General features: G+C 40.3%; 1 protein-coding gene across 3 annotated transcripts; it reads left to right on the top strand.

Moving 5' to 3' along the window:
- The first annotated feature begins 27,679 nt into the window (after positions 1-27,679).
- Positions 27,680-67,206, top strand: LOC103114943 (guanylate-binding protein 6-like). Of its 3 annotated transcripts, none has more exons than XM_016188848.2 (12): positions 27,680-27,819; positions 29,829-29,913; positions 30,152-30,368; positions 31,371-31,498; positions 43,337-43,446; positions 43,633-43,829; positions 46,307-46,552; positions 47,084-47,364; positions 48,042-48,254; positions 53,741-53,843; positions 54,284-54,477; positions 66,149-67,205. In XM_016188848.2, the coding sequence occupies exons 3-12, from the start codon at positions 30,179-30,181 to the stop codon at positions 66,356-66,358; spliced, it is 1,872 nt and encodes a 623-aa protein (XP_016044334.1). In that variant the 5' UTR covers positions 27,680-27,819; positions 29,829-29,913; positions 30,152-30,178; the 3' UTR covers positions 66,359-67,205. The 3 variants fall into 3 exon arrangements, with proteins under 3 accessions (XP_016044334.1, XP_060058004.1, XP_060058005.1); XM_060202021.1 differs by lacking the exon at positions 66,149-67,205 and adding an exon at positions 57,242-57,579; XM_060202022.1 differs by lacking the exons at positions 27,680-27,819; positions 29,829-29,913 and having other exon boundaries at positions 30,156-30,368; positions 66,149-67,206.
- The last annotated feature ends 4,883 nt before the right edge of the window (positions 67,207-72,089 follow it).

The raw sequence follows: 72,089 nt of genomic DNA, 5'->3' as shown, positions 1-72,089 counted from the left end.
TTATGTAAATAGAATAGTGTTAAGCAGGGGAGATTTAAACCAAATGAAACAGAAGGGGTCTCATGCATACCAACACTGGGTGTTGTGTATATATGGTGTGAGGTAGTATCTGGTTGGTCGGTTCTTGGGTCTCTGTAGCTGGTTACTTTAGGTCTGTTTCAGGCATAGGTGGAGATATGAATCTAATACTGACACAGCTGCTTTTGGAAGATGGGATGTAGGATCTCTTGTTTTCAAACTGAAGAGAGAAATAGGTGATTGAAATAGCATGATGGTGCCTTCTTATTCAGACTACAGTTTCTACAGTCTTGAAGGGGCCCTCCTTTACTACTTCTTAATCACTGCTGATCACACTTGCCTAGATCGACTTGTTTCTAGAAGTTAAGTTACTTAAGAGTTCACAGTTCAATAAGGGCAACAAAAGGGAATAAATAAGTAAATATTAATAATTTTTTAAAAAAGAGTTTGCAGTTGTAATTTTAACAGTTGCTTTTGTGTTAACTCTGTCCCTGAGGTGAAGCACTGTGGCTGTTCATCCCTTATTATGCTGCCAGGGATTTGGCTGCGATTTATCTCCCCTGCAACCTATGGGAGCCCGAACCAATCAAGGTGCTTTTTAACTATTAGTAAAATTTTTAACTTAATCATTCACTCATGATTAAGAGATGAAATATAGATATGGGAAGAAAGAGAAGATGAGAGCAATAAGATAAGAGATATAACAGAAATAAGATAAGAAAATAGAGACTGGGGAAATACTTTGGTTACACAAATTGGTGTTGGACCCAAAATCCTGTCTGGTATTATACAGGCACTAAATCTAGATTCTTCCAAGCATTAGACTGATAGCCAGTGGTGTGAAAGAGATGAGCTCAAATGAGGAACTGGAATGCTATCCTTGGTCTTCTCCTGCCCCCAGTATTTAGCTATTTCACATCTAGTTCAGAGCTATCCTTCATCAAGTATAGCTTCTTGAGTTCCAAGAATCTTTCCCTCATCTCTTTTCTACCCACTGGCCACAGTCTGTACTCACCTGTAGCTTTTTGAGTTTCTGAAGAAATCCTGTTTTTATTTTGTTGAGTTTTCAGGAGATTTTTTTTCATTGTTTTCCTAGTTTATCAAGAGAGCAATGTGAAAAGACCCCTACTTCATATCCATGCCTTTGGGCACAGTTCCTCTTCTACAAGACTGTTCATGACATGGGGCTTTCCAGGGTCAGTGATGCAGGATAGAAAAAACACATTCCCAAGAAGGAAGCTGCAGACTGCACTTCAGTTTCAAAAGTAGATGCCATCATATCTGCTGTATTAAAATCATTAGAAAATGGCTCATGAAAACTGTTCTAAAATCATGGGGAAGGGAACTGAGCTTTTCTTTTTAGAAGAAGAGGACTAAAATAATTTGTGGGAACAATAAAAAAAAAATAAATAAATAATAATAATAATTTGTGGGCATACTTACAATACTACCACAGAAAAAATCACTTTGACTGAGGAAGATAGTTTTAAGTTTTTTGTTTGTTTATAGTTTTAAGTTTTTTGTTTGCTTATTTGTTTAAGATTAATTGATTTGAAAGAAAGAGAAAACCAGAATTATTACCTTGACATTCACAGTGTTGGGATCTATACTCAGTACTTCATGGTTTCAAGTTCTTTGTTCTCCCTTAGTGCTACATTCTGGGCTGCAATTTCACCTTCTTTTCTCTCAACCAGCTAATTTTAAGATATCACAAATTTGCATATATCTTATGCTCTAAAAAGAAGACTAAAGTAATACTAGCTATATGAAGGCCTTATATGTCACAATTTTTGGAATCGAAAAAAGGGAAAAAACTTTCATGTCTTGCTAATTCAGAAAGCACTGACATCAGTGAATCAAAAATATATTTGCATTAGCAGTAATGAATGATTCCTACTGATGAGTTTATCTTGTGGTTTCTTTCAGATTTGTGGCTAAATAATATGTGGTCAAAAAGTTTTCACTACTTACCTCTTATTATAAATACTTCCTCTTTACTGGCTTCTAGTTAACCTGAAATAGTCAAAAGTTGCAATTAAATGCTATTACAGATAGTATAGACATAACATAACTGTATTTATTTTAAAAGCACAGAATTGATGCATAGTATTTTAAATTGCAATTTTCACTCACATTAAAATTTTATTACGTAGATAAACACAGAGAATATTTTAATGCTAATTCATTTAGTACAGGTAACAATCAATGACTATTAAGGGCTGGAATGATTCTAGAACAGCTTTGTCATAGGATCTTCTGGTAGGAATTGAAGTTCACAAGGAGAATTGAAGGAAAAGGCTTAATTCAGCCTTTCCCTAACATGTGTACATGGGAACTTTGACTTGAGTATTCAGAGCCATGTCCTAAAAATAAAAATAAAATAAAAGTTATATTTATTCAGTAGAGTTGACAAACCGGAAGAGTACTGCTTTTGATTATTTTTGTGACCCAGGGCAGACTGCCACTCAGGATCTGAAATGAATGTAGTTAGTGATGAAGTTGGAATTTCTTATAGTACAAAATAACTAAAGAGCTCTGAGCCTTGGAACCAGTGTATTTTATTCCTTAGTGTGTCCTCTTGTGGGCCAGAGTTCAATCATACAGAATCTCTCCCTTGGTGCTCACAAATCCCTCTTCCAGAATTAAATAAAAAAATAAAATCTTTTCTCACTAATACCAACAGCCAATTTATTAGAAGTGGGGATGTAATTATTATTATTAATTCATATGAGTGATGTGTTCAACTGTTGTAGGGATTGAGACATGCTGTTAGCACTCATAGGTTGACCAGTGGTAACATTCACTGGTTTCTTCTACCTAAAATCCATAAAAGAATTAAAAATTTGTTCATTGTTTTGTTTTTTACCTCAATGCATGATTATTATAAATGGATTTTTAAATACCTATATATGTACATTGATAAAATGATAACCTTATAGGAAATAAAACTCACAAAATATTAATACTCCCCATTAGTCTTAGTAATCCCCATTACTCATCCAATTATGATGTTGGAGCACATGAAACAACCTACAGCATCTGAAGTAAATAAAGTCATTATATAAGTAAGACTATCTGATGGTAACGTTTTTGTTTTTTATTAGTGATTTAATAATGATTAACAAGATTGTGGGATAAGAGGGGTACAATTCCACACAATTCCTACCACCAGACTCCTGATCCCATCTCCTCCATTGGAAGCTTCCTTATTCCTTAACCCTCTGGGAGTATGGACCAAAGATCTTTATGGGGTAAAGAAGGTGGGAGGTTTGGCTTCTGTAATTGCTTCTCTGCTGAACATGGGCATTGGCAGGTTGATCCATACTCCCAGTCTGTTTCTGTCTTTCCCTAGTGAAGTAAGGCTCTGGAGAGGGGTTCCAGGACACACTGGTGAGGTTGTTTGCCTGGGGAAGTCAGTTTGGCATCATGGCAGTATCTGCAACTTGGTGGCTGAAAAGTGTTAAGATATAGAGCAGAACAAATTGTTTAATAATAAGGAACCTAAAGGTAAAAATATAGCAGATGAAATTTGGGATCCTCATGTTGGAAGAAGCCAGGAAGTCTATTTTAGGTATATTCCAAGGGGCCCATGACTTTACTAATTTTTGCCTTAGCCCTATAGTTAACATGTAGGTTGGCTAAAAGTATTGTCTGGGAAGATGATGTCAGAGTTGGGAATAGGACTAGAAAGTTGGATCTGGGCAGAGAGTAGCTCCCAATTATGGGAAAGATATATAAATACCATTAATTGTAAACCCCGTCAATCTGATCTGGGGCCCATATTCAGCACAGGAGCCTATATAACCTTTGCATCCCTGTAGGTCTGAGCTCACATTCTGTGGTCATAGCTAGAAACATTCTATGCTGCACTTGCGTAAAGACTGCTGTCTTCTAGAGCTGGCATTAAAGCATTAATAGGGGTTCATGTCACAGAATGAGAAGGGGCGGGACCTTCAATTCCCTAAGTCAGTGACAGCTTTGATGATAAATTGAGTGACATTTATGGCAGACGATGACCCTGACCTTCAAAATTGCCATAAAGATTTTCTGAGGCAACCTTTTAATCTGTTAAATCACTTCTTAATATCCAAGAACCTTTCCTAATTTTTTGTATTCTGTATATTCTAATTCCAATTTTGGCAAATGACTGGAGAAAGCAGGTTAGGATCTGAAATTCAATCCAAGGAAATGGAAACATATCTCTTAATAGATTGTCCTTGTAATACATTAGTGGATGAGGGAAATGGAAACTAATGTCTAGTCAGAGGGTACACGTGGGTTCTAAGATTCACTTATCTTTCCCAGGTTGGCAAGAATGAATTTATTTAACTTCAACTCTGTCTTTTATTACAGCAAAATATGTTCTGATTATTTTTTTTCCCTATAACTTCAAGATGCTTTAAATGTGGAAAAATACTTAAGAGGTATATTTTTATTTATAATTTATTTAGGTATCACAATGTCTTAATCATATCTTTCAAAAGTACTAGGGGACTTCCAGAGACATGGCTATGGAGTAGAAGAAGCCTCATTTTACTCTCTCCATCAACTAGGAAAAGCAACAGAAATCAGCTGTGAACTCAGAAAAAAATATATGACTAGAATCTCTTCAAAACCTCACTAAGCCACAGGTGAGTACAGACACATGTGGCTTATAGACCGGAAGAAAGTGAGTTAACGACTGCTGGGACTAAATGGCTGCACTCAGGGACAAATGGTGAGTTTGGGTGAGACTGGGAGTTTGGCAGTAAGGCTCACCACTTCTGGGTCCTAGTTAAAGAAAAAACAACAGTTTAAAAGAAAAAAAAGAAAAAGAAAAATTACCTAAGACACAGGTGAGTACAGACACATGTGGCTTGGGAATGGAAAGGTGGTGCATGAGTGATTCCCAGGACTAAAAACTGGTGCTCAGCAGTGGCATGCTCCACATTAGACTGATGGCTGAGACACCACTTCTGACTTTAAGTCTTATCAACTGTTGGTCTGCTTCTAAATTCTGCTTCTAAGACCCCTTCTGTTTCATTGGTTTAATCCCCCCTGCTTAACACTATATTTTATTTACATAACCACTGTTAACTAAGCACCGCCATGCCTCCAGGGCATTGGTTTAATCCTCATTGTTTTGCATGCTTTTTCCTTCTCCCCACCCCCTATCCTACATACATCCTCTTCAGACCTGACACTTTCACCTCAGGATATATAAGGACAGGATTGTGATTAGAGATAGCTTAGATTGTGCTGCGCTTCACATGAATAAAGACTGAACTGCTTCCCAGCTCAGCCATGAGTCCCTGGTCGTCTGTCTCCCTCCTGTGAAGCTAGACCGGCAATCAACATAAAGACTGTTAAAAAAAAAATCACCTAAAAACTCAAATTTACAACTGACTTCCTGAGTAATCATTATAGTTGTCCCACAGAGGTTGGAATAGCAGCAGGGAAACCCTATATTGACATCAAGGCCACCAAGCCAACCTGGCAACTCAGAATAAAAATCTTTCCTCCCCCACCATTATATATATAAATGAGGAAATTGATACCCTTAGCCACAGTATATCATGCTAAAACAACAACAAATTTTACACTAAATGAGGAGATGGAGAAATATAGAGACGACAATGACAGAAGCCCCAAATGAACAGACAGGCACAGATCTAGAAAAATGACAGAGACGGAGTTCAGAAAACTCATTATGAAATCAATTCAAGAACTAAGCAACCAATTACAAAGTACTGAAAAAAAAAAAAAAAAAGAAAAGAAAAAAGCTCCAAACAGAACTTCAGGGCCTAAAGGACATTTTGAATGCAGTTCATGTTGAGGTAAGAGGCCTCAGAAGTAGACTTAACTTGGTAGAAAACATCGACACTAGAAGACACATCCACCACAGTCTGTGAATTTAAACCTATTGGAGAGGAAAGGTTTCGGAAAAATGAAGCACCTCTCAACAAAATAGCAGACTCCATCAGAAAGATGAATATCTCCCCCTCTCTGTCTTCCCCTCCTTTCTCCATTTCTCTCTATCCTATCCAACAATAATGACATCAGTAACAAAATAATAATAACTACAACAATAAAAAAACCAAGAGCAACAAAAAGGAATAAAGAAATAAGTAAATACTTAAAAAAGTATTAAGTTTATTATCTTAACCTTTCAAAATTTGTTATATTTCCTTTAGAAAGTAAAATGGAGCATTTGCCCAGAGCCCTAAAATTTCCATATTTGAACACTTAAAACAAGTCATTACTGGCACAAAGGATTTATAGTGACCACTAAGATGCAAGTAAGAAGAACTTGTTATTTTGCTTTGGTTTGATTAAAAAATCGAGAGTCATTATACCTTCATGACCTTTTGATTCTGCTATTAATATCAAATGTTGTAGGAGACATTTTTCTAGATGTTTTAGTTGTGTGTGCTTATGATTTAGAGTAGCATGTTAACAAAGGTGAAATAGGCATTAACAACATTTCATTTTCTGATGATTTTGTACTGTTGGTAGGACTCAGAGAAGATGATTTCGTTCTAGTCTATATACTTCTAGCTGAGTAGGTTGAACTGGAGCTGGGATTGGATAGAACTTTTCCTTCTCCAAAATCTCTTATTATCCAGAACTTTTTTTTTTTCCAATACACAGTCTCTCTCTCTCTCTTTCCCTGTTGTACCTATACATTCATTCATCCATTCTATCCATCCACTCTTTTATCCAAGTTGTTGCTTACTCTAACAAGATAGTTGAATTTCCTTATATGACTACACACTTTCAAGAGACTGAAAAAATTATATCAAATAATTTTAAATTCAGAGAGAGAGAGAGAGACAGAACTGCCACATCAACAGCGTAGCATATGAGGCACTGGGGACTGCATTGGGGGCCTTCTATGCTTGTACAGAACTTTCCATTGCACAACCCCTTGGGCTGCCACATACTTTTTGACAAGGCTAGTCACAAGGACAGCCTCAAATCAAATGGAAGAGAAATAGATTCTATTTCTTTAGGAATAATTCTCATGGGAATCTGCTGGGCTAGCTTCGCAGGCGGGAGAGAGACCACCAGGAATTCATGGCTGAGTGGGAATGTAATGGAATGTTCTTATTGATCAGAAAAGAATCTGCCTTTATACATTCTGAGACGGAAGTGGCAGGTCGGAAAAAAGGAAATGACTAGGAGAGGGGGCAGAGCGGAAAAAGGCATGAAGGTAGCTTTCATCTAACCAGTGGGTATTAAACAAACACCCTGCAGGCAGGGCGGGTCTCTGACAAAACAATGATTATGTAAATGGACCACAGCGTTAAGCAATGCAGGGGACCCAGTGTAATAACCAACAGGAATCCATATATGAGGAAATGGTGATCAGCTTTTGAAACAATTACCATACAAGACCAAGATTTTATTTTTGGTAACTTCATTTATATTTTCAAATTATGAGTAGGAATGGATGGGAATACAGTTAGGGAAGTTTAGAGTCATATAGACCTAAGTTCAAATGCCAATTATATCATTTACTGACTGTGTGACTTTAGGCAAATAACAATCTCTGAGTTTCTACATTCTCTTTTTTATTAATTTAATTTTTTATTTGTGATTAATATAGTTTACAAGACTGTAAGATTATAGGGTATAGTTCCATACCCACCACCAGAGTTCTGATTCCCTACCCTCCTACTTCCCATCTAAACCACTATAATCCTAACAAGTCTTAGAAACAGCTTACTTACTTCTGCTGCTTTTTTTTTTAGTACATGTAAATCAGATTGCTAGATTCCACATATGAGTGAATCCATCTGGTAGTTGTCTTTTATCTCTTTACTTATTTTGCTGAGGATAATCACCCCCAGTTCTAGCCATTTTGTCTCAAAGGACACAATATCTTCTTTTTTTTATTATTGCAGAATAGTATTCCATGGACTATATAACCCATAACTTCTTTAGCCAGTCGTCTGTTAATGGGCATTTAGGTTGCTTCCATCCTTTGGCTATTGTGAATGATGATGCTATGAGTATTGGGATGCATATGTCCCTTCAAATTAGTCTTTGAGTATCCACTGGATAAAGGCCTAAGAGTGGTATTGCTGGGTCATAAGGTAATTCCATTTTTATTTAAGTATTCTCCAAACAGTCTTCCAAAAGGGCTGTACCAGTTTGTATTCCCACCAGCAGTGTAACAGAGTTCCTTTTTTGCAACATAACCAAGTCTCTGTTTTGTCAACTATATAACTGGAATACTGATAACATGAACTTTTTGGTATAATGATTAAGGATAATGTGTGTCACAATAACACAATAACCAGTCAAGTTTTCAGGAAATGAGGCTAAAACACTACTAACCCCAACCCTTGGTTTCAATTTTGTGTGTGAGCTCAAGCAAGTCACCTCACTTTTTTTTTTTCTTTTAAAAATTGAACCCTAGGTACAGAACTATTCTGTATAAAGTATCACTTTGGTTTGATTTTAACTTAGTTAAATTTTAGTACTCTTTACTTCTCCTCTGATTTGTATTTTCATTTCCCCCACTGCCTTCTCAACAAAACTCTGTTTAGTGTGCTTGCTATGTGTCTTTGGACACATTGAAAAAATATGCACTGTTGCCATAGTAATCAAAAGTATGTGGTGCTGGAACAAAAACAAACACCAAGATCAATAGAATAGAATTAAGAGCCCAGAAAAAATACTTTCACATTTATGACCAGTTAGTCTATGAAAAAGGGCCCAGAATATTAAATTAAGAAAAAGAAAAAATTTCTTTAAAATGGATCAGAGATTTAGATATGGCCATTTTTCCTTTTATTCTATTTTAATTATTATTTTCTCTCTATTGGCTAGGACAGAGAGAAATTGAGAGGGAAGAGAGAGACAGAGGGAAAGACAAAAATATATAGGCACTTGTAGATTTGCTTCACTACTTGTGAAGCATACCCCCTGCAGGTAGGGAGTGGGGGCTCAAACTAGGTCTTTGCACATGGTAATGAGTGTGCTCAACTGGTTGTGCTATGGCCTGGTCCCCTAATAAATATATTTATTTTGCTGGATTAGGGCAAGAGACCTGCACACTTTAATGATGGCCCTTTTGGTTACTACCAGGCCATCCCATCATCTACAGGGAATCCTGGGATTCCCACATAGATATGATGGGTATAGACCTCTAACAGGTCCTTCTCTCCACCAGCAATGGTCATCGCCTTCAGAAACAACATCATAAACTTTCTTGTGGGCCTCTACAGGACCTTGCCCTCAATGTAGAACAACAATGGTAGAAACTGCCCTGCTGGGAATACTGTGAGAACCAGGTTGAGCATGGTGAGGTTTCTCCCATTCTTCTTCTTCCAGCGTTTGCCCTTCTTCTGTTAGCCAGTCAACGGGTCAGGTTGAAAGCTGTCAGGAGCTGCTTGTTGCTGGCTTTGAAAGTGACTGGGATCCATGTGAATTCAGTCGGCTAGGAAGGATCGTCAGTTTCCCCAATGAATGGGTACTCACGGGATGCACCACGAGAAGGTCGATCCAATGCATCCCACTTCTCCCATTGAAAAATGGGGAACTGAGGAAATGAATCTCCCTGTCAGACTCCTCTCTGAGGTTGAGCTTGGGAGAGGTATGAACCTCAGTTCTCTGACTCCTTGTTAGCTTAGCTAACAAGCTTCCTGTCTCCAGAGATCTTGCATTTTTCTGCCCCCAGGGACTTGGAATTCCTTAAAACATTAAGCCCCTGCTTCACCCTGCATTCCTTCATACAATGGCCTACTCTCTTATTATCTACATATCAATGTTCTGCTTTGTCTAAAAAATGACTTAAGGTCTCCTCCCTATTCTGCTCATTTGATGTATTCTTTTCCTGCCCTCAAAACCCTCCCTGCCTGCAGGGTATTATTAATCTTACCAGTTAAACCCCTTGCAACAGTTGCTAAGGAAGTTTCTACCTTTCCCAGCTCCCTTTAACCTTTCTCTACCCCTTTCCTAAGCATGTATGGTATTGTCAGGCCACTTCCATTTTCCAGCCTCAAAGGGGGGGGGGGGCTCTCAGATCAGGATCCTTATGCCAGCCCTTGCACTTTACACTGTGTGCACTTAACCTGCTGTGCTACCGTGACTCTGGGGCACTCAGATGAATAAAGATTTGAACTGCCTCACCACCACCAGCTCGGTTCCTGGGTCATCTCTCTTGTGTTGCTAGCCTGGCACTGCCCCACTCTCCAAAGGGATGCTGGTCAACATACTGTGCCACTCGAGAAAGACTGGTCCTGAAATGAGTGCAGCCTAGAATGGTCCCAGATAAGACCATGGGATGCAAGCTCAGACTGACAGGGATGCAGAGGTTACACAGGCTTCTGTACTAAATAAGAATAGACATGGGCCCTAGGTCAGATCGTTGGGTTTTACAGTTAACAGTATTTATATACTTTTTCCATATTTGGGAGCTATTCTCTGCCCTGATCCAGCTTTCTTTTCTTTTATTATTATTTTTTAATTTTTATTTATAAAAAGGAAACACTGACAAAAACCATAGGCTTTCTAGTCCTATTCCTAACTCTGACACCATCTTCCCAGCCAGTACTTTTAACCCACCTGCATGTTAGCTGTCAGACTCAACCAAAAATTAGTAAAGTCATGGGCCCCTTAGAATATATTTAAAATAGAGTTCCTAAAGTCTTCCAACATGAAGACCTCAAATTTCATCTGCTATATTCTTACCTTTAGGGTCATGATTATTAAACAATTTGTTCTGCTAAATATCTTAATTCTTTTCAGCCACCAAGTTGTAGATGCTACCATGATGCCAACTTCCCTAGGCTGATGACCTTGCCAATGTGTCCTGGAACCCTACCTATCCAGTGCCCTTCTCCACTAGGGAAAGATAGAAACAGTCTGGGTGTATTAAGGCTCAGAGCCTTAGGCATTGGAGGCTTTTTGCTGGCCCTCTAGATCTCCTCCTCAGTAAAATTTCTGTTCATGTCCTCACTCCATTTCCTGATGGTAGGAGGGGAGGGACGGGTGGAAGAGAACTCTGGGCTCCTGGTGCATAATGAAATTATACTCATGTCAATGATTGCATTGTAAAGCACTAACCACCTTAACAAAAAGATTTTTAAAATGGCTATTTGCATAAGCACTATGCTATCTTTCCAACTCTGTTTAATTTGTAATTGCAACAACAGTTGGAGTGTTGTGAAGTTTTTTCTGTAATAAAAAATGATGACCTTTGACTGGCATTTTATGAAGCCCTTTCATGTGCAGACAGAATTTAGTGATTCTGTGATACTGATTCTTTCTGCTTAAAGCAAACCCTGTAGGTTACTGAGCTCTTTCTGATGTGTTTCTAATCAAAAAAATTTGATTCTATAGCAATGATTAAATGCTAGCTTTTCTGGTTTTGTATCTACTGTTCTAAAGTTAATTCACTCTTGAGGCAAGGTTATTTAAATACCATGATAGTATAATACCAGTCTCTATCTTGAGAAACAAAATTCTCTGAAAAACGCACTCACAAAATAGTGCCAGCTAGAATTTATTTTACTCTATTCTAAAGGGAGATGGTCTGGCATACAATTTTGCAGTGTCCCAGTCTTCCTCCCCTTTTTTGTGTAGACTTATGTCCTTTTCTCATTGCCCCCTCCTTGCACTCTGAGTATTTCCAGACTTCATGAGTTGACTCTCAAGAAATGACTGGAAACTCATTCAAATGAAGCAAAGCCCACAAGGCTTAAGAGCTTGCTCTTCCAATGATATTTGCATTTGAACAGAAATCTCAATCTCATACTGAAGATATGGAAGAGTAAGGTGGGCAATGATTACTTTGGATACTCCTGAAATTATCATTCACATTCCACTTACATACATCCTTAGCTTTAGAGCTGAAATACTCGCTACACACTTCTCACTAAAGATTAATGATACTAGTGTATCTGGGGGGGAGGGAGGGAGGCAGTATTGCAGAATGTTCACCTGCAGTCCCCTCTCAAATAGTAAAGTACAGTTCTTTCTCAGAGTGTTTTTTTTTTTTTAAAGATTTTATTTATTTATGAGAAAGATAGGAGAGAGAGAGAGAGAAAGAACCAGACATCACTCTGGTACATATGCTGCCAGGGATTGAACTCAGGACCTCATGCTTGAGAGTCTAGTGCCTTAGCCACTGTACCACCTCCTGGACCTCTCTCAGAGTGTTTTCACTGCTATTGTTCCTAATGTTGTTTTTGCAGATGGTCAGATGCCCCCACCCCCTTTTTTTCCTGTCTATCCAGTAATATTCATTCTGAAATCACAATCCAAATAACTAGTGCCATACTTCTTGTGGGGAGGCCTCTTCTCGGGCACAGACTCCTGGCTTACCTGCTCTGTTGTACACCAGTTGCAGGGGCCTAAGAGAATGTTCTGAGGCAGCAAGAGTGAGCCTACAGAACTTTCTCAGTGTCTGGTGCTAGTGCCCCATCAAGAAATGGCCCAGGGACTTATGTCTGATAACAATCCGTTTATTGAACAGCAAAGCAGGACTTATAAGGGGTTGTAGGAGGAAGTGACATGTGTATACCATATACGGTAGGGAGGCAAAAGGTCCGGGGAGGGTCAGGACTTTTCCAATAATTGTTGAGCAAGAGGTTTAATCAGTTAAAGGAACGAGGAAGCAAGGTTATTAGTAACCAGCAGCCAGAGGGGGGTCCTGAGGGTAGAGAGAAGATGGATCAGATATGATCAAAGGAATGGAATGGGTGGGGAAGTAGGGAGGGGACTTTCAGGCAAAAACAATGATTTTGTAGATAATAACGGAGTGGGCTATTGTGAGGCACAGAGGCTGATAGGTGGAGCAGATCCTGGAGGCCCTGCCCTTCCTTGCTCAACCTTTTAGTAGAGAGAGACTGATAGGATAGGTGGTGCCCCTCAGGCACCCATCTTTCAATGGGGGTCCCACCAAGCTCTACCATATCCTCAAAATTCCCTACAACCTAGTTGAAAGATGACTTCAAAGTCATCTCTGCTGATTATGATAGATTATGATAGGCCAGGCCAGTCAAATTGCACTAAACTGAGGCTCTCCTCTTCCATGATTCTAACCTCTTTCTCTCTTCTTAATGACAGGCCTAAGACATAAGAACAGGGAAGTAGACCTGAGGAAGATTTGTCCTGTTTCCTACCTGATCAGTCTGGTATTAAGACTGCGCTTTCTCTTCCCAAACACCCTCCTATGGTGCTGTCAGCTTTTGTATATATGGGTATATATCCAGAGCCCTTGTCTAATAACAGAACCAAGGAAAGGATGCCAGAAAAAGCAAAAATAACAACAAAGTGAAAGCAAAAATAAAATCTTGGCTTAGTGACAATTGTCGCTAACTTCCCACCAGGATGTCTCCAATGACTACCAAACTCAGTGTTGTCCTATTACTCCAGCCCCCAAAGATAGCACACTAATGTGAGTCTCTTGGTGAATGGTGTGAAAGTTGTCACTCTAGCCTCTCTCTCTCTCTCTCTCTCTCTTCCCCCTCCCTCTCTCCCTCCCTCCCTCCTTTTTCCTCAGATCTTGTGCACCAGAATGAAAAGGGGTCTTGGGCACAGAGCAGACTTCCAGGAAAGCTGTATGGCCCACAGTAAACACTTCTGTCTTCCTGGTTCAAAGCCCATCTAAGGCATGGGACCACCTAACTATGTTCTTGGAATTTTCCTAAGTTATTACTACTGCCTAGTACTTAATTTGGGGCTTGAGGGAGAAAGGCTCATTGATTGAGCTTGTGCAGGCCTGTGTTCAATCTCAAGCACCTCATGTAAGAGCAACAAGTTAAAAATGCTTGGAACTGCATGGATAGTAGGATGGTGCTTTGTACTCTTTGCTCTCACATTATCAGAAAGAAGATAAATTTGGGAGAGTTGGGTGGTAAAGCAGCGGGTTAAGCCAGGTGGTGCAAAGTGCAAGGACCGGCGCAAGGATCCTGGTTTGAGCCCCTGGCTACCCACCTTCAGGGGAGTTGCTTCACAAGCAGTGAAGCAGGTCTGCAGGTGTCTGTCTTTCTCTCCCCCCTTTGTCTTCCTCTCTTCTCTACATTTCTCTCTGTCCTATCCAACAACGATGACATCTATAACAACAGCAATAAGTACAACAATAAAACAACCATGGCAACAAAAGGGAATAAATAACTATTAAAAAAAAAGAAAGAAAGAAAATAAATTTGGCCAGGGAGGTACCTCAGTGGTGGAGCACAGAAATTTGGCCTTAGGTTTTATTTCAAGCATGTAATTTTTTTAAACATTTTTTTCTAATTTTTAGAAATTTATTCATAAAATAAAAAATATCAACAATACCATAGGATAAGAGGGGTAAAATTTCTTGGCTTTTTGTATCTCTTCTGTGGTGAATATTCTGCTCATATCCTCTCTCCATTTTTGGATAGGGTCATTTGTTTTCTTTTTTTTAATATTTATTTATTTATTCTCTTTCGTTTGCCCTTGTTTTATTGTTTTTGTTGTTGGATAAGACAGAGAGAAATGGAGAGAGGAGGGGAAGACAGAGAGGGGGAGAAAAAGACAGACACCTGCAGGCCTGCTTCACTGCCTGTGAAGTGACTCCTCTGCAGGTGGAGAGCCGGGGCTCGAACTGGGATCCTTATGCCAGTGCTTGTGCTTTGAGCCACATGCGCTTAACCCACTGGGCTACCACCCTGCTCCTGGGGTCATTTGTTTTCTCGTTGAGTTTGGCAAGCTCTTTATATATTTTGATTACTAGCCTCTTCTTTAATGTATGGCATGTAAAGATCTCCCATTCTGTGAAGGGTCTCTTCATTTGAGTGATGATTTCTTTTGTTACGCAGAAGCTTTTCAATTTGATGTAGTCCCATTGATTTTTTTCTGATTTAGTCTTCCTTGAAATTGGGTTTGTGTCATCAAAGATGCCTTTGAGGTTTAGATGAGAAAGTTTTCCAACAATATTTTCCTCTAAGTATTTAACAATTTCTGGTCTAACATCCAGGTCCTTGATGCATTTGGAGTTGACTTTTGTTTCTGGTGAGATAAAGTGGTTCAGTTTCATTCTTCTGCATGTTTTAACCCAGTTTTCCCAGCACCTTTTGTTGAAGAGACCCTCCTTTCTCCATTTAATAATTTGGGTCCCTTTATCAAAAATTAAATGTCCGTGGTCTGGGAGATGGTGCAGTGGATAAGGCATCAGACTCTCAAGCATGAGGTCCCTAGCTCAACCCCTGGAAGCACATGTACCAGAGTAATGTCTGGTTCTTTCTCTCTCCTCCTATCTTTCTCATTAATAAATAAATAAAATCTTTAAAAAAATTTAGATGTCCATAAGTGTGGAGGTTTATTTTTGGGCTTTCAATTCCGTTCTACTGGTCTGTGTATCTATTTTTGTTCTAGTACCAGGCTGTTTTGATTATGATAATCTTATAATATAGTTTGAGATCTGGGAGTATGATGCGTCCATTTCTGTTTCTTTTCAAGACTGTTTTGGCAATTCTAGGTGTTTTCTGGTTCCAGATAAATAACTATAATTTTTTGTTCTATTCTCTTAAGGAAACTTGGTGGGACTTCAATGGGTATCACATTAAATTTGTGTATGGCTCTGGGTAGAATATTCATTTCGATAATATTAATTCTTCCAATCCATGAGCATGGAATATCTTATCATTTCTTTGTATCATTTTCTATTTCCTTGAATAGTAACTCATAGTTTTCAGTATACAATTCTTTCACTTCTTTGGACAGGTTTATTCCTAGATATTTTATTGATTTTTCTGTGATTCAGCAAATAATTAAAAATATAATAAATGAAATAAGCAAGTAATCAAAAACAAAAAACAAATAAAAACTTCATCTGCAGAGTATCTAGAATTATCCAATGAAAGTATGGCTTTTGTTAGTCTTTCTGAAAAGTGGCCAGTCACAGAAGAGTTTTATTCAAGTTAAATGAGTACATTCAGAATAAATTCAGAAGAACATAATCATTTGACTGTGTTTCATTTCAGCTATAGGAAAAAAAACTATAAGAAAAAAGAAGGAAGGAAGGAAAGAAAGAAAGTAGGGAGTGAGGGAGGAAGAAAAGAAAAAGTATAATGGCTGTTTAGCTTGCATTCTACTCAGCATGATTCAATTTAAGCTTTGAAAGAAGGTTAAGTTAGCTGTTGGACCTATCAAGTGTGGACTAAACTTTGCAAAGCCATGTTGGGGTTGAGGAAAGTCAGTAGGGGAAAGTAAACAATAGGTTCTGTTGAATCTGGTGTAGGATTTGGAATGTACTTTCCCAGATTCTGCTATTCCAGCATGCTCATGGATTAAACAGTACAAAATGATTAATAAAACTGTACTCTATGGCATGTACTGAGGATACTGTAAATATTGCAAAAACACCTTGACTAACAAGAAAAACGTTCTCAATGTAGACTAAGAGAAAATAGAGTTTGGACATGCACTGCTTGGTTATGGTGGAAGTCAAAAGAAAATTGGTGGTGGAGCTAAACCTTTTACTTGGTTCTTTCTTGGTCACCTGGAAGCCCTTAAAAGACAGAAATAGTGACTTGCTAACATTTCACAAAGCACAGCATATAGGAAATGATTAATATTTATAAACATCAGAAGATTAATGAGGGGATCAAACTTATAACCTGATTCTGCTAGAAGGTCCCTCCGTATAGAAAGACTTGTAGTCATAAATTTACAAGGTTGGGTGGGAAGCATTTTACTTAAAGGCAATCATTTTGGATTTTAGAAAACAGGAGTTCAAAAATACACAAAGCTATAGATTGTTTTCACAAACAAGGTGGTTATCACCTAGAATTGGATTCAAAGGAATGTTAGTTAATATTTAAAACAGAGTGGAGGGAGGGGCAGTGGTCACTCACCTGGTTGAGTGCACATGGAACAGTGTATAAGAACCTGGGTTCGAGCCCCCAGTCCCCATTTGTGAGGGCTTTGTGAGTAGTGAAGCAGTGCTTCAGGTGTCTGTCTTTCTTTCTCTCCTAATATATTCCCCCCTTCCCTCTTGATTTCTTGCTGTCTCTATCTAATAAATAAAGATAATTTAGGAAAAAAAGACAGAGTGGTGGCCCCAGGAAAGGAGCAACATAGAAGAGAAAATGAATTTGAGTGCTTAAGCATTCAGAAAAGACATTTCTACCCCAGTGAATGTTTAGATTTATGGGCCTAGAGAGGCTGTTTTTAAGAACTTAGAGCCGTCTAGAAAGCAGTAAGCAATTGGTCCTGCTTTTAATCAAATGTTTAAGAAACAGGCAGATCTCCTGTATTCCATTGACATTAAGTAGTAGGAGCGGTATGGGGGCTATGGATGGACAGTGGGAAATGAACCCACAGATAATACACCAGACTGACTTTAGTCATAATGTGTCATCCCTTTTCCCCATTAAATGTTAACAGGGAAGCTCTGGTCTTGACTGTGTCTACCCCTCTCTTCTACCATCTCTGTTCTTGTCAACTGAGAAATAGGTTAAAGGAGGTGGAAGTGGAAAACAATAGCCCCCAGGTAGCTCACATCTGCATCATAAACCTCTTCAGGAAACACCTACATCACTTTCTGGGGTCTTGATCTTTCTCTGACCTCAATAACCCACATTTTCCCCCCTATCTTCTGCCCCTCCCCCCCAAGCCACAGGGAAGTCTTTTCTTTAAACTATTTTATTTATTTACTAATTAGAGGGAGAGAAGGAGAAAGAACCAGACATCACGCTACTACATGTGCTGCCAGGAATCCAACTTAGGACTTCATGCTTGAGAGTCCAGCACTTTCTCCACTGCACCACATCCCGAATCACAGAAAAGTCTTTTCTTTGAGCTATGGGGAAAGCCTTTCTATCCTGTTTGCATCTTCCAAGATGTTCAGCTTGAAATCCATTTTCTTTTTCTTCTAAAGTTTCCTAGAGGTATAGGCTTTGTGAAATAGCACCTGAAAACTATTGCTTTGACTCAGCCACAGAGTCAGCTACTTGGTCTAAAGAGAGGAAAAGAAAAATATAATGGAACAAAAGAAACTCAAATATTAAAGGGTTAATTTTTTTCCAAGTACATATGTATTTATAGGTACTCTGATCCCAAAATAATCATAACACAAAGAAATGAATCTTTGGGTATTTGAAGGGGAGATATTTACTGGCAGATAGGATGTCTGGGGTCCCTAATATGGACAGTATGAATATGAAACCACTAAATAAATATTTAATGGAATATTATGCTACACTTTAAAATGATATTTATCATTTAAAATGAAATAGATGGAACTGGAGGTGATTATGTTAAGTGAAATAAGATGTGAAAGACAACTATCAGATGGTCTCATTCATGTGAGGAATATAGACAGCAAAAGAAAATGAACTTGCAAAAAATAAATAGTCCCTTCCACTCCTGATATGAGCAAAGTCATTTTTACTTATTTACTTCTTTACTTATTTCACTTAGCATGATCAACTCTGGTCCCATCCATTTTGACTCAAATGACACAATCTCATCTTTTTTTCCATTGACCACATATCCCATAATTTCTTTTTTATTTTATTTTATTTTATTTTATTTTATTTTATTTTATTTTATTACCTCCAGGGTTATCAATGGGGCTCAGTGCCTGCACTATGAATCCACTGCTCCTGGAGGCCATCTTTCCCATTTTGTTGCCCTTGTTGTGCCTTTGTTCTTATTATTCTTACTGCTATTGTTTTTGGCTAGGATAGAGAGAAATCGAGAGAGGAGGGGAAGACGGAGGAGGGACAGAAAGATAGACACATGCAGACCTACTTCACCCCCCCACCCACAGGTGAGGAGCCAGGGGGTTTGGACTGGGATCTTTATGCCAGTCCTTGTGCTTTGCTCCATGTGCGCTAGTGCCTGGCCCCTTCCCATAATTTCTTTACACAAAAGTATGATGACTTACACACAGAAGATGTGAAATTATGGCCCTGAAAAATCTTATAATTTTGTAAAAACCGTTGTTAAATCACGTGTAATAAAAAAAAATTTAATTACTAAGAAAGAAACTATCCCTAAGTATATCCTGGAATATTTTATGTAATGACTAATATTTTTTTATTTTGTATTGGGGAGATTAATGGTTTACAGTCAACAGTAAAGACTTGTTGATACAGGGAGTTGGGTGTAGCTCAGTGGGTTAAGCGCAGGTGGCGCAAAGCACAAAGATCAGCATAGGATCCCGGTTCAAGCCCCTGGCTCCCCACCTGCAGGGGAGTCGCTTCACAGGTGGTGAAGCAGGAAAAAAAAAAAAAAAGACTTGTTGGTACATGTATAAAATTTTGGTTTTCTGCAAAACACTCTGCCCCACCCACACAACCCCCACCTAAGTCCATCATGCACCAGGATCTGAAATCCATCTGCCCCCAGAGTCCTTAAATTTGGTGCAATACACCAAACCTAGTTTAAATTCTGCTTTGTGTTTCTCCTTCTGTTCTTATTTCTTGAGCCACTGTTCCCACCTCAATATCTTTTTAACCCTGACTTCCATTTTTGGTTTCACTCGGAGCATATTCTTATGGATCAGATTACCTTAGGCTACCCTCTTGTGGACATCTGTGAGAATCAAGCATGCTCCTTAAAGAGAATGAGACTGCCAAATTGATGATGGAAGGAATTGGTGAGCACCATCAGTGCTCTCCTTGTAGGTTGCTTCCCACTTTGACAGTAGTCAGGACACTGACCTGAAGATATAGCTATATTAATTCTTTGGTTTAACTTACTATATTGAGCTAGTTTCCTGTTGCTGGTGGGGTATGAGTATTTTCTCCTTTTCTCTTGTCTCAGCTTTAGAGTCTAAGCAAAAACTTTTTTTTTTTTAACTGTATGAAGTGGGTCCCTGTAGAGAATAGACTGTTCAGTTTGGAATGGGACAGATTTGCTCATACTGGGTTATTATTAGGTAGGGTCATAATGATCTTTCTCTGGTGTCCAGACTAACTTTCATTCTAGGCAATACTGTGGACTACTTCTGTCGCTGCTTTGTTTTTTCCCCTCCAGAATGGGACACAATTTTTTTTTTTTTTAGTTTTTAAAGGAATGCATTTACTTGTACAAACTTTAGGGAAAGCACCTCATGAAATATAGGCAATAAGTCACCTATAAATGTCAATATACTATAATACAATTGGCAGTTTGTATTACATTATTCTTTATGTGTAGTTATCTCTGGAAAACTATATCCAATCATATATGAATTTTTACATTTCTCTTTATTCTGGATAGAGACAGAGAAATTGAGAGGGAAAGGGGAGTCAGAGAGACATCTGCAGCACTGCTTCACCACTTGTAAAACCTTTTCACTACAAGTGGGGACTAGGGACTTAAGTGGTTTTTGTTTCTGTTTCCACACATTATACAATATGTATTCTGCCAGATGTGCCACAATCCATCTCTCATTTAATTATTTAAACAGTTTATTTATTTATGAAAGAGAGAGGAAAAGTAAACCAGAGCATCACTCTGCCACAGGTCTAGCCAGAGATTGAATTTAAGGTCTCATGCTTAAGAACTCAATACCTTTATCCACAGTACCACATTCTGGGTTGCCAACCATGTAATTGTATATTGTCATTTTAACATGACAACCTATCATAAATATTTTTTCTAATTTATGTAGTTTATACTCTCCTTTACATATGTAGCGTTTCTCACATTAACACCTTTACACATAAAATTGTGAGAACAGGAACATTTCCCACAGTTGCCTATTTGCCATTATTCAAAGCCTTACTTAAAATACAGTCACCTCAGTGTGACCTTCCTCAACACTTTAGGGAGACTTCTGTGTTGTCATTTCCTTCCCACCTTGGAGACCAAGGGTTGGAACCAGCTAGCTCAGTTGGTAGAGCAAGAGACTCTTGTTCTCAGAGTCATGAGTTTGTGCCCCACGTTGGACACCAGATATTGAAAAGACAGAAAGTTGGTATTGAGATAGTCAAAATCAGTGGTTTTATTAGGTTCCTAAAAACCACAACAGTGGCTTGTAAAGCTAAGTTACATTGAGGATCGGTGAAAGTAAAAAAGACCTAAGCAGTTCACTTGTGCATGAGTTAATTTTGTCATCAGTCTAGTCTCCAGCCATTGGTTTCATGAACACCCCAAGACAACAGGGGCAAGAGAGCCAGATAGCAAGAGAGCACTGTTTCACAAAACCACTCTTAAGTCCCCTTTACTTCTCACAGTCTCATAGTCCATTTTTTCCCACTCATTATGCCATGTGCTAATGCTACAATGATGGGGATGGCCATTTTGACAATGTTATTTTTCTAGCATTTGTATAGAGGAAGGTCACTGATTTTTATGTGTTGATATTGTAGCCTGCCACTTTACTATATCATTCATAATTTCCAGGAGTTTTCTACCAGAATTTTATGAACTTTCTTTATATACAATCTTTAAAAAATTTTTTAACTTTATTATTTTTCCCTTTTGTTGCCCTTGTTGTTTATCATTATTGTTGTTATTATTGCTGTCATTATTGTTGGATAGGACAGAGAAAAATCGAGAGAGGAGGGGAAGACAGAGAGGTGGAGAGAAAGATAAATACCAACAGACTTGCTTCACCACCTGTGAAGCGACTCCTCTGCAGGTGGGGAGCTGGGTTTCGAACTAGAATCCTGATGCCGCTCCGTGCGCTTTCCACCATGTGTATTTAACCCGCTGTGCTACTGCCTGGCTCCCTTTATATGCAATCTTACCATCACGTATACATGATGTGAAGTCTTCAATGCAGGGACAATAAATTATTATTGATAAAATATTATCTAAGAACCACAGTTTATCTACTATGTTGGAAAACCCATCTGAGATAAATTATGGTTAATAAAAATCCCGTGACATAAGACATTGCTACAAAAATTTCTGTTTTAAGATTTTTTTCTTTAATAAAACCACTGGCTGATTACAAATTGTCCTTAGAATAACTATTTCTACTTGATTATAAGCTTAGCAATTACACTGCTTGATGTTGTCCTTATTCTTTATTATTATTATTATTTAATTTTTTATTTATAAAAAGGAAACATTGACTAAACCATAGGATAAGAGGGGTACAACTTCACACAGTTCCCAACACCAGAACTCTCTGTCTCATCCCCTCCCCTGATAGCTTTCCTATTTAACCCTCTGGGAGTATGGACCCAAGGTCATTGTGGGATGCAGAAGGTTGAAGGTCTGGCTTCTGTAATTGCTTCTCTGCTGAATATGGGCATTGATAGGTCTATCCACACTCCTACCCTGTCTTTCTCTTTCCCTAGTGGGGAAGGGCTCTGGAGAAGCAGAGCTCCAGGACACATTGGTGGGGTTGTCTGTCCAGGGAAGTCTGGTCAGCATCATGCTAGCATCTGGAACATGGTAGTTGAAAAGAGAGTTAACATACAGAGCCAAACAAATTGTTGACCAATCATGGACCTAAAGGCTGGAATAGTGCAGATGAAGAGTTGGGGGGGGGGCCTCCATTTTGTAGATAGCTAGTAGGCATATTTTAGTTATATTCCAAAGGGCCTGTGGCTAAACTAGTTTTTTTGTTTGTTTGTTTGTTTGTTTGTTTTGTTTTGTTTTTGCCTGAGCTTGAAATCTAATATGCAGGCGGATCCTAATTATTGTCTGGGGAGGTAGTGTCATGGCTGTCAGAAGGACCAGAAAGCTGGATCAGGGAAGAGAATAGCTCCCAAATATAGGAAAGGTGTATAAATATTGTTTACTGTAAACCCCATCGATTTGATGTGATCTGGTTCCCATATTCAGCTTAGGAGCCTATGTGATCTCTGTATCCCGGTAGATCTGAGCTCATAAGTAGTCTGTGATCATAAGTAGGAATGTTCCAAGCTGCCCCAATATCAGGACCCATCTTCCTCAGGTGTAGCATAGAGTCCAGCCTCCCTTCGGAGGATGGAACATTCTCTACCATTGTTGATCCAAATTGACGGCAAGGTCCTATGGGGACCCACAAAGGGGTCTATTGTGTTGTTCCTGATAGGAGTGACCAGTAACAATGGAGGGATTTAGGCCCATCTTGTCTGTTTGGGAATCTCAGGACTCCTCAATTAGGTCCCATGCTGATGGGGAGGCCTGATAGTGACTAAAGAGTCATCATTATAATGTGCCAGTCTCTTGCCCTTATTCAGCTTTTGCAATCCTTACTTTGATAAGGTTAGCTTTGGAGTGAGTGAGAGAACTATAATAGGAAGTAGGTGAGGAGGGTATCTAAGTAGACACTATTTCATTATGAACTTGCTACTGACTCACTACAGACTATTGTGTATTTTAGCTTTCAGGTATATATTTCGCCCTAATTTATGGATGCATGTGAACATATGCTCTATCTTACGGGACCTGGTCTATATCTAGGTTTTGGGATTTTGTTAGGAAGTGAACCTCCTGGAATGGAATTAGAGAATACTATGAAAGGAAAGGTCTCACCTGAGTAATGATGGTGAAGGGTTGACATTCCATGCCTGATGTCTCTGGACACAGTCTGAAGTAAAGCATGCTGAGGTTTGAGTTGATTAGGTTGGGCTCATCGGATGAAATATGATGTTGTCCATATTCTAATGTGCTTCTACCTTCCTGTTTCATTTCTCCAATGTTTCTTCTTGGTTTAATCATTATATTTGGTGTATTGTGAGGACCTCTCTCACTACTTTTCAATGTACCAATCACACACTTGCATGAATTGACTTGTGTTTAAATAAGTTCCAAAAGAGTTTACAGTTGTGAATTTTAATAGTTGTTTCAATGTTTCTCAATCCCTGAAGTGAAGTCTAATGACTGTTAAACCTTATATTGTTATGTTATTATCTTCCCTGAGGGCTCTTTAACTATAATTAGATTTTTAGCCTAATCGGATGAAACAGGGTAGTCAATAGATAGTGCAATGGTTATGCAAAGAGACATCCACACCCTGAGGTCCAAAGTCCTGGGCCCAGTGTTCCACCCCCAACCCTGCTTCAGCACCAGCTACAGCCAAGGAAAGTAGGGCTTTTTTTCTTGGCCCTGTGAGTTTCTGAATAAATCATTTTTGCAAACAGGTTCTGAGACAATTAATCACTGTGTTTCCTAATTCATCAGGAGAACAGTGTGTAATGGCTCCTAGTATATATCCACACCTCTGGACCACTGGGAGTTTTCTCCTGAGTCACCCAGCCAAGTCCTGCCTCGCCCCCCCCCCCCCATGTCTGTATAGGGTTTCTCCTCTGCTGTTCCAGCCTTTGAAGGGCAGATGTAATGGAGACTCAGAATTGTAAATTAATGTGTTTTAGGTGATTTTCTCTTTCCTTCAGCAGTCTTTTTGTTGATAAAACTTAGACTGGAGATGGCATGTCAACTTGCAAACTGCCAGATTGTTACCAGCTGCTCCTGAGTACAGGCTTTTAGCCCCAGGAATCTTCCCTCAAGCCCCTCTCTGTCCATGAGCCACACTTGTTTTCACTCACCCTTGGCTTGGTGGGTTCCCATAGTAACCCTATTCTGATCTTGTTTTGTTCTCAGGTGATCTTCTTTGCTATTCCTCAATCGAGAATTTTAAATCGCTTTCAGTATAGTCCTTATATTAAATGGTTATCTTGACTAAGTAATCAAATTTCCCAGTTCCCAAACTTCAGTTTTCTCAGATGAATTTGTGGACTCATTCTGTCTTGTGTATTCTGCTTTCAAGCCCTGGGAAGCAGTGCTACCACAATAGACAGAATTCTGCTACACTCTGGCTCAGTGTCTTCCTCATGTTCTCTATCTGGTCTCTCGAGTGTGGGAGGCAGCCCATCGTGCATAGATTTTATGTTTAGAGAAGATTTTCTTCACAGAGATAACTCTGAAATCAGTACTAAGGTACTAATTACTTCAAAATACCCACTGAGGTTGACATCTCTACAATGATAACTAACATAATCATTCACATTTTTGACGGTTTCATTTCCTCTCCTCCCCACCCCTGTGGCTTTATTTTCATTTCCCTTTATTTTCCTTTTCCATTGCTTCCTTGTCTGACTGCCTGTCATCACTTTTGGAATAAATTATACTCAAATCTCCTGGGGGCCGGCTGGTGGTGCACCTGGTTGAGTACATACATTACAAAGCACAAGGACCTAGGTTCAAGCCCCCAGCCCCCACATGCAGGACTGCAGGTGTTTCCCTGTCTCTCTCCCTATCACTCCCTTCCCTCTTGATTTCTGGCTGTTTCTATCCAATAAATAAAGATCTAAAAAAAAAACCTTTTAAATAAAAACAAAAAGAAATCTCCTTTGTAAGGGAAAACCAACACAGAAACACATTTTTCTCTATAGGAGCATAATAGTTTATTAATACAGTTATCATTTATTTATGCTTTATATACACCTTATTGATTTAATGAGATAAGAAGAGAGAGAGAGAGAAAGAATGCTGAGTACATGAGAGGAGAACACCACTCTAGCATTGATGGTCGTGGGGGTAGAACTCGGGACCTCAAGTTTAGCAAAGTATGTACCTATTGAGCAACCTCACCAGTCACTCTACTCAGTGAGTGAATTTATCTTTAAAGAGAACAGTTTAAGTTATTTCTACACAGTTTTATGTTAGAAGACACAGAGGAAGAATATTAATTGCATATGTGATATATTTCTATATGTGGATTTCAACTTTATAATCAAATTTGTAGAAATCCTATACAGACATCACCAAAGCACTTTTTTTTTTTCCAAATCATCACTAAAGCTTTACTGCTCTAAATTGACTTTTTCCTATAGAGACAGACTCCAAAGAAGCTTCCTCCAATGCACTGGAGGCCAGGCTCAAACCAGAGATTGGCATACATGGGAAAGCAAGCACACTATCCCTATGAGATGGTTTTTTTTTTTTTTTTCTGAAACAATAAAACACCTTTTACAAGAGAACTCACTCATTCACATTACTGGATTACTTTGTTACCACATGGTGGCAGCACTTACAAGTCTTTGTGCTTTCGGGATGGCCTTGTACAACATCTGTGCGAACTGTGTTCTTGATCTGTGCTTGGGATAGATAGGTCATGTATAACAAATGTAAGCAAAAGCACTTCTGTAAAGTTGGTGTTTAAAATCTTCATTGATGACCAGACTACCCAGGCTAGTTGAAGTCACTTTCAAATATCCTAAATATTAGGCTGTCTACAAATTGGGCACATATTCTTTTACTCCATCCCCTGTCGATCAACCTCTTCCTAGCTACCACTGACTAGATTCCATCACCACTTATTTCATTTTAGCTTGTTTAGAAATAACTGGCAGGATCACATTGTTGTGAAATAAACAATTAGTTGCACATACAAATAGTTGCTTTGACTAAGAACCTAGGCAGGAGCTCACATGCATAAAGCACCTCCATTATCCTATCATTCATTGGCTCCGTCACTCTTCACAAAGATGCCTACACAGTTACTATCTTATCTGGCTGATTAAATGCTACTGAAACTTAAACAGTTGCCTGAACTTATATGGCCAGTGTACTCATGTCGAGAGAGGGCTCATGTGTTGGGAAAGTACAAGATTGCAGAATTAAATGGCAAAAGTGAGTTTTGTGGATAATACAGTTGAGATTTACTCACTTTTATATTATCTTTACATTATTCTTATTTCATAACAAAAGAAAATTGTATACATTTATGTAAACCCAGGAATAAAACATATATTTCTAATATTTAATATATAATAATTATATTACATATAATTATAAGTAAAACATATAATAAAAAATATGGTTGGCCCCTGGTACCTGGCTGTCTTGCCTTAGCTCTGTGGCTAGCATTTCAATATTACAAAGAATAAGACAGTACCATCAAAGAGCTTACAGACAATTAGAAGCTAAATAGATAATTCCTGGGGACCAGGCCTAGTGGTACACCTTGTTAAGCACACAAAGTACTAAGCACAAGAATGTGAGCAAGGATCTGGGGCTTAGCCCCCAGCTCCCCAGGGGACCTGCAGGGTGAATGCCTCACAAGTAGCAAAGCAAGTCTGAAGGAGTCTTTCTCCCTATCTCCTCTTCCTCTCTCAGTTTGTCTTATCCAATAAAAATGACTGCCAGGAGCAGTAGATTCGTAGTGCAGGCACCAAGCCCCACTGATTACCCTAGAGGCAAACAAACAAACAAACAAATAAAAAAAACCTTTTAAACCTTTTCTATTAGTTTTGCCTAAGTATCAAAACTGATAATATATATAAATTACAAGAAGTATGTTAATATATTTAAAACTTCACTAACCCAAATACCCAAGACACTTATGAAGGGGAAAGTGATTGACAGACCTCATGTAAAGAGGAGTCTATCGGACATAATGCACCAGAGCTTCGGTTATGAGTCTTATATAGAGAAAGGTGAAACTATACTCCTACATTTTATAATGTAAAACAATGTCAAATTAGTTAAAAAGAGAGAGAGATGAGATGCTTGAGGTATTCCTGATTTATACAGCTATCTTTGCATTTGTACCATGGATTTTTAATTTTCCTTCTGTGCCAAGGAAACTAGAGTCAATTAAAAGTCAATTAAGACAGCTGTCAAGGAGGGAGGCCATCAAACTTTCCAAGCAAAGTGGATAAATGTAAGCAGGTGAAAGATGTTGAGCTAGTTGTGACTGTTGAGCAATCACTTGCTTTTCTAATTTCCTCTCACCAAAGCACACAAGTATCCTCCTATAACCGACTGACTTGGCATCCTGTCACTGTTTTCTGAAAATAGTACGAGTTGCTTTCACTTTCAACTTCAGCCCACAGTCATCATTTTACTAAGGGTTTTTGTCTTCTTCTGCCTTTCCTTTTCTATAAAAGAAGACCAAAGAGGAACGAGCGAGCTAAGTGTGAGAGGGAGCTGAGAACTGTCCTGGGATATGGTGTGAAGCAGGTATGTCCCTTCTCTTTCACATACAGCTTTGCTTTGAATTCAAGATGTAATTTCTGATTCAGAGTGGTAACTAAGGAATATGTATGAAGAATGAGGAACCTACTCTAATCTGTGACTGGATCTTAGTTCTGGAAGTTCTGCTTCTCTATTTGGGCTTGTGACAACTGTATATTGACTCTGGGTACAGTCTCAGTGCATTGCTCTGCAAACTGCAGGGCAGTGTCAAATGGAGTGGAAGGATATCTGGTAGGAGCCAGTCTGCCTTCTCAGTCTGTGCTGGGGGAGGACTAGAGCAGTACACAGAGCAGAATGGTGTGTGTAGTGAATTAGAGTCTAAAGAGATAATTTATTTTTAATTTTTCCTTTATTTGTACCTAAGAAAGTTTCAAAGCAAGAACTCTGAAAAACTTCAGGTGGAAATTCACCTAGTCCCCATTTTGCTGATCTTTATTGGTCAAAACTGTGTGATGGCGGAGGTGGACAAAGTTTAGGGTGGAAGGGGTGTGCAGACAATTATCACAGGGACATAATCAATTGTATTCATGTGACAGTAACTGTTCTGGAAAGTACTGTTTCTATAATAAAATGATTAGAAAAGAACAAGAGAAAAGTTCAATAGGTAGTTAAAACTCTATCTCTCAAAAAAAATAAATAAAAATAATAAATAAATAAATAAATAAAAACTCTATCTCTCTCTAACCCCTTATTCTCTCTGCCTTTCTGTCTCTTTTTCTCTTTCTGGTGAATTTTGATTAGGCATTTCTAGAAACATTTGTGCCACTTGTGGTATTTGTAAGTGCACAGAACCTGTGCTTAACAAACCCTTTAGATGACCAATAAATCTTATCTGAAGTCAGAGTCATAGTTGGAAAGCTAGTCCTGGACAGGATGGAAGAGTTATACTTTTTAAATTTGAAGTTAAAACTCAGTGGCTCATTCATGGCTAAGAATTCTGTTTTCTATATTGTTGAATTTTTTACTCCACTTTAAATTTCAGTCATAAGAGTGTGTCATACAATTCCAGTAGTTATAATTTAGCTCATGTTTTACCTCTAAATTCTTTTCTCCCCCTACTGAAGCTTTAGATGGAAGGAGGTGTTGCAAGAGTAATGAGTTTGAACTTGCTTTCTGTTTTGCTCTGATAAAAATTGTACTGGCAGACTTTTTTTTTAGAGAGCTACAGTTTGCAGTTTGTGTAAATACTCATAAACCAAACGACAAATCTGTTTAGTAGAATCATTGTAGATAAACTTCCAAGGAATCAACAAATTGAATTCCTATTTTATATTGCATCCTATCCTAAGATATATCTGTAAAAACTAGCTTAATTAAGAAAAAAAATCCTCCATAATGGACCTATAATTTTACTCATATAATTCTCCTAATTATCTTCAAAAACTTAGTTTGGGGACCAACAAGATAGCTCAGCCAGGAAGGTGCCTGTTGTGCTATGCACTACCTAGGTTTGAGCCTGGCTTCCACTGCACTGAAGGAAGCTTCAGTGCTGTGGTAGTTTATCCTTGCTCTCTCTGTCTCTTAGTTTCACTCCCTTTCCATCTGAATAAACTCAGCTTGGAGCAGTGAAGCCCTGGTGACAACAAAAATAAAAAATTAAAACTTCAGTTTGGCTAAGCGGGGCTTCTTGCTAAAAGTCATATGAAATTTTAGATCATATAAATAACATCTTGAATATTTGACATATAGATTTAAAACTTTTTTTCCTGAATGCCAGGCTTACATTTTGTTGCTATAGTTTCTTTTAATTTAATTTAGTCCCATTTGTTTATTCTTATTTTAATTACCCTTCCAGTGGGGTTGACTCTCCAAATACATCAGTGATATCAAGGTACTAGATATCTGTATAATTCTGTATTATTAATTTTTTTTCTTACTTTAGGGAACAATGTTCAAGGTTTTTTAAAATCCATTTTGATTTAATTTTTATTTTTTCTGTTAAGCTATGATTAAGTTTAGGTTTTGTTTGTTTTTTTTTATATGTGCCTGCCCAGTTTTCCCAACATCATTTGCTGAAGAGGAATTTCCTTTCCTCCATTGTGATAGTGCATGCCCAGTGTGTGGTAACCAGTACTTGAGGTAATTTATTAGTATTATTTTTATTATTTTGGATATACAACTTTGGAGAATGAGTATACACTGTGATTCATCACTGTCAGTTTGGGAGGGAAATGATGCAGACAACCATCTGTACTTTGCTGTTTTTAGATTATATGTTGTCTTGGGAAAAATACAGAAGTCTCACCCAGTCCTAAATTGATGTGTACTTTGAATAAAACTGCCTCAGAGAATGGTTTTGTGACATTATTTGTACTAGGAAACTGTCGTAGGTTGGGAGGATACCATGGCATCTAGACATTATATGAAGGCCCCTGTTTGTCTGGTGGAGAACAAGAATGAATGTTTGTCAGTGAACCAGAAAGCAATACAGATTCTTGAGAAGATTTCTCAGCCAGTGGTGGTGGTGGCCATTGTAGGACTGTATCGAACAGGAAAATCCTATTTGATGAACCGTCTTGGAGGACAGAACCATGGTAAGTGTGGTACTGGTTCAGATGACAATTGCTTGTCTTTTGTTGTATTTCAACATCTTAATTTCCATCTTTTGTTTTGCAAAATAAAATCTGAATTCCTCTCCAGCCTCCCAATTTTAATTCTTACCACTTAATTATGACCTATTGTGATCTCTCACCTTCTTTTTGTCTTACTCTTGATAAGGAAAATATCTCCTGCTATGAGTCCTGTCAGAATCATGTCTTTTTGGGTCAGATTGTGCCACACCCCATACCATGTGCAAGAATCCAGGTTCAAGCCCCCAGTTGCCATCTGCAGAAAGAGAAGCTTCATAAGCAGTGAAGCAGTACTGCAGATGTCTCTCTTTATAAATCCTTCTCTATCTACCCCATTCCCCTCTCAATTTCTCTGTTTCTACCAAAAAAAAACAAACAAACAAACATAAATAAATTAAACTAAATTTATTTTAAAAAGAGAATTTTGTCTGATTTTTACCTGATCAAACATTTGGCTCTTGCAATTGTTCCTTTCTCTCTAAATACATTTTATCTGTGTGAAAAATATTCCCATAAATCTAGACATGCTTGAATATTTATCATCTTTAAAAGTCTTTATTTTATGTCTCACTGTGACTATTCACTCTCCAGTTCCCCATCTCTGTTTTCTTTTTCCACTTCTTTTTTTTTTTTTTTTTTGCATTTCTCTTCAACCTACTTCTCTCTGGCATTAAACCTCACCATTTTTTTTAAATATCTGCTCCAGTTATTATTGTCAATGACTGTTGTATTACTTGCTTGCTGGATCCTCTTATCCTTTACCTGGGTGCCTCACTGGCATCATTTTCATAGTGTGCCCTCTTCCTTGACATAGATGGCACACAATGTCAAATACTCTTGAAGAAATAGGAAAAACATCATCTTACTGTCTGAGGTGTTTACATTCCCACAAGTCTGATTTGATAACCCCTTAGCTGCTTAGATAATCTGCTGTCATTGTATGTTGTTTTCATCTCTTCGTTTCAGGTTTCCCTCTGGGTTCTACAGTGCAGTCTGAAACCAAGGGCATCTGGATGTGGTGTGTGCCCCACCCTTCCAGGACAGACCACACCCTGATCCTTCTAGATTCTGAGGGCCTGGGGGATGTGGAAAAGGTAAGACCGAATCATGATACATTTTTTTTGTCTCTGTTTTTCTTATTATCTGTTTATGACCTTTCTTAATTTAACCCCTATGATATAGTTTAAAAAGATAGATACCAGGTCCATGAGATAACTCACCTTGTAGAGTGCACACATTGTCATGTATGAGCACCCAGGTTCAAATACTCAGGACTACATGGGAGTGTCATGGACACCAGGGGAAGCTCTGTGAACAATGAAACTGTTGTAGTGGTCTCTCTCTCTCTCTCTCTTTTCCCTTCTCTCTCTCTCTCTCTCTGATACCAAGAGCAGTAAAATCATTAAAATGTGAAGTCCAGGTTCCAAAAGTAAAAGAAGTCATCGAACTACTATAAATCTGCTATATAAATTAGTAAAATTTGTTTGACTTTAACTTCTGGGTAAAACAAAATATGATAATATATGGCTAAATTCTTTTGTTTCTTGGTACTTGGTGAATGATCTGATGAAGTCTGACCAATAGTCATTGAAATACTTTGTCTCAACTTTCTGGGATTAGTGAGGTAGGTATTGGGAACCAAAGTAAGATCCTACCCTCAGTGAGTCTTCAGTCCTAGAGAATATATATATATATATGTATATATATATATATATATATATATATATTCATTAAATAAATTGAATAAACAGATTTATCAAAGTGAGTTTGGGAAGGAAGCAGTTTGCATTGAGGATAAAGTTGTGCTAGCAAGTAATTACTCACTTTTTCTAAGATGAGTCACTAGAATAGCCTTTTTGAATTATTCTAAGGGTGCAATAACTCACTGAATGGAATTTACTCTAAGAAGACAGAATCTGAGAACTGACTTCCATGAACACACCCAACATCAGGGAAGATGGGTCCTTCAGTCTTGAAAGGCAACCCAGATAGATTTACCTTCAAATAACATACATCACCAGATACTAGCTTTCTGCTGGTCAAATACATTATAGACAAATGTATACAGATTCTAGAAGGCATTAATTTAAAAATTAATATGGCTAAAGTTGAAACAGAATTAATTTGAGTGAGGACAAAGTATGCAAAGAAACCTCCAGAGTATCACAGGACTATACCAAATCAAAACTGCTTCCTGAATTTGCATCAAGTTAGTGCTGTGCTCAGTATCAGGAAGCTCAGTCATGCAGAGTTCACCAGCCCTTACTTATTTAAGCAGAGTTTTGATGTAGAAAGTCAAAAGTTCATTAAGTGAATCAACCAAACAGAATGATAGTATGTTAAGAGAGAGTAGTAGACTAAGGAACAAAAACAGATGATGTGGTTAGGAGTGTACATCAGACTGAAAATCAGCATTCGTGGCCTAGATTCAGAATACAGACAGATGGGAGAAGTGCAGAGGGGTTAGCAGTCCTGGCAGGTTTTGGTTCTTCAGAATTATAATCCAAGGCAGCTCCTTCAGGAATCAACAAGCCTATCCATTGCCAAGAGAAATGGACAGATTTAGCTCCTCTGGCAATATTGTTTTCTTGATGGAGAAAAACAAAGTCAGAAATGAGTAGAGAATATTTGAGTGAGTCTATGGCCATACCACCCTGAACACACCTAATTCCGTCTGATCTCAGAAGCTAAACAGGGTTGGGTCTGGTTAGTACTTGGAAGGGACAGAATATCTGAGTGATGGCTTGAGCACACTCCCTCTATCTACTGTGCCAAATATTTCAGTCAGAAATGGAGATTGAAGCACCAAATCCTCTTGCACATGGAGGTCATTCCATTTTCTGCTGCATGTGTGGTAAGAAGTGTACCAGAGGCCCAGAAAAATAGCTAGCTCACTTGGATAGTGTGCTGCGTTGCCATGTTTGTGACCAGGTTTAAGCCTAAGTCCCACAACATTGAAGGAAGCTTTGTTGCTGTGGTCTCTTTCACTCTTTATGTGCCTTCTCTGTCCCTATTAAACAAAATATCAGATATTGTCAGCTGGAGTACACAGGCAATATGGCTTTTCTTTCACTATCATGTCAGTAGTCAGTTTCTCCTAGCCCATCTTGAATCAACACTACTGCAGAACTAACTTGGCTGTATATCCTTCGTGGAATCTCAGAGATTATCTCTTCAAACAATTGCCTAGAGCAATATGAGGAAGAGTTATCTTCACAAGAAGATATAGTTACTTCTGGTCTTTCTCCCAAAGGCAGAACTGAAAGAAGAGTTAGGAAAGAAGTAAGGAGAGGACACTTTCTTTTTTGTTTATTGGTTTCTGTTGTCTCTTCTCTGGTGGTCAGAAAGAATTTGCTAAATAATTGAAGGTAGGATTTCTTTATCTTGTACATGGATTTCTCTAGGAAACCCAGACCCAATCTGTGTGATTCTCAGTTTAGACCAAAGGGCTTTTGCTCCAAACCGTCTTGTTACCTCAATACCCAAAATCCACTTAGCACTGCTTTGACTATACTACAAAATTCAAAGCATCAGTCATGCCATAGAAGCCACTTTTCAGTAGCCTGGCTAGTAAACCTGGTTAAAAATACTTATGGCGCTGGGGAGTGGCTCAGTGGTAGAGCCTTGGATTTGTATGCATGTGATCCTGGGTTTAATCTGTGGTATTACATGTACCAGGGTATAATTTGGTCTCTTTCTCAACATAAATAAATCACTATTTAAAAAATGACTTGGAGCCAGGAGATAGCTCACCCAACAGACCATATGGTTTTCTATGCCCCAGGCTCTGGGTTCAAGCCCCACCAACCTTCATATATTATTACTTTATTAGTGATTTAATATTGATTTACAAAATTACACGTCAACAGGGATATAAATCCTTTCCATTCCCACCATCAGGGTTCTTCTTCAATCTCCTCGCTGCAAATCAACACAGTTCCCCTAAGGTTGTAGAAATGGGCCAACCATCATCTCTACATCTGTCTACATTTATATATAATTGTCCCCTTTTTCTTTTAGGTCCAATCCTCTCTTCCTCTCCAAGCCACACATAACCCTTTTTTTTTAAACTACATCCACATATCTCTTCCCTTTTCATCTCTCTCTGGGACCTGATAGCTGGAGTTCAGAGCCCCCTTATCCTCCTCCTCCTATCACTTCTCCCCCACTGGGAGTAGAGATCAAAGTTGTATTGGGGGTACAGAAGGTAGGAGTTCTGGTTTCTGTCAGCTGCGATGTGGAGGAGAGAGAGAGAGGAGATCCAGAGTGGAGAGGGAACACAATTCTTTATTCGCGTGGGCACCTCAGAGTTGGGTGAGAGCGCAGTGGTTCAGGCCACGTGGAGCTAGCCAAAATGGCTGCCTCACATAGCAACCTTTCCTGCATCTAATCACCAAAGTGAAAAGCCGGCAAGAGAGAGAGGGGCGGAAGAATAAGGGCTTTATAGGGCAAAAACCGGGAGTGACGAGCCAGGACAGGATTGGTTGGGAAGGGCACTTTAAGAATATCGTATTAACTCTCACGGGAACTGGCAGTAGCCTGAGGGGACATCTGCACAGCATCTCCCCCTTTATTTTTACCTAATGGCCACAGTATAGGAAATTTAGAGTGTATCAGGCTTAGAGTAGAGCATGTTTTTTAAGGAATGCCATGCTCAGGTGGGAAGATGTAGGATGTTTTTGTGGGGGAGGGAAGACTTACATGGCCGCCAACCTTGTGAGATTTATGTGTCTCCCCTGTGTTCAACCCCTCTGTAGAGAGAGAGACTTACCTGAAGGGACTCATCTCATATGTTAAGCTCTGCCAGGCTCCACCATCTCTTCACAATATTTTTATATCTTTTACTATCTTTCTACCTAGTCATTGCATTAAGATGGTTCAATGTCTGTAAAAGACTCCATCTGTGACAGAGGAATAGTAGTGTAGGGGTGAGCAGAAACCTTTGGGCATAAACCTGAATGCTATAACAAAACAGGAAGGGACAAGTAGGGGAGCAGTAAGAGCCAAGGGAAGGCTTGGTGCACAAAGGGACATTTCTTGCCTTTGGGGGCATCTCCTGCCTCTGGGGGCAGGGCTTAGTAATGGGGGGGGTTCTGCCTCTGGGGGAATCTCTTGCCTCTGGGGGTAAAGCCTAGTAATGAGGGGGCATTTCCTGCCTCAAAGGGCAGGGCCTGTAGGTGGGAGGGTGTGCCTGCCAAGCAAAGGGGATGTTTGGCACTGTACAGTCTCCAAGGCAACTGGCTGCAAGGTCTATGAGCTAGTGCAGGTCAGTCTTTGAAAAACCAGCAGTGTGAAGGGAAGGAAGCTGCTGTAAAATTGTGTAAAGTGTCCAATGGGTGTACCAGAAAGTCTGATAGAAGTCTCAGTCCAATGCAGATGACCAGGAGAAATGCCATAGAGATAGACTGCAGGTCTATCTCTATGGGGAAGGTCAGCCACCGGAATTTTGCTTTAATGTAGAGAGTGGGCTGGAACCACCAAAGCATGACAGGCAAAGCAGAAGCAGGAAGGGCAGACAGGCAGTAAGAAAATTCTGTCGTTGGAGTCTGTGAATCAGGTTCTTTAGATCGTGTCAGGTCATTTCATGGGTTTTGGGGGGTGTGCCACTGTAGTCATGTCGTCTAGTGGGCGATGTCAGAGTGTGCAGGGGTCCAGATGGTTTTTCTCGGGATTCCTGTGAAAGAAACACAAACAATATGCTTCCTGTGGTTAGCAGGGCATCTGATTCAAATTTTTTTATAGAAAAGGAGGTTTGGTGCCTTAGCCAACTGAATATTGGGGGGATGTATCTCCCCTTATTTTTTTAATTAATTGAGCCTAGGCATTTGGCGGGTGTCAGCTTTGTGGTGGGGTGATCTCCAGAAGAAAGGCAACTGACCAGTTCTTTCTCGCTCTCTCAAGGGACGAAAAATGAAGTAAAGACACCAGGGAGACTGAAGTGTGCTCAGATCTCATTTATTAGCAGGTGGGAAAGAGTTTAAATAGAAAACCAAACAAAGGGCATTGTCAGAAATTACAGGTTTCCTAAGGGTCAGCTTGCCCCTATGGTGGGGGGCTGGTATGACAAGAGTTGATACATAAAGATCAATTCAATTATGATGCAGGCATTTAATTATCCAAAGGCATTTGAGAGAAGAATAGGGGTTGAATCAGTAAGGTGAGATAGAGAAGGAAGAACAAGGCTTTAAAGACATCAAATGGGTTACAGGAAATAAGGTCTTGGGGGCTTTTCACTTGTCTGGTGTTAGGAGTGTGTGACAGGATGTGCTCTTCTTTTGTGATTAAATAGTGAAGTGGAATGTGTGAACTTTGAGTGAATGAATCTTAAAGTAGGTGGCCATGTGGCCTGCAGTTTGAGGTTTCTGTGGGCTTGAGAGTCAAGAAGGGAAGAACTTAGTCTGAGAGATGGTTTCTTCCCCTTTGCTCACCTCTGTTGAGAGAGACTAACAAGAGGGTATCTTCTCAGACCTCAATCCAAGGATGGGGGGAGTTCTCCCTAAGCTCTATCAAGTTTACACATAGCCCCACAGGCAGGCCTTCTCAACAACCATTTGTTTTTGGGAGTAGTAAGGGATGTCTTTGGCATGGGTGATGTTATAAAGGGAAACATCTTTAAATTGTTGGCTGACAAAGGCAGACCTATAGTGGCATGACGAGATACACCAGTTAAGTGTAGAAAAATATGTGAATGTAGTTAATTTACATAAGTTGTATATGGAGGAACTTCTTATAGTTTAATACCTTACCATATGAGCAGATGTTTCTTCATGTGAAGGCTTTGACATAGTTGTAGTCAATTACTTGTGGAAAAAAAAACTTGTAACAAGTTAGAAGTTTGCTATAATTGATAACTCGATGATTATAATTGGTTTAAATATCTTTATAATTCTGGAAGGTCTTTCTCATATCATTTTAAGGCTGTTTAGCCAATTTAAGCACAATAAAACGTGGTAAGGCAAAGAGATAGTTAGAGCCTCAGGCATGAGAATCATTAACATAACTATTGTGTGATCTATCATTTGCCTGAGCTGGTTCTACCTCTAATTGAGAAGGTATGTGAGAGCTTTACATATCAATAACGTCTTTTCTATGTTTTGTTACACCCATTTAAGATGGAGACACACCCTAGGTGTGCGCAGGATTTTCAGAACAATTTTAGTTAAAATATATTGATTTTTAACTAATTTTTACCTCAGACTTTAAACACAAATTAATTTTTACCTTTATGAGCATTATGTTGAAAACTCTTTTATTTAACTTTGCTTGGTAAGAATGTAGCCTTAAAGTTGCATTTTTTAACCTTAAAGTTAATGTTTACCAAACTTTAAACACACACATAAACATGGTCTTTAATACACAAGAGGAGAAAAACTTTTGTTACGAAGACATGTCATTTTAAACACAAATTTAGATCTATACTGTCCAGTTGAACCATTTTTACTCACACAGTTTAAGACTAAAATGTTTTATATTTATTCTAAGACTTAAAAAAATATCAAAAGAGGAGAAAAACAAATTTTTGTACTGTTTTTTGGATGTCTCTAGAAACCATGGCTGTGTCTAGCATTTTTTTAATAAAGTCAATTAAGTTTCAGAATACTCAGAGCAACATAGGTCATACAAAAATTGTGTCATTCAAATCATTGTCTTAAAAACCACTACTGAAAGCAGAGGGGTTAGACAACAAGCAGGCTTAAGATATTTAGAGAGAGTGAGGGGGGAAGAGAGAAATGGTAGGGAGGTTTTGTTTTGGGGCTCTGTGAACTAATTTTTTAGATTTCAACATTTTGTATTATGAGTCCTGGAGGACATCCTGCCTCCGGGAAAAGTGGCAGGGGGAGGGGCCACAGAAGCTGTGGCGGCAACCGAAGATGTGTCTGCCAAAATAGGAGCCTCTGGATGACAGCCTCATGCTTGGTTAGATTAGGGCTGTTTTTTAGGTTAGAGTCAGTGCTTCTTGTGGGAGACATGGGAGAGGACCCCGCGCATCTCCCAAGCACTACGATCACGGTCAAGAGAAACCAAGGTGTGGCTCAGAGCAAAATGTTCTAGAGACAGAGAAACTGTCTCATGAAGAAAGAGTAAAGGCTTTAGGAAACCTCTTCATAAGTAGAAAGGCAGCCCATAGTGGATAGGTAGCCAAACGGCTTTACTTATCTGCAGGATGGGCCAGTTAGGTCCTACGTTGGTGCTGGTCCCTGTTCTGGTGCCAGATGTCGGCTGTGACATAGAGGAGAGAGAGAGAGAGGAGATCCGGAGCAGAGAGCGAACACAATTCTTTATTCATGCGGGCACCTCAGAGTTGGGTGAGAGTGTAGTGGTTCAGGCCACGTGGAGCTAACCAAAATGGCCGCCTCACACCAAAGTGAAAAATGAGCAAGAGAGAGAGGGGCAGAAGAAGGGATTTATAGGGAAAAACCAGGAGTGATGAGCTGGGACAGGATTGGTTGGGAAGGACACTTTGAGAATATTGTATTAACTCTTGCAGGAACTGGCACTAGCCTGAGGGGACATCTGCACAGCAGGTTTCTACAGTTGCTTCTCCACTGGATTTGGGCATTGGCAGGTTGATCCATACCCCCAGCCTTTTTCTGTCTTTCCCTAGTGGGGTAGGGCTCTAAAGAGGTGAGGTTCCAGGACACATTGGTGAAATCATCTGCCCAGAAAAGTCAGGATAGAATCTGTAACTTGGTGTCTGGAAGGTGGCAGGATATAAATTGAGACAAAATAGTTAATGAATAGGAACCCAAAAGCAGGGATAGAACAGATGAGATTAGGGATCTTAGGGTAGAAGAAAGCTTGGATTCCATTTTAGACATGTTCCTGGGGGCACACAATTATGGTAGTTTTGCTTGAGTTTGATAGCTAGCCTGAAACTGGATAAGAATATTATCTGAGAAAATGGTGTCAGAATAGAAAAAAGGGCTAGAAAGTTGGTTTAGGGCAGTGAGTAGCTCCCATTCTTGAAAAAACATCTATGGATAAAATTAATTATTTAGCTCCATCCACCTGACCCATGTTATGTATATATATACATGCATACATAAATATATATATATATATTTAGCACCAGAGCCTATGCAACCTCTGAGTCCTATTGGTCTGAGCTTACAGCTCATGGTCACAACTGGGAACATTGCAAGCTGTACTCATTTCAAAACCAGTCTTCCTCGAGTGGCAGGGCATGATACCCCAATCTCCCTTCAGAAACTGGAGCTATCCCTACCATCGCTGCTTTGTGGTGAGAGCGAGGTCCTGGGAGGGCCCACAAGATGTTTTATAATGCCATTCATGATGTAAGTGACCAGTGGTGGTTGAGAAAGTGATCCATGAGAGGTCTAGGTCCATTATTTTTGTGTGGGAATTCAAGAATTCCGGATGATGAGCTGGTATGATATTGACTAAAAGGGTCATTATTAAGTGGGCTAGTCTCTTGCCCTTATCCAACTTTTGTAGTCTTCTCTTTATCTGATGACCTTAGACTTCCAGTTGTTTCAGCATTGAGTATCATTTGTTGAACCCAACCAGAATTATGTTTTTGGATCTGTCTTCTTTGGGCCTTTCTGCTAGGCTGTCCAGCTAATTTGCTCTAAGTTCAATCAATTGGAGAATTTATGATGTCTTCTTTAGGCACTTCAACTACTATTGAGCACTTTAACTTTGAGATACACAATTGCCCCTTGCTTATTGCCAGGCTAGATACCAGGGGGTATCTCTTCATGGGTGCATTCTCTCAGAGTTGGAAAGAGCGTGACTGGAGCCAGCCTGGGCTGCTACTAACTCAGCAGGACGAGGGAGATGACTCATGAACAGAGCTCGTGGTGGCGAGACAGTATGATTCTTTATTGATCAGACAGCCAAGACTTTTAAAGGGCAGACCCAGAAATGGCAAGTCGGAAACATAAATGGCTAGGAAGGGGTGGAGAAAGGCAAAAGAGGGCTAGAAAGATAGGAACTTCCTTAGCAACTGTTGCAAGGGTTTTAACTGGTAGGATTAATAATACCCTGCAGGAAGGGTAGAAAGAAGATAGATCAAAGGAATGGAATCGGTGGGGATCTTTCAGGCAAAACAATGATTATGTAGCTAAGTCTGATAAGACGAGAGGATGGATGTCCCCTCAAGTCAAGCCCTGCCAAGCTCAACCAAATCCTCACAATTTTCCGACACTTATGGATACATACATGTACACCTGTACCCAGTACCCTAAACCCTATATCTAGTATCTGTTATTTAGTTAAGTGATGTGCTGTCTAATATGGATATAGGTAGTCCCATATGTTAGGAAAGATCTCCTTAGATTTGAAGAGTTTTGAGGTTGACTTCTTAGGCTCGGTTTCTCTGGTTACAGTCCACAGTAAGAATTCAGTTGCAACATGATGTGAAGTGGCAGCACCAGTAGTGATTTGGTTGAAGTCAGCAGAGGTAGTATAGGTGGTAAGGAATCATAGAGAAGAATATCAAGAAGTATGGGCATAGTTCTAGAGGTACCAGGACTCGGCTAACTCCGTATCTTAATACCAAGGATATCAGCAGATGAAATCCATGGATGATGGAAGAATATTTTGGTATCTTTCTCATTGTACCTCTCTTTCTCTTTCTATCCCCTAGACCTTACTAGTTTTTTTTCCACTATATAAACTGGCCTATTAAGACATTTCATCAGGCCTCACTAGAGTTCATTATCTAACTTGAAGTTCTGTTCCTACCCACTGCTTTAGTCAAATCAAATAACTATTTTATATTACTTATTTTTTCCTTTTAAAATATTTTATTTATTTATTGGATAGAGGCAGATAAATCAAGAGGGAAGAGGGAGATGGAGTGACAGAAAGACAGCTACAACACTGCTTCCCTGCTCAGGAGGCTTCCCTCCTGCAGGTGGGACTAGGAGTTTGAATCGGGGTCCTTGTTCATGGTAACTTGTATACTCAACCAAGTGCACTATGCCTAGCTCTAGTAACTCTGTTTTTATTGAGCCCAGTTCTATCATCTTAGTTTTGCTTCTGTGAGTCTTTGTAACCATCAGCTCAATTTCATATCCTCAAGTCCATTTTTTAAAAAAATTATCTTTATATATTTATTGGATAGATATAGCCAGAAATCAAGAGAAAGAAGGGGAACTGGAGAGGGAAAGAAACAGAGAGACGAGACACCTGCAACACTGCTTCACCACACGCAAAGTTTTCCCTCTACATTTGGGGAGCAGGGGCTTGAACATGAGTCCTTGCACATTGTAGCATATGTGCTCAACCAGGTGCACCACCATCTGCCCTCTTCAAGTCCATATTTTATCAGTTCTGCTCAAAGTTTCAAGGATGCTTTTATATCATGTGGTATTTCTTCAAAGTCTGTAGGTGTTTTTACTTGACAAACTTATTTTTTAATTTTTTATTATCTTTACTTATTGGATAAAGATAGCCATAAGTTGAGAGGGAAGGGGTGAGAGAGAGGGAAAGAGACAGAGAGACCCTGAAACACTGCTTTAACCTTGTGAAGCTTTCCCCCTCCAGGTAGGGACCGGGGACTCAAACTTGGGTCCTTATGCACTATAAAATATGCTCAACCAGGTATGCTACTGCCCAGCCCGACAAACTTCTAAATTATACTTTATTGTGATAATTATAGGTCTACTGCTCATACACACATTACAAAGATGAATTATTTTTAAAATTTTTATTACTTTTATTTTTTTGCCAACAGGATTATTGCTGAGGCTTGATACTTGCACAACAAGTCTACTATGCTTGGTGGCTGTTTTTTTCCCTTTCCTTCTCTCTCTCCTTTCTTTTTTAATTGATAGAGACTTAGAGAAATAGGGGAGTAGCAGGAAAAAGAGGGAGGGAGAAAAAGATACACCTTCAACACTGTTCCATTGCTTATGAAGCTTAGCTTAGCCAATACAGTGGGGGTTGGGGAGGGGAGACTGGGTGCTTGAATCTGGATACTTGCACATGGTAATGTATGTACTCTACAGAGTGCTTCACTGTCCAGTCCCTGATATAAGCTTTATATAGTAATTGCCATTATTGTTGCATTCTTTTTATGAATGCTCTTCACTATTTTAATGTAGTCAATTGAATTAACAATAGTCATTTTAGACTGTTACTTTTTAAAATTGAAATAAAAGTGGTAAATATTCAATATTTTTTTAAAATATTCAATATTTTTTAAAAAGTGGTAAGTATTCAATATATATTTATTTTCAAGGTATATGTAAGTTTAAGTTTAATGCCCAGTTATTACAATTTTGGTATGTCTTATATAGCTTATGATTGATAAATATGTGCAGAATGATTTTAAGTTCTAACATTGAATGCCTATTTACACACCAAGCATATCCTAATTTTCTATATATGGCATTGCATTTCACCAGTTAACAAAAAAGGAAAACCCTAGAGGGCCAGGTGGTAGCACAGCGGGTTAAGCACTAAGGATCCCGGTTAGAGCTCCTGGCTCCCCATCTGCAGGGGGGGGTCGCTTCACAAGCGGTAAAGCAGTTCTGCAGGTGTCTTTCTCTCTCCTTCTCTGTCTTCCCCTCCTCTCTTGATTTCTCTCTGTCCTATCCAACAACAACAACAACAATAACAACAATAACAATAAAGGTAACAAAAATGGGAAAAATGGCCTCCCGGAGCAGTGGATTTGTAGTGCAAGCACCAAGTCCAGGGTTATCCTGGAGGCAAAACAAAACAAAATAAAAAAAAAAAGGAAAACCCTGTGAGAAGTAGATTGTTTCATTTGTGAAACATTCAGAATTACAAAAAATGTCTATAATTGTGAAAGCTGAAGTCTTCATTTATGTCTTGTCTTCAAACTTATTCCTTCTTATGGTCAATGTGTTAGCTGATAAATGAATGATTAGAATAACATCTATGAGAATGAATTTCCAGAGACTACCCTGCTACATCTCTTGGTCTACTGTGCATTTTAGGGCGACCCTAAAAATGACTCGTGGATCTTTGCCTTGGCTGTGCTTCTGTGCAGCTGCTTTGTCTACAACAGCATGGGCACCATCAACCACCAGGCTCTGGAACAACTGCAGTATCCTTCCAGGAACCAAACTTTCAGGTTTCGTTGAATTTCGGGAGTAGATTCTCTCTTTATGTGCCACTGAACTATCTTTGCTCTAACGTTGGGGACATAAGGAAAAAGTATATTTGTAATTTTAAATCAGAGAAATTAGGGGGGTTGTGTATAGGAAATATCTTTTCCTAAACCTAATTCTAGTTATGTGACAGAGCTCACAGAACTCATCAGGTCAAAGTCCTCCCCAAATCCTGATGAAGAAGAAGATTCCACAGAGTTTGTGAGCTTCTTTCCAGACTTCATCTGGACTGTCAGGGATTTCACCCTGGAGCTGAAGTTAAATGGATGCATGGTCACAGAAGATGAGTACTTGGAGAATGCCTTAAAACTGATTCCAGGTATCATTGCCTGGGAAGAGGAGAGTTCAACAGAGGATGGGAGCTAGCATCTATAATCTCTAGGACTGTGTTTCCATTTGAGACAAGATGGAAGTCTGTAGAAACAGTGATTGAAAAATGAGTTGAAAAGCTGTAGGGAATTATTTTTACTTTAAAGAAATAAAACATAAATGTTGTTGTGCGCAGGCCACAGAGAAGAGAGAGAGGAGGGGTCCAGAGCGAAGAGGAAACACAAATCTTTATTTGCGCTGGCACCTCAGAGTTGGGTGCTAGAGAAGCAGGTTGGGCCACGTGGAGGTAGCAAAAATGGCTGCCTCACGCAGTAACCTTTCCTGCGTCTGAACACCGGAGTAAAGCGCTGACAAGAGAGTGAGGTGCGGAAGAAGAAAGGCTTTTATAGGAGCAGCTTTCATGAGAATGGGAAGGGGGAGGAGTAACCATAGCACTCTAGGATAGGATAATAATTCTCGTGAGAATGGGAGGGGGGAGGAGTAACCAAAGCACTCCAAATATCGCGGGGATATAGACAATGCCCTGAGGACACAACATGGCTGAACAGGCACTCCAAGAATGTCCCAACTCTAGCGAGAACTAGCAGTAGCCTGAGGGGACAACATGGCAGATGTGACTGCATTGGCACAATTTCCCAGCACATAAATTTACTGAGTAAATTTATTCAAAACCCTTTCATTACCTACACAGCTAGAAACTCCACAACCAAATTAGAATAGATTCTGAAATTCTGTAAAGGCAAGACATTGTATTCTCTACTTTGAATTTTGTTTTTATGTACTGAATAAAGTAAAACATACCACATAGCTGAATACATGAAATTATAATGAGAAGTCAATCTAATGAAAAGAAAGAAAAATAACCCGTCTTACATATATTTCATTTACAAATTGACAACATATTTAATTAAACCAGTGGGGATGCATGCCTTTTAATTTCAGACCTTTTCAATATTTCTGATAAGTAGAATTCATTCTACTGGTAATATCATCACTTTCTCTTTATAGTTGTGAATGCAAGAGAGAGGCGAGAATAGATGGTCACCCACCATTTTATGTAATAAATGAATCCAGAACCTCACTCATGCTAAACATGTGCCATCTTGATTTTCACACATCTATCCTTATTTAAATACTAATAGTTGAAATAACCTTGATTTACTAGATTATAATGGTTTCAGAAGTAGAATTTCTCCTGTTTATAAAATGTGTTAGCATACATCTCCCCTCACCAATATCTCTCCACCAAAATTTATTGAACTTCCTCCATGCTAGCAACCCATTCTCCCACCCACAACTATCATTGATAACCTTAGTCTTAGAGTTCAACACCAAAAACTTTGTCTTTATTTCACTTTTCTTGTGCATTTGTTTTGTTTCTTTATCTCCTTCTTTTGAGACAATGCATTCAATATTTTCCTTTTATAAAAGTTCCTGGGAGTCAGGCGGTGGCACAGTGGGTTAAGCGCAGGTGGCGCAAAGCACAAGGACCGGCAGAAGGATCCCGGTTTGAACCCCGGCTCCCCACCTGCAGGGGAGTCGCTTCACAGGCGGTGAAGCAGGTCTGCAGGTGTCTGTCTTTCTCTCTTCCTCTCTGTCTTCCCCTCCTCTCTCCATTTCTCTCTGTCCTATCCAACAACGTTGACAACAACAATAATAACTACAACAATAAAACAACAAGGGCAACAAAAGGGAATAAATAAATAAAATAAAAATTTTTTTTTTAAAAAGTTCCTTTAGTTTATCTTTTTTTTTCTTTAGTCTATCTTGTGGAATATTTTAGTGAAGCTGAATTCCTTCAAAAATTTTCCTTAAAATATCTGAAAAACATTTCATTGTTTCTCCAGATTTGATTGATAACCCATTGCTAGGTAAAGATCTTTTCCATTCAGATATTGACTATATCCTGCCAGTCTTTTCTGATATTTAGAATTTCTATTGAAAAATAATCTGGTAGTCTTCAGGGAGTTCCATTATGGGTGATTCAATGCCTTTTTGTTATTTTATGTAATATTCTCTCATCTTTTATCATTGCCATTTGAATTATCATGTGCCTTAGTGAACTTAGATTTGAATTTATTTATTTAGGGTACTTATATATTACTAGATATGAGTATGGCCAGCAAGGAGTGCTGTGAGAATAGGGAGACTGTGGCTACCAAGAAGGCAGATGAATGGAATCCACAGATATCCTCATGAGTTAGGGAATCTGAGGAAGCAAGGTTGTTTTTGTTGTGGGTAGCACAGCAGAGAGCACTGGTTGAGGCGTCAGAAATTTTCCCAAAGATCTGGTCTGAGGGTCATTACTTTGAAGAATGAAATGAATGGGTAAAGAAATACTGAAAGCTGTTGTGAATGAATAAGCACAGAAGATGGCAATGATACAAAATTCCCAGTCATAAAATCCCCTAGTCACCTTGTCCCAAGACAATTCCTATTGTAATCTGTTTTTCCTCTATTTCTTAGGCAAAAACCCCAAAATCCAAATATCTAATCAACCGAGAGAGTGCATCAGGCATTTCTTTCCAAAAAGGAAGTGTTTTGTTTTTGATCGACCAACACATGATAAAGAACTTCTAGCCCATATCGAGAAGGTGTCTGAGGACCAATTGGATCCTACATTCCTGAAACAAACAAACAAATTCTGTTCTTTTGTCTTCAATAATGCAAGAACCAAGACACTCCGGGAAGGAATAATGGTCACTGGGAATCGTAAGTCTCCTTTTCACATGATTGCTGGACCTATCATTATTATGCTACTGCTAAAAGTAATGTGTGTTTGTAATAATTATTGCACATTTTCAGGCTGAAAAATCACTTTCCAAAATTAAAAAAAAAAAAAAAACTTTCCACTGGTATCTTTGGATTTCACGCATCCAAAATTTCAATAATGATAAAACAAACAAACAAAAAAAATCACAAATAGGTATATCTGATTTATCTCATCCCATTTGTCTACATTTATTCCATATATTTGCTTTTAGGGGGTTTTGGGGGTTTTTTTAGAAAAATTTCTTCTTTTTGTTACATACAAAGAATTTTTGGTGAAGGCATCTATTTACTTTTTACCCTATAACTTAAAGCACTGTAGAAATGAGGATTCAGTAGGAAAATTAAGTTGGTGATAGTAAAAAGAGGTGTGTGTGTGCATGTGAAAGAGACTTTAGAGATGTAGTCTCAGATTCTTGGATCCTACTGAATGATGACTCAATGTTTATGTACTGAATTTCATGCCTAACGAAGGTTTGAGTACTCTGGTGGTGACCTATGTGGATGCTATCAACAGTGGATCAGTTCCTTGTTTGGAGAATGCAGTGGCAACATTGGCCCAGATTGAGAACGCAGCTGCCGTGCAGAAGGCAGCTGACCACTACAGTGAACAAATGGCTCAGCAAGTGAAGTTCCCCACAGATACACTCCAGGAGTTTCTAGATGTGCATGCAGCCTGTGAGAAGGAAGCTATTACAGTCTTCATGCAGCAGTCCTTCAAGGATGCAAATCAGGAGTTCCAGAAGAATCTTGTGGTATTTGCCCTACTATTGTCCTTTGCAACCTTTATTCTTGAAGTGCCTTTATTGATTCCATGACTGATACCTTCCTTACTCAAGGTTACAGTAATAGAGATTCTTCCAGGTAAAGAGTTTCAGAGCAACATATTCCTTTTTACCCCTTCTAAGCAGCAGGCACTTTATCCTATAGTATCTCCGATCTTCCAATCAAAATCAGTAGAGATCCTTCTGAGGTGAATGCTTTGATAAACTCTAGGGCTGCCAGAATATCCCCAAATCATCACTGAGCTGGATGGTTTTTTTGTTTTGTTTTGTTTTGTTTTTCCTTCTGAAAACATACTCTTATTCCTAGGAACTAAAATTTTTCTTTATAGATTCTCATTCTAAGGAATTCTATCACTGCATCATTAAAAATAGAGTGCTACATCCAAGACATACCACAAAAATTAGATAATACAGCAATAACTAATGTCCAGGAAAGGTTTTTTTTTTTTTTTTTTTAACTATCACGGTCTTTTGGGGAGTTTTCAGGGTTGCCTGAAAACTATGCTCTGTCATTCTTCTTTTTATTGCAAGCTCATGTACAGCAGAAATCTTTTCTTATGAGGACCACATTTAGACTGATCTTTCTACCAGATTTTATCTCCTCTGTTTCTTTCTTCTGATTACATCCCTCCATATTTCCTTTGCAGGAAATCATAAAAGTTAAGAAGGAAGACTTCTTGCTTCAGAATGAACAGATATCTGTTAAATATTGCCAGGCTAAACTTGACGAGCTTTCAAAGACCTTAATGGAAAGTGTTTCAGCAGGAATATTCTCTGTGCCTGGAGGGCATAAGCTCTATAGGGAAGAAAAAGAAAGGATTGAGCAGAACTATAATGAACTGTCTAGAAAAGGACTGAAGGTGAGAAACAATACAATTCACAGAATGGAATCAAGAGGTGTCCTGAAAATTTGAGAACACAGCACTAATTGTGCATAATAAGAGAACATGGGATATCATGACATCTTTAAGTCTTAATGTTCTTCATTTGTTACCTATTCCTGGGAATCATGGAAATACCCACTCCCTTAAAAATAGGTATGAATTTTTGAAAACCATGAGACAGAAGAGAAATTAATACATCAGCCATCATGAACTTTAATGTGTTAAGTGTTAACAATTTGTAAGTTAGTGCCAAGGTTTTCATACTTTAACCTGATCAAAGGTGGTAGAAGAACTCAAATACACAGACCATTATATCAGAAAGATAATACTTAAGAACCTGTGAGGGGCTGGGTGATGGCACACCTGGTTAAACGCACATGTTACAGTGCAGAAGGACCCAGGTTCGAGCCCCCGGTCCCCACCTGCAGGGAGAAAGCTTTGCAAGTGGTGAAGCAGTGCTGCAGGTGTCTCTCAGTCTCTGCCTATCACACCCTTCCCTCTAGATTTCTGGCTGTCTCTATCCAATAAATAAAATAAAAATAATTAAAAAATTAAAAAAAGAAACTGTGAAAGTGGGTCTCATAAATAATCATAACAGACAATAAATATGTGATAAAAACAATGTGATAAACATTACCCATTATTGTCTATAGGTGTGATATAAGCTATCTCAGAATCTTAAAATCAATATTTTACCACATTAAGAAATACGTTGCTCAAATTTTTTTAATTTCTTTATTGGGGAATTAATGTTTTACATTTGACAGTAAATACAATAGTTTATACATGCATAACATTTCTCAGTATCCCATATAACAATAGAGCCCCCACTAGGTCCTCTGTCATCCTTCTTGGACCTGTATTCTCCACCCCCCACACAACGCAGAGTCTTTTACTTTGGTGCAATACACCAATTCCATTTCAGGTTCTACTTGTGTCTGTTCTTCTGATCTTGTTTTTCAACTTCTGCCTGAGAATGAGATCAATCCTATATTCATCCTTCTGTTTCTGACTTATTTCACTTGACATGAATTTTTCAAGGTCCATCCAAGATGGGCTGAAAACAGTGAAGTCACCATTTTTTATAGCTGAGTAGTATTCCATAGTGTATATATACTGCAACTTGTTCAGCCACTCATCTGTTGTTGAACACCCTAAGAGCTTGGGCTCTTTGTACTTAGTAAAAAGTTATAAACATGAAGCAAAACTTTCATGTGATTAGGGAGATAGTGCCTTGGTCATACAACATGTTTGCATCCCTAAGACCCCAAAGGTCTTAGATTCAATCCCTTATACCATCATATGCCAGAGTTGAGCAATGCTCTAGCCTCTCTGTCTCTTTATCTCCCCCTGTCTCATTCTGCATCTCTCTCTTTCTCAAGAGAATAAATAAATCTGTTTTAAACATTTAACAAATGTTTATGGGCAGATGGCTGGGAAGGTGACTCAATGGGTATAGTGCATGCATTGTAAACGTTTGGCCCTGGGTCCCAACCCACACATAGCCAGACACGTACTCTGGTTTATTTCTCTTATTGTCTCTCTAAATTAATAAATGAGTAGATCTCTTTTTTTTTTGGCCTCCAGGGTTATTGCTGGGGCTCAGGGCCTACACCATGAATTCACTGCTTCTGGAGGCCTTTTTTTCCCCCTTTTGTTGCCCTTGTTGTTGTAGCTTTGTTTTGGTTATTGTTGTTGTTGATGTTGTTCATTGTTGGATAGGAGAGAGAGAAATGGAGAGGAGGGGAAGACAGAGACCTGCTTCACCACCTGTAAAGCGAATCCCTTGCAGGTGGAGAGTCGGGGGTTCAAACCAGGATCCTTAGGCGGTACTTGTGCTTTGTACCACGTGTGCTTAACCCACTACACTACTGCCCAACACCCAAGTAAATCTTTTAAAAATATTTTAATTTGATATATTCCCATTGGTTTATTTTTTATCTTAATCTTCCTTACAATTAGATTTGTATCATTGAAGATGGTTATAAAATTTAGATGGAAAAGTATGCTGCCAATATTATCCCCTGAATATTTGGTAGTTTCTGGTCTAACATCTAAGCCCTTAATCCATTTGGAGTTTACTTTTGCATGTGGTGAAATGCAGTGGTTCAGTTTCATTTTCCACATATTTCAACTCAACTTCCCCAAAACCATTTATTGAAGAGACTATCCTTTCACCATTTAATAGTTTGGGAACTGTTGTCAAAATCTAGATATTCATAGGTGTGGAAGCTTATTTCAGGGCTTTCAATTCTATTCCACTGGCCAGTGTGTCTACTTTTGTTCCAGTACCAGACAGCTTTGATTACAATGGTCTTGTAATGTAATTTTTTTTATTTAAGAAAGGAGACAGTAAAAAAAATGTAGGATAGGAGGGGTACAACTCCACACAATTCCCACCACCAGACCTCCATATCCCATCCCCTCCCCTGATAGCTTTCCCATTTTCTATCCCTCTGGGAGGGATAGACCCAGGGTTTTTGTGGGTTGCTGAGGGGGGAAGGTCTGGCTTCTGTACTTGCTTCCCCCCTGAAAATGGGCATTGACTGGTCGATCCATACTCCCAGTCTGCCTCTCTCTTTCCCTAGTAGGGTGGGTCTCTGGGAAAGGGGAGCTCCAGGACACACTGGTGGGGTTGTCAGTCCAGGGAAGTCTGGTCGGCATCATGCTGGCTGAAAAGAGAGTTAACGTACAAAGCCAAACAAATTGTTGAACAATCATGGACCTAAAGGCTGGAGTAGTGCAGATGGAGTGTTGGGGGGTACTCACTGCAGACTCTTGTGTACTTCTGCTTTCAGGTATATATTTTGCCCTAGTTTATGGACATGTGTGAACATAAGCTCTATCTCAGGGGACCTGGTCTATATCTAGGTTTGGGGACTTTATTGGGGGAGTGGACCACCTGGAATGGAATTAGAGAATACTATGAAAGGAAAGGTCTCACCCAAGTGATGAAGCTGAAGGGTTGTCATTCCACAACTGAAGTCTCTGAACACAGTCTGAAGTGAAGCATACTGGGGTGGCACTCATTGCGTTGATTAGGCTGTGATACGCAGATGCAATATTATTTGATTTGGATTGAGAGAAGCATGCAGGAAAGTGGGCCCTACCCTAAGGTTCCAGGACTGGGGGAAATATAGGCTCTATTGTGAAAATGTGAGGTTCCTGATGTCTTAGGGTTCAAGAAGACAATGGATAGTTATTGTTATCATCACATTATTTGGTAATTGGGTTAACTGAAAAGTCCCTTTGTTAGGGTTTGCTGTATAATACCCAGCAGCTAGTATATAGCTGTGCCACCGGTTGCTTCTGTTCTACCTGGTCTAGACTTTTGAGAGAGTCAGCATATCACATACTCAGCCTATGTATTAAAAAGACTCAGTCTGTGTTTTAAAAAGTTTGAGACATACAATCAATTTTTCCCTTCTCATATTAATTAAATAGTGGTTTATATGACTACACTTTAATAGGAGTGTTCATAAACACCATTCCTACCACCAAAAGACTGTGTACCATCCCACCCACCCCCAACCATCCCAGGAAGCCGAATGTCTACCCTCCCCATCACCACAGGGTTTTTACTTTGGTGCCCTACTCTCGATTTAGTCAGATCCTGCTTCTAGTTTCCCTTTCTGTTCTTCTTTCTCAACTTCTGTTGATGAGTGGGATCATCCCATACTCATCTTTATCTTTCTGACTTAGCTCACTTAACACAATTCGTTCTAACTCCGCCCAAGATGGGTCACATAAGGTGGGTTCATTTTTCTTAATAGCTGCATAATATTCCATTGTGTCTATATACCACAGCTTTCTCAGCCACTCATCTGTTGTTGGGCACCTGGGTTGCTTCCAGATTTTAACTATTATGAATTGTGCTGCTATGAACATAGGTGTACACATACTTTTGGGATTGGGCATTATGGAATCCTTGGAATATATCCCCAGGAAAGGAATTACTGGGTCATATGGAAGGTTTATGTCTAGCCTTCTGAGAGTTCTCCAGACTGCTCTCCACAGAGGCTGGACTAATTTACATTCCCACCAGCAGTGTACAAGGATTCCTCTGTCCCCACAGCTTCTCCAGCATTTGTTGCTGCTGTCCTTTTTAATGTATGCCATTCTCACAGGAGTGAGGTGATATCTCAATGTTGTCTTTATTTGCATTTCTCTGACAATCAGCGACCTGGAGCAGTTTTTCATGTTATGTTTGTTAGCCTTTTGGATCTCCTCTGAAGTGTATGTCTTGTTCATATCCTCTGCCCATTTTTGGATGGGGTCATTTGCTTTTCTGGTGCTAAGTTTGCTGAATTCTTTGTATATTTTGGTGATTAGTCTCTTGTCTGATGTTTGGCATGTGAAGATCTTCTCCCATTCTGTGAGGGGTCTCTTTGTTTGTGTGATAGTTTCTTTGGCTGTGCAGAAGCTTTTCAATTTGATGTAGTCCCATTGGTTTGTTTCTGCTTTAGTCTTCCTTGCAATTGAGTTTGTTTCATCAAAGATGTCCTTGAGGTTTAGGTGGGAAAGTGTTTCACCAATGTTTTCCTCTAAGTATTTGATAGTTTCCGGTCTGACATCCAGGTCTTTGATCCATTTGGAGTTGATTTTTGTTTCTGGTGAGATAAGGTGGTTCAATTTCATTTTTCTGCATGTTATAACCCAGTTTTCCCAGCACCATTTATTGAAGAGAGCCTCCTTTTTCCATTTAATACTTTGGGCCCTCTTATCAAAGATTAGATGTCCATAGGTGTGGGGGTTTAGTTCTGGGCTTTCAATTCTGTTCCACTGGTCTGTGTGCCTATTTTTGTTCCAGTACCAGGCTGTTTTGATGATGATGCCCTTATAATATAGTTTGACATCTGGGAATATGATGCCTCCATTTCTGTTTCTTTTCCTCAAGATGGTTTTGGCGATTCTAAGTGTTTTCTGGTTCCAGATAAATGACTGAAGTTTTTGTTCTATTCTCTTAAAGAAGCTTGGTGGAACTTTGATGGGTATCGCATTAAATTTGTTTATGGCTCTGGGGAGAATATTCATTTTGATGATATTTATTCTTCCAATCCATGAGCATGGGATGTCTTTCCATTTCTTGGTATCAGTAAGCCAGAAAGAGAAAGACCAATATGTGATAATTTCATTCATAGTGAGAAGTTGAGAAATAAGAACAGAAAGGGGAAACACAAAGCAGAACTTGGACTGGGTTTGGTGTATTGCAGCAAAGTAAAGGACTCTGCAGTGGTGGTGGTGGGGTGGTGTGTGTGTGTTTGTGGGGGGTGTTAAGATCCTGGTACACAATGATGGAGGAAGACTAAGGTGGGTGATGAGAGTGTAACTATATTTACTATTGACTGTCAACCACTAATCCTCTCCCAAAAATTTTAAAAATATTTTTAAAGTTTCATAAATAATCTTTATATAACATCATTAATGTTATTTAAATTCTTTGCTCCTTTTCCTTTTCTTAGGCAACTGAAGTCCTCCAGAGCTTCCTGGCATCACAAGTAACTATAGAGAAATCCATCTTGCAGTCAGACAAGGCCCTCACAGATAGAGAGAAGGCCATAGAAGGTATGGGGGAGTTTACAAATAGGTAGTGGGCTCTTAAAAATGTTCTCTGATACAATGGGCAATAAGACCTTTTTGAACAAAGAGTTTTCTCTCTTAGCAAAATAGACTCGGTTAAATCTGAAAACTTGGGTGGATAGCATAATGGTTATGCAAAGAGACTCTCATGCCTGAGGCTTCCTCACCATCTGCAAGAGCTGAGCAGTACTCTTCTTAAAGGGAAAAAGTCTGTACCTGAAAACATTAAGGAGAGTTGTGTTTGTGTTTCAACCAAACAAACTCTTTCTAATCACATTCTGAAATGTACTTTTGTGTGGACATGAAAGAGGTGTGCATTCAGACACTTTTCACCTATCATTCAAATTTACTTAGGTCTCAGCTCAGGAGAGTAGAGATGATTTCTTACTCACTTGTTTTCTTTCTCTAAAACATTTTTGGGGCAGAGGAGCGGGCAAAGAAGAAAGCTATTGAAAAGGAACAAGAGCTACTAAGACAGAAAATGCAGGAACAACAGCAGGAGATGGAAGCACAAAAGAGGAGTCTTCAGGAACATATAGTCCAACTGGAAGAGAAGATGAAGACAGAGAGAGAAAAACTTCTGCAAGAACAAGAGATGATGTTGGAGCATAAACTAAAGGTAAATCTCACTGTGGTCTCAATAATGTGTAATTTTCCTTGTTTATCTCAGAAGAGATGTGTTAGCGAGTGAAATCAAACCACCATCCACTGCAAGGAAGCAAAAGATGTTTATTAACGAATTGCAATCCGGGCCGAGATGGTGACTGGTGTTAGTATACCAAGCTCGACCCTGAACAAAGCTCAAACCATACAATTTATAGGAATTCAGACTACACTCAGGGAGGGGGAACACATCACCTTATCTGCCTATATCCAATCATTTCAAACTTAGCAAAAGCCTGATCCATTTAGAGCAAAGCATGGGCTATTTCTAAACATCACACCAGACCAATAGGTCATTGCCAAAGTGGGGGTCACCACATCCTTTAGTTCTTTGTTGGGACCACCGACCATCTGTTTGCAATCTATCAGGCCATCATTTGTCAGGCCATTTTTAACTGTCTGGTAACAGTATTCTGTTGCAGAGGTCATGAGGAGTCCTGCTTGCTGCAGGGTCTGTCAAAATAATTGATGGCCTCTCAGGTTCTGTCGAGGGGAAAAGGGCAAGGAATTTTCCACCTCACTGGTCAGGAAGGCAAAAAGCAACTATATTTAAACTATTCTTAAAACTCAAACTTAAAAAGCAACTATAACTATTTTAGAGTTACTGCCTCTAACATTCCCCACTAGTCTTAGCTGGGAATCAAATCCTTGATTCATCTTCTTCTTCTTCTTCTGAGCTATATTGCTCCTCGACATACTGAGACTCCAGGAGCATAACCTTCTCAGTTCTCCTTTTAATCAAGGAGATCAAAGACCTCCATAGACAAGGCCCCAGGGTAAGAAGTAGAAGTAGGGTGATCAGAGGCCCTGCCAGGGAACTAATTAGTGTTTTTAACCAAGAGGGCCAAGAAAATAGGTTTGCGAACCAGCTGTCCTCGCTCAGGTCCCTTAGACGGTTATCTCTATCTTCTATTCTTTTCTTGACCTCACTTAAAGTTTTCTTCACCATTCCGGAGTGGTTGGCATAAAAGCAACAGGCCTCATTCAGGGCCACACATAACCCACCCTGTTTCATGAATAACAAATCAAGTCCCCTACGATTTTGCAGGACCACCTCGGCCAACGAAGATAGGGACCCTTCGAGAGATTCAATAGTGCCCTCTAGTGTGGCCATATCTTGATTGATCTGCTGATCTAATTGTACTAGAGTAGTCTCCTTAGCTAGGGCTGCAGCTCCCATTGCCGCTGTCCCTGCTATGGCTGTCCCCACGAGTATAGGAACTACTATCGGGACGCGTTTCCATCTTATTGGTCCGAGGTAGTCTGTTCCTTGCCGTTCAAGGTGAGCCCACCCTTCTTCGCCATGGGAATAGTATACATGGGGCAGGATATGGGCCAAAACACAGAGGTCCTCTTTGGTCATTCCGTAGGGGGTGATGCAGGGGGTCATGCCCGAAGTACAGGCCCACCAAGTCCCCTCAGGGGCTTTGAGGAGGGTCGCCCACTCTTGAGTCTTACTAACTTTAATGGTTAGGTTGCAATTTCCCCTGTACGGGGAGGATTCCAATTTATAGTTGGCTGTGATAATACAAGTTCCTGTTCCCTGGATATCTCCCAGTGTCATGTGGGGCTGTACTCCCCACTTACATTCTGGGCCCTTAGAGTTGCTAGAGGATAGAGCCAGCTTCCTTATGTCTCCCTTCTGGCTACCTATTCCTGCAGAGGCAGCCACACCTATGTAATAAGGAGGCTCAGGGTGTAAACACAGCCAGCAGTTTCTGGTTATGTTAGGGTCAGACTCATTCAAAAGGTAATACATTAATTCTACAGTTTTCACTAGTGGCTTCACCCTGGGATGCAAAGGTTCTGCATCAGTCAGTTTAGTGCCACTTGGTGCAATGTCAGTCTGATCCCCATTAGTCTCATTCTCTCCCCCCATCCGTAGAGAGGGAGAGAGAGTAGGTCGGGGGTCTTCTCCTAAAATGATGGGTCTCAAGGGCCCAATAGGATTCTGAGTCCATGGCAACATCCGCAGTTGAATAGTGAATAATGTCCCAAAGTCCTTTTCAGAAAAAGGAATCTTAATGCCCCACATTCTCCCTCTCATCCATGAATCAGTCTCATTCCAAGTTTTGACTGTCACCTCCACAGGGTTACAGTCTCCAATATAGCAAGTACCTGGTTCGGTCGGGCCACCTGGTCGAATCACTCTTGTGACTTTCAGGTGCTTATCACCATCCCTCCCTGGAGATGCTGTCAGACATTCCCCCCACAACCCACAGAAAAAATATGGTTCTCCTCTGCAGTTGGTGGGGCTGTCTTCTTTGGGACATACATAATAGGGTCTGTCCCAAAGGCGAGCCTCCAGGTCAATGGAGCCACACCCCCCATCTATAGTAGTCCCTCCGGTTGCAGTCTGGCCGGCATAGATTACCCTGGTCCAGTTGGCATCAAATAGATCACACAGATCAAGAGTGAATATAGGCTGCCCGGCAGTTAGTTGGTTGGCGACCATCTTTCCCTCTTTGTTTTTCAGCTCCCATACATACAGAGAGGACACTCGGGGGTGGGAGGCATGTGAGCTTGGGCAGTGGCAGAGGTAAAACAAAAGTGCACCAGGCAAAACACACACACAAGTTAGCAGGAGACCAAGCGGACCTTCATTGGGTCTGGGGTGGCTACGGCACACCATTTCCTCATATTCTTTATTTCCGGGGGGTCCGCCACAAATTTCTTCAGGCGAGTATGATGAATCCAGTGTCGTTTCCCACCAACCTTAGCAGCAGTTGGCGTACTCAGGATCACGGTGTATGGTCCTTCCCACCGGGCTTCGAGATGGTCAGGATGCAGCTTCTTCACCAGTACGGAATCACCAGGCTCGAACAAGGGGACTTGGCCTCGGCTTTCCTCCCTCCGGGTCCCAGGCTTTTCGTCCCGGACGGCGGCTCTGGCTTTTCCTCGCACCACCTGCAAGGCCTGTAGGGACTTGAGGAGTCTGCCCCGTGACACCTCGGCCAATTTTTCAGTCTCAACCCGGGGCACCAAGGTTGGCAGTTTACCATACACAATCTCAAATGGAGTAAATCCAGACACGTATGGGGTATTCCTGCTTTTAAGCAAAGCAAAGGGTAAAAGAGAAATCCAGTCCCCGCCAGTCTCTATTTTTAACTTGGTTAAGCTTTCCTTAGTAGTCCTATTCATTCTTTCTACTTGCCCCGAACTCTGGGGGCGGTAAATGCAATGTAATTTCCATTTAATTTTTTAAATTTCTGCCAATTGTTGGGTGACCTTGGCAATGAATGCCGGGCCATTATCCGACCCCAGTGAATAAGGGAGCCCGAACCTGGGGATAATTTCAAAGATCAGTTGTTTCACTACTACCTGGGAAGTCTCTTTCTTAGTGGGGAAGGCTTCGGCCCACCCTGAAAAGGTATCTACCATGACTAAGAGATACTTATATCCTCCTTGAGCCACAGGCATCTCAGTGAAGTCCAATTCCCAGTGTTCTCCAGGTCCCCCCCCCACCCCCCGCCACCTGGTTCCTGGTCCTTTCACTTGTACTGGGTTAGCGTTGACTCTGGCACACATTGCACAGCGACCTGCCACACTCTGGGAGATCCTGTGCAAACCAATTATCAAATAAAATTTACTGATCAGTTCAGCTAATTTGTTTCCCCCAAAATGGGTACCTTGGTGCGTTTGAGAGACCACCTGTCTTCCCAGTGGCTGGGGTAATAGAATCCTATCATCTGGGAGGACGATCCATCCTTCCTCATTTAATCTCCCCCCCAGTCTCCGGCTCATCTCCTCTTCCTGTTTCGAGTACACTGGTTTCTGTCCTTTTGTCACTTCTCCTGGTATAGGGGTAGCCACCACCAGTTGGGCCGGGGTCCCCACTAGTCTTTGGGCCGCTTCCCTAGCTGTCTGGTCTGCCAACCGATTGCCTCATGAGACTTCTGAGTCATCCTTCTGGTGTCCCTTACAGTGATGACAGCAACCCTCTCTGGCCCCCAAACAGCTGCTAGCAGGGCCAGTATCTCCTGAGCATGCTTGATAGCTTTTCCCCCAGCCGTCAGCAGTCCTCTCTCTTGATATAGTGCCCCATGGACATGGACGGTGGCAAAAGCATACCTGCTGTCGGTGTACACATTTATCTTTTTCCCTGCTCCCCACTTGAGTGCTTGAATGAGTGCTATCAGCTCCGCCTTTTGGGCTGATGTCCCTTGTGGCAAGGATGCAGCCCACAAGACCTCCCGGCTGGTGACCACCGCGGCACCTGCATACCGTACGCCGTCTTCCACAAAGCTGCTCCCATCCGTGTAGAGGGTTTCCTGTGCGTCTGGTAGCGGGACGTCCATCAGGTCAGCTCTCAACGAGGTCAGGGCTTCCAAAATTTCTCCACAGTCATGGGTGGCATCTTCCTCTGGGTTGGGGAGCAAGGTAGCTGGATTTAAGGCTGCAGTCTGTTTGAAAGTAATGCGGGGTGGGTCCAACAACAGTACCTGATAATGGGTGACCTGAGAATTGGTCATCCATCGGTCCAGAGGGGAGCGAAGTAAGCTGGCAAGATTGTGGGCTGTGGTGATTTCTAGGGTCTGCCCAAAAGTTAGTTTGGTAGTCTCTTTCACCAGTAGGGTGGCTGCTGCCACTGTCCTCAGACATCCAGGCCATCCGGCCGCTACTGGGTCCAGTCGTTTAGACAGGTAGGCGACAGGCTTCTTCCAGGGCCCCAGGGTTTGAGTGAGTACTCCCTTAGCCACACCAGCACTTTCTGCTACAAACAGCTGGAACGGTTTGTTCAGGTCTGGGAGACCTAGGGGGGGCACTTACCAGGGACTCCTTCAGTGCCTGGAAAGCCCTTTCCTCCATCTCAGTCCATTTCAAAGGAGTGTCGCCCCCTCCAGTGGTGGTGTAGAGGGGCTTTGCTAGTTCAGCAAACCCTGGGATCCATAGCCTACAGTAGCCTACCGCTCCCAGGAATTCCCGGACCTGTCTCTTGGTAGTGGGGGTCGGGATCTTTAGGATAGCCTGGATTCTTCCCTCAGGCAGGGCCCTTCGTCCTTCTTTAATTTGGTAGCCCAGGTAGGTTACTTCTTGGGTACACAGCTGAGCCTTTTTGGCCAATACCCGGTACCCCAAGTTCCCCAGTACCTCGAGTAGGTCTCTGGTTGCCATTTCGCAATCCTCTCGAGATAAGGCAGCGATCATCAGATCGTCCACATATTGTAGGAGGCTGCACTCAGGGTGCTCACTTCGGAAGGTCAGTAGGTCCTTGCTTAGGGCTTCATCAAACAAGGTCGGAGAGTTTTTAAAACCTTGGGGAAGTCGGGTCCAAGTTAGTTGTCCTGACTCACCTTCCTCGGGGTCTCTGTCCATTCAAAGGCAAAGATAGGTTGGCTCTGTGGGGCCAAGGGGAGGCTGAAAAAGGCATCTTTCAAATCTAGGACGCTATACCAGGTTCGATCAGGCGACAGTAGACTGAGGAGAGTATAAGGGTTGGGAACTGTGGGATGAATGGTCTCTACCCTCTTATTTACCTCTCGCAGATCTTGCACTGGTCTGAAGTCGTTCGTTCCAGGCTTTCGGACCGGGAGAAGGGGTGTATTCCAGGCTGACTTGCAGGGCACCAAGATACCAGCCTCTTTTAGGCGTCTAATATGGTTCCTGATACCATGCTGGGCTTCCCGACTCATGGGATACTGCCGGACTCGGACTGGGGTGGCAGTGCTGACCAATTGGACTATTATGGGGGTCACATGTTTAGCCAACCCTGGGGGGTTGGTCTCGGCCCAAACTCTTGGAATCTCCCACTTCCACCTTGTTAATAAGTCCGGGTTGCCTACATTCTGTGGTGCTTCATAGAGACGATATTCCTCCCTTACCGGCATGGTGAGCAAAATTCGGCTACCTGCTTGTACTACTGGTCCTTCATTTGTTTCAAAGGAAATGGTGGCCTGTAGCTTATGAAGGAGATCCCTACCTAACAGTGGCTCAGGGCACACGGGGATCACCAGGAAAGAGTGAGTAATAGTCTTCAGGCCAGGGCCAGCGACTCTTCCTATGGACTTTGGATAATTCCTTGCTTCCCCAGTGGCTCCTATAATCTTAACCTTATCTCTTCCAGTGGGTCCAATTGGTTGTTGAAGTACTGAGTGGGTGGCCCCGGTATCCACCAAAAAATTAATTACTTTCCCCCCTACCGTGAGTTTTACCCTAGGCTCCCGGGGGCTGGAGGAGCCCTGACTTCCTCAATCTAAAACTAAGAGGGGGGCTTCCTTCCCCATTCTCTTTCCTTCCTCTTCTTTTCTTTTTGGACATTCTTTCCTCCAGTGCCCTTCTTCCTTGCATAGGGCACACTGAGTCTTTCTCAGTCCTCTGAGGGGTTTATCTTTTCCCTTCATCTGCCCTTTTTCTCTCACATACCTCCCTCTTTCCTCTCTATTTCCGATTTCCCTAGCCAAAAGGACCTGTGCCATCTTCTTATTCAGTTCCAGAGTGGCTTTCGTGGGGTCCTCTCTATTATCAAAAACCTTCTGTGCTACAGCCAACAGCTCCGAGAGAGATTTCCCCTCAAAACCCTCTAACTTCTGCAACTTCTTCCTAATATCTGGGGCGGATTGGGCCACAAACTGGAGGGCGACTGCCTGCACATTCTCAGGGGCTTTGGGATCTATGGGCGTCCAGGTTCGATATACCTGGTACAGCCTCTCCAAGAAGGCAGTCGGACTCTCGTCTGCACCCTGCTTACACTCGGTCACCTTAGACAGATTGGTGGGTTTCCGACCCGCAGCCCGGATACAGGCGGTACCTGGTGAGGGCCTCATACCCGGTGCTTGTGTTGGGGTCCCACTTAGGTCGGGATTGGGGGAACACCTCCTCCACCACGTCCTGGTCAGTGGGAGGCTCTCCCTTTTTATCCCGGACCTGCTTCTTTCCCTCGATTTTAATTCTCTCCCTTTCTTCTAGAGTGAATAGGGTACTCAGCAGCTGCTGACAATCATCCCAAGTAGGTTGATGAGTGTAAAAAACTGACTCAAGTAGAGTTGCCACCCCTTCTGGGTCTACAGAGAAAGGAGGGTTTTGATTCTTCCAATTATACAAGTCAGAAGTGCTAAACGGGACATAAATTCGGAGGAGCCGTCCTGACGTATCTAATTCCCCCACCTCCCGTAAAGGAAAAGTCCCGACTGGTGTAGACTCTGACCCAAACATAGTTCCTGCTCTGGTATGAGCTGGGCTCAGGACTCCTGATGGAAACCCAGAAGTGGAATCGGGTTCAGGAGCGGTAGCCCCTGAAGTGCCAGCATACGGTGGAGGGTTCTCATCCCTCCTCTTTTTCAGTCATATGGGGGATTCGGGCTTAGTGGGGAGGACAGGAGGAGCTGTAGGCCTCCTAGGGAATCTATCCCCCCTCGTGCCCTTGATCACCAACACTCTCGACCTGCTTTTGACCTTATTTTTCCTTTGGAGTCACCCTGACACTCCCACAGATACCTTGGTTTATCATTAGCAATACTCATCCAGATCTCAATATATGGCATTTGGTCAGGGTGCCCGGGATTCCCAAAGATCACATCATGCACTGCCGTGCACTTTCCCAGGTCGAGACTTCCCGTCTCAGGCCAGCCAACCTCAAAGGCTGGCCATTCCCTTTCACAGAACTTCCTCAGTGTGAAGGCGTCAACCTGGGCTCCAAACCCAGCAGCTCTCCTGGAAAAATCTGAAAAATTTTTAGTCAAGCATTCAAGGGGGGTGAGCGAGCTGGTTTTGGACTGACTCTGTCCCATCTCCTCGTCAAAGTGGAAAAGAAGGGAGACAAACACTGCAACAAGAATCACAGCAATTAGACCAAAGATTCCTCTCACTCTTCCTTGTACTTGCTGGCCAGCACACCATACACTCTCACACGTTCTCTCACTCTCAACCGTTTTTCCTGCTAACCCAAAGGGTGTCCACCTGGGACTTTCTCCCTTAACTAGACTGCGTGGAGCTTCTATAAATGAGGACTCCAGTTTTCCTACCCAAGAGTTCCTTTTTTTTTTTTTTTTTGAAGCCTATTGGTGTCTGGACACAGAAAGACAGCTGACACAGAAAGAGACAAACAGTGAGTGTTGGAAAAAGAACTGACATCCGATGGATGCCAGACAATCAACTATGCTCGCCTGGTCGGGCCCCTCGCGGGACCTTAAGGAGTCTTAGCTTAGGAGTAGCCGTATAAACCCCGACCTCGGTCTCAGCAGGCTGAGAATCTCCACTTAGCTGAAACGACTCCACGGACATGCAGGTTGGAGCCCAATCAAGCCCCGTAGTCTTTCGACCGTGAGGCATGCAACAGGCATACTAGCATTCACATCAAACCATTCACTCAGTCAAGGGAGGGCGATTACCTTTCCGGCCACCGCTACTAAGGCATCACAGGTTAGGCCTTCAGGAGTCACCGGAGAGTAGCTCTGGCCAGACCCGTCAGTTGCACTAACAAGGTCAACCTTTTCGCGAATCACCAAAGAGGAGAGAAGACAGACACAACAAATGGCCACAAAAGACAGAACTAATATCCTGGGCTGTCGGACCCTATTTCAGATCCAGTTATCACCCAACCCAAGCAGCCTGGAAGTCGTCATTTCCCAGTGCTGCAGTCTGGGATTTCAGTGCGGCGTCCCACAATCCACAGACCCAGGCCCCGCGGGGACACACAAGCACACAAATGAAACGGTACCGTGCACAAAAATCAGGCCTGACTTACCGGCGCCGGGCAAAAGCTTCCAAGGTTTTTCCTAGGATCCGGACCCAGGATGGGGTGTCCTCAGGAGCCTCCGTCTGAGGATATCTCGCTGGGGCCTCCAAATGTTAGCGAGTGAAATCAAACCACCATCCACTGCAAGGAAGCAAAAGATGTCTATTCACGAATTGCAATCCGGGCCGAGATGGTGACTGGTGTTAGTCTACCAAGCTCAACCCTGAACAAAGCTCAAACCATACAATTTATAGGAATTCAGACTACAATCAGGGAGGGGGAACACATCACCTTATCTGCCTATATCCAATCATTTCAAACTTAGCAAAAGCCTGATCCATTCAGAGCAAAGCATGGGCTATTTCTAAACATCACACCAGACCAATAGGTCATTGCCAAAGTGGGGGTCACCACATCCTTTAGTTCTTTGTTGGGACCACCGACCATCTGTTTGCAATCTATCGGGCCATCATTTGTCAGGCCATTTTTAACTGTCTGGTAACAGTATTCTGTTGCAGAGGTCATGAGGAGTCCTGCTTGCTACAGGGTCTGTCAAAATAATTGATGGCCTCTCAGGTTCTGTCGAGGGGAAAAGGGCAAGGAATTTTCCACCTCACTGGTCAGGAAGGCAAAAAGCAACTATATTTAAACTATTCTTAAAACTCAAACTTAAAAAGCAACTATAACTATTTTAGAGTTACTGCCTCTAACAAGATGGTAAGAGTTACAGCAAGACTATGGGAGTAAATTCATTACCATTTACTATTTGCAATTTATTAACACCCTGGCTCTTTGGATCTTTTCCCCCTCTTTCTCCCTCACTTTTCTTCCTCTTCCTTCTCCTCTTCCTCATTCTTCTTCTCCTTGTCCCCTTCCTCCTTTTTCTTTTTATTTCTCCTCTCCTTTTTTAGGCATTGTTTGAAAAAAGAAATCAGTTGAATTCTACTCTACATGTAGATTCTGGAGTGTTCAAGCTTAGTGTTGGAGAAAGGGCCCTTCAAAACCTTGTAGGATATTAGTAGGGCTTAAATTGTTTTGAGATTTAAAAGTAATCTCAGTAGGATTGATTACACACATATCTAATCAAGTGTATTTAGCATAAGATCTAAGTGGTTTGCTCTATCAAGATCTCTGCCACTTATTAGGAATCATACTAATAAGTAAAGACTTTGAGATAATTTGCACTGAAACAAAACTATCATAAATCTTCAGGCTGAAAATTACATGGCTTCTCCACTTACTGCATTATTTTCAGTGAAGAAGCTAAACATGTTGTTATATGGCATATATGGGAAATTCTCTCATTGTCCATCTGTAGGTTTAGAAGAGATTTCTGGAGTAGCATTTAGAGCTCCATTATTTCTATATTAAAGTGCCATCCCAAGTGAAAACAAGAACTAAAACTATCAAACCAAGCTGCCTGTCAACTAACATTTTGAACTGAAATTTGTTATGATTTCTCCTATAATGTCCCTGTCATTGTTAAAGTTTTCAGTATCAAATTTCTCATCTCAGTGAGCATCACTAGGGTAACATATATGATGTCCTCTTTAGGAAGTTTGCACAACTCTGTTGAATTTGGGGTTTTCCTACAGTTGCTATCTTGGTCCAATAAAGTGGGCAGTTAGTTGCCTTTAGATTTTCATTATGTTTGATGTTCCATGGGACTTGAGTCTACGGGTCTATGTTTAAACTTGAAGACTGACTAGAAATTTGGAGTTCCTTTTTCCTTTCTTTGGGGGGTGGGGAATTAATGGTTCATAGTCAACGGTAAAATACAGTTTGTATATGTGTAACATTGCTCAGTTTTCCACATAATAATCTAACCCCCCACCTAGGTTCTCCTCCATCATGTTCCAGGGCCTGATCAATGCCCCTCTCCCCCCCAGCCCCAGAGTCCTTTACTTTGGTGTAATACACCAACTCCATGGAGTCCAGATTCCACTTTGTGTTTTCCCTTCTGTTCTTATCTTTCAACTTCTATGTCTGTGAGTGGAATCATCCCATATTCATCCTTCACTTTCTGGCTAATCTTACTTAACATGATTCCTTCAAGCTACTTGGAGTTCCTAATGTTCAATAGTCACTGTGTGATATGCTGCCTGAACCTCAGTTCAGGTATTGATAATTTTGTACACAGTTTGGGTCTGGCAGGGCAGATTCTGACAGGCTGTGAGCTGGGAACCAATAACCAAGATATGTTACTATGGAAATTAAATTCCAGCATGTATCCCCCAGTAAACTGCCATGACTTTCTCTTCCCATACTTTTACAAATTTGTAGCCTTTAATTTCCCAGCTCTCTGTATTGAAGAACTGTAGTCACAAGGAACAGTATCCAGCAGGCTGTGAGTTAGCTAGGGAGAGGAACCTCCATGTTCCTCAGGACACTGAATTCTAATGTAGATGTGTCCACCAGAGTTATGGGAAACTTTCAATAGTAACTGGGATGAGCTACCATCACATTTCCCTGTTCCCCCTTTTATAGCTTCAAATGTCCCATCTTATTTATTTCCAATTTAGGGTTAGAATGAGGATGTCAGAATTCTGGCATAGTTTATACCTTTCTTGCAAGACCAAAGTCCCATACCTTATAGATTTTCTTTACTTATGGTTTATTGTCACATAAAAGGACATTTATCTTCTTGGGAGAAAGTAGGTGTATGTGTGTGTGTGTGTGTGTGTGTGTGTGTGTGTGTGTGTGTGTATGTATTTCCGGCACAGAAATCTTTCCGTCTCTTGCTGTAGAAAGTATTTCTGTGCATGTTTTTTTCATATATTCTTGTGGCCATGTTGTTCATGACATGAGAAGGGATACATAGGATTGTTCTATTTGACCATCTTAACTCTATACCTTTTTTTAAAATAAAGTCCTTAAAAATGAATAAATGAGAATTTCACATGTTTAAGTGAGAATTTTTAAAGTTTTACTTTTCTCCTTTTTTTTTTTTCAGGTTCAAAGAGATCTTCTTAATGAAGGATTTAAACAGAAATCAGAAATGTTGAATTCAGAGATAAAGATGTTGAAAGATAAGATTAATGAAGTTGAAAATGATAATTCCTTTCTTTCAGTCCTGGGCAAAATTGGTCGTGAAATCACTTCAGTACTTTTCACTCCAGCAAAAGTTCTTACTGGTATTGTAGCACCACTACTTAAAAAATAACTCTCCTTGCACACACCATACATAGGTATGAAGCTATCCCCCTGAAACCATAAAGTTTTGTAACACACTGTTAAATCACTAATAAAAAAAAAATCAAAAAATTACTCTCCTTTATTAAGAAAAAGTATAGAATGTAAATAAAGCTTACTTTTAGTGTGCTTATTTTTTGTTTTGTTTATTTTTATTATGCAGTATTTCAAACATGAAAAATCTCCTTAGTAGATATTCACACCACACCCACACTGACAGAATAAATGGATATAAATGTTGATACAGCATGTTCACTTTTAGGATGTATACAAATGCAAAGTCATATTTCATCTCTGCTTCCTTTAGTCCTACCTAACCATGTGTCTACTAGCATAATCCCATCTCATTCTTGCTTTTTATTGAAAAGTTTGAATAAAATCTTAGTTCACATCCATCCTTGCCTCTTTATCAAATGGTCTACTTACCACAATATCTTTGCTGTTTTATTATGAATATATCTCCCTAACTTTTGTGTTGTGGACTGCCAGCGCTCACATGGAGTGGCTCCAACTGGGGAGGGGGGTAAGCCTCCAAGACCCTCCTTCACCAGTTCTAGTGACTGTGTGAAATAGAAAGAGGCATTGGGAGATATTCTGGTACGAACATCCATTTATTTGGAGATGGGTATAGGATTTTATACTGAGTTAAACAAAGAACATTTTTCACATATGTTAGAAATCACAGGTTTCTTAAAGGTCAGCTTGCCCCCATGGTAGGGGGTTGGTATGACAAGAATTGATGAGATACATAAAGGTCAAGACAATTAGTTTCCATGATGCAGGCAAGTTAATTATCCAAAGGTATTTGAGAAAAGCATAGGGGTTAAATGAGTAAGGTGAGGTAGAGAAGAAAAAACAAAGCTTGATGTAAATCACAGGTATCAAAAGCCACAAGGAAATAGAATATGGAGTCGATGCTGGGGTACTGGCAGGGGTGTATGATAGAGTATGTTCTCCTATATGATCAAAAGGTGAAGTTATAGTGAATGTGTGAGCTTCGAATGAACTTTGAAGCAAGCAGCCACTTAGTCTGCTAGCAGGAGAATGAACTAAGTATGAGAGGCAGTAGGCATTCTGTGAGCTTGAGAGACTAACAAGGAGAAACTGAGTCTGGAAGACTTTTCCTCTTGGCTCATTTCTATAAGGAGAGATGCTAACAAGTGGGGTGTCTTTCCATACCTCCATCCAAGGATGGGAGAGTTCTCCTAAGCTCTATCTACCAAGCTACATAGTCCCACAGTGGAATAACTAAAAACATCTGAAATCTTTATTTTCTAGATCATTTTTTAGGAATTACATTTGTTTATCTTTCTCCTCATTTTTCTATAAGTAGTCAGAAAGAATCAGGCCATTCATTCAATATTTCTCTTAGAAAACTCCTCTGCTATGTTTCCATCTTTAGCTATGTTCTATAAAGTAGTAGAACATATACTGTAGTCAGAATTTTTTCTGACTTCATAGACAGAATCATCTTTCTCCCACTTAATAATATTGTATTCCTCAGTTCACCTGAATTCTCACTAGAATCATTTTTCTTTTTAAAATTTATTTTTGGATCCAGGTGGTGGTTCATCTGGTTGCAAATACAAAGACCAAGGTTCAAGCCCCTATCCCCCACCTGTGGGGAAGAAGCTTTAGGAAAAGTGGAACAGTAATTTCATAATCTTTTCTTCCCTCTTTCTCTCTCTCTCCCTCTATTTTTAAAAATCTTTATTTATTATTGGATAGATAGAGAAATTGAGAGGGGAGGGGAAATAAAGGAGTGGAACAGACACCTGAAGCCCTACTTCACCATTCATGAAGCTTTCCCCCTGAAGGTAGGGACCAGGGGCTTGAACCCAGGTCCTTGCACAATGTGATGTGTGCCATTTAACCAGGTGTGCCACTACCTGGCTCCCTTTTTGTCTAACTCTACCTTTCTGTTTCTCACTCTCTATGAATAAAAATGGTCATTGGTAATGATGGAGTCTTGCATGCCCTGAGCCCCAGCAATAACCCTGGTGACTATATATATATATATATATATATATATATATATATATATGGCTATTTTTTCTATTAAAAATGTTTTTATTTTGGAAATTTTGTTAAAATGGCACAATTTCACATCTCTACAAACAGGCTCACCAAACACCAAATTGCCCCAAATTACCAACTCCCTCCACCATAGAGTACAGGACTCCAAATCACTTTTTTCCTCCCCCTCCTCACCATTTTGAATACTTATATCTGCTAAAATAGATTGTAATTTACTGATGTTACAACCCACATTTTTGTTTGCATAGTTTCTTAAAATCTACTTAAGAATGAAATAATCTAATATGTCTCTCTACTAACATTTCTTATTTCACTTAGCATGATCCTTTCCAGTACCCTCTATATTGTAGCAAGAGACAATATCTTGGTGATGCATGCAGTTTAGAACTATATATATCCTGTAATCTTACAATCTTGTTTTATTATTATTATTATTTTCCCCTTTTGTTGCCCTTGTTGTTTATCATTGTTGTTGTTATTGCTGTCATTGTTGTTGGATAGGACAGAGAGAAATGGAGAGAGGAGGGGAAGACAGAAAGGAGGAGAGAAAGACAGACACCTGCAGACCTGCTTCACTGCCTATGAAGCAAACCCCCTGCAGTGGGGATGCCCGGGGTGGGGGGATCCTTGCACTTTGTGCAATGTGCACTTAACACGCTGTGCCACCTCCCAGCTCCCAATCTTACAATCTTGTAAAACACAATTAATCACAAAAAAAAAGATTTGAAAAAAAACAATGCTTTGTTTTTCTTACTTTGTGTATGTGTGTGTGCTTTTTAACAAACTTTATTAGTAACTTAATACTAATTTATAAAACTATGAGGTGATAGAGGTATAATTCTGTACCATTCCCACCACCAGAGTTCTATATCCCATTCCCTGCATTGGAAACATTAGTATATATATATATATTTTACCCTTTTGTTGCCCTTGTTGTTTTATTGTTGTAGTTATTATTATTGTTGTTGTTACTGATGTCATCATTGTTGAATAGGAAAGAGAGAAATGGAGAGAGGAGGGGAAGACAGAGAGGGGGAGAGAAAGACACCTGCAGCCCTGCTTCACTACTTGTGAAGTGGCTCCTCTACAGATGGGGAGCTGGAGGCTTGAGCCGTGATCCTTATGCTGGTCCTTGCACTTGGCTCCATGTGCTTTTAACCCGGTGCACTACTGCCGGACTCCCAAATTAGTAGTTCTAAAGTCACAGATATGGGTTGACTATTCTTTCTATAATTACCTATATTTATACATATTTGTCCATTTTTTCTGTGGTCCTGCATTTTCTTCCTTTTTAGTCATACCTACACCTATTACTACTGAATGCTCTTCATTTTTTTTCTCTTATGTCTGTAGATCCTAATGGAATTGGAGAGCAGAGCCCTCTGCTTATCTTCCCCTAACATTTCTCCCCCTCTGGGATTATGGACCAAAATTCTTTTTGAGGTGCAGAAGGTGGGAGTTCTGACTTCTGTAATTGGTTCTCCACTGGAAATGAACATTGGAAGGTTGATTCATATCCCCAGTCTGTTTCTTTTTCTAGTGGGATAGGGCTCTGGAGAGGTTAGGTTCCAAGAAGCATTGTTGAGGGTATCTGCCCAAGGAAGTCAGCATGGAATCATAACATCTTCAACTTGATGGCTGTAAGATATAAAGCAAGACAAAATGACTAATAAACACAAACCAAAAGGTAGGAATAGAGCAGATGAGAATAGGGATCTTTAGGTGGGAAAAAACTATTTTAGGTATGGTCCTAAGAGCCCATGACTTTAGTTGTTTTTGCTTGAGCTTGATTGCTAACATGGAGTTGGACTAAAACTACTGTCTGGAAAGATGGTGTCGGAACTGAGAAGAGTGCTAGAAAGTTTGATTAGAGCAGAAATCAGCTACCAAATTTGAAGAAAATATAAAAATAAATTTCCAGGAGGCTTGGCTATGGACTAACAGTGAATAGCAAAGACTCTCCCCACCCCCTAAAACCAACAAATATTAACAATTACTGAACCCACAAACCTCACTAAATTATAGCTGGGACATCCATAGACTAAATTATAGCTGGGACATCCATAGACCTCAGATGGGAGCTGATGTGTGTGAATGGGGTGGGAGGGGGCACAGGCAACTGGAGACTGGGAGCTCAGCAACAAACAGCACCATTTTGTCTCTCAGCTACAGGGGTCAAGGCTACCCAGGCTGCTGACTGTGAGAGGTGATACCCTCTGATCTTTGGCCCATGACCTCAGTAGTGACAGTCTCCTGAACTGGTAGTAGGGTCACACCACAATAGCAGGGAATTTGCCAGACCAATTAGGTCTACCTCCTAAAACTAAGGCAGACATTCAAAAGGTAATTTTATGGCAGCTGGCAGCTCAAAGGCAATAGGCAGCAGCTGATGGCCCAAGATAAACTAAGCCCTACTTCTTCAAATACAACTACCAACTAGTAGCAAATCCCTGTGGCTCAAATTCAGACTGACATATTACAGAGAAGCCATACATACTATAGAGAGCTTCAAACAGTTCAAGGAATAACACCCTGTCACCCCCCTCTCCACCATCTAATACTTAAACAAGTGAAATCCAGTAATGATAATAATAGCACCACCAGCTGGCTCAACAATAACACAATAACTGCAAACAGAGGAATAGGAAAAATAAACTACAGAATATTACTACTCAAAAAGAAATAAATGAACCTGAGAGACTCCAGGAAATTTTAGATATAGAGGACTATTAGAGAAAGTCTATAGGAAACTCATTATGAGGTCTCTCCAAGAATCTAACCACAGTATTGAAAAGTACACTCAATAATTGGAAGAACATTTTATTAAGAAGTTGGGAAACACAAAGGAAGAGCTCCAAACAGAGTGCTTAAATAATTAAAGAACATCAAAAAGGAAATTCAAACAGAATACACCAAGCAGTTAGGAAGCATGAACATAAAAAACTTCAGATAGAATTTCAAGGTGTGAAAGACACATTGATCTCAGTACAAGATCAAGTATCAAACTTTGGAAGTAGGCTCACTCAGGCAGAGGAAAGAATATCTAAAGTAGAAGATACAATTAGTCCACTCTTTCAATTTAAAGATGCTAAAGAAGAAAGGTTTAGAAAGAATGAAGCAACCTGCTGTAAAATAGTAGACTCCCTCAAAAGGTTTAATTTAAGAGTGATAGGGATTCCTCTTAGTTCCATTTTGGCTGGCACACTTCCTATAACGTTATAGAACATAGATATAGACCAGGACCCATGGAATAAGGCACATGAACACATGTATTTATAAGTTAAGGGAAAATATATACCTTAAAGTAAAAGTGTGCAATAGTCTACAGTGACTTAAGAAAACAAGCAAGGGGAGTCGGGCTGTAGCGCAGCGGGTTAAGCGCAGGTGGCGCAAAGCACAAGGACCAGTATAAGGATCTCGGTTCGAACCCCGGCTCCCCACCTGCAGGGGAGTCGCTTCACAGGTGGTGAAGCAGGTCTGCAGGTGTCTATCTTTCTCTCCTCCTCTCTGTCTTCCCCTCCTCTCTCCATTTCTCTCTGTCCTATCTAACAATGACAACAACAATAATAACTACAACAATAAAACAACAAGGGCAACAAAAGGGAATAAATAAATAAATGTTTTTTAAAAAAAAGAAAACAAGCAAGTACAAGACCAAAAAAAAA

This window comes from Erinaceus europaeus, chromosome 11, assembly GCF_950295315.1.
Source record: "Erinaceus europaeus chromosome 11, mEriEur2.1, whole genome shotgun sequence".
Classification (NCBI taxonomy): domain Eukaryota; kingdom Metazoa; phylum Chordata; class Mammalia; order Eulipotyphla; family Erinaceidae; genus Erinaceus; species Erinaceus europaeus.
Note: the sequence above shows the minus strand (reverse complement) of the source record. Positions and strands in the feature narration are given on the sequence as shown.

Coding starts and splice junctions, on each gene's coding strand:
- LOC103114943 (XM_060202022.1), top strand. CDS start 30,179: ATGGCATCTAGACATTATATGAAGGCCCCTGTTTGTCTGGTGGAGAAC. Junction 43,830..46,306: donor TGCCTTAAAACTGATTCCAG/GTATCATTGCCT, acceptor TCTATTTCTTAG/GCAAAAACCCCAAAATCCAA. Junction 47,365..48,041: donor AGTTCCAGAAGAATCTTGTG/GTATTTGCCCTA, acceptor TTTCCTTTGCAG/GAAATCATAAAAGTTAAGAA.